We start from the raw sequence: 60,948 nt of genomic DNA, 5'->3' as shown, positions 1-60,948 counted from the left end.
CATATCGATTCAACTTCCTAAATGCTTATTGTACGTGCGTGCTAAGTCGCTTCAGTCATGTCTGACTCTTTGCAACCCTATGGACTATAGCCCGCCAGGCTCCTCTGTCCAGGCATGAATACTGGAGTGGGTTTGCTGTGACATCCCCCACGGAATCTTCCTCACCCAGGAATGGAACTCGTGTCTCTTACATCTAACCTGCACTAGCTGGTGGGTTTTTCACCACTAGCATCACCTGGGAAGCCCAAGCGCTTACTGCTGCTGCTGCTAAGTCGCTTCAGTCGTGTGCGACCCTGTGTGACCCATAGACGGCAGCCCACCAGGCTCCCCCGTCCCTGGGATTCTCCAGGCAAGAACACTGGAGTGGGTTGCCGTTTCCTTCTTCAATGAATGAAAGTGAAAAGTGAAAGTGAAGTCCTCAGTTGTGTCTGACTCCTAGTGACCCCATGACTGCAGCCTACCAGGCTCCTCCATCCATGGGATTTGCCAGGCAAGAGTACTGGAGTGGGTTGCCATTGCCTTCTCCAAAGTGCTTACTAAATCTGTGTAATTCTCCTTAATTTTATTACCAACACCATCTCCCACTAGGACTCCGGGAATAATTTTCTAATCACTCTGCTCTGCATCTACACTTTTCCACTGAGTGTCCATAATACAATCAAACATCTTTAAAGACTCAACTTTTAGAGAAGTATTGCGGTATTTGAATCTGTCAATAATTTTCCATTGTCCTTACAATAAGGCCCCAAATGCTCAATGATCAAAACATTTAAACTCCATTCAGTGATTGTAAGGTAGGCAACACTTTCCCCAACAACAAGCAGTTGTAATGAAGAGGAGACTGCAATTTGTTTGGCCAGTTAAGTGACATTTCAATATATAGCTATTAACAAAATGACTCCAATATTTACTATAACTCAATTCTATTCAAGAGTCATTAACTCATGGTCTGCAGTCCAGAACCCGCCTGTAAACATGTTTTGTTTAGCTTATACAGTATTAAAAATATTTCAGGCAGTATTTTAAAATTGGGAGAATGAAAATAACTGAGACTTCCAGCTCTCTTAAACCTGGGAGAGACTGAAGACCTGGGATTCATATTCCCCTCCTGGTAGCAAGAAGCTGGAACAGAGTGGCAGGTGTCCGTTTTATGGAGAGCAGTGGTTCTCAAACATTTTAGGTGGGCATGCAGTATATGATGGAGAAGGCGATGGCACCCCACTCCAGTCAGTACTCTTGCCTGGAAAATCCCATGGACAGAGGAGCCTGGTAGGCTGCAGTCCATGGGGTCGCTAAGAGTCGGGCACGACTGAGTGACTTCACTTTCACTTTTCACTTTCATGCATTGGAGAAGGAAATGGCAACCCACTCCAGTATTCTTGCCTGGAGAATCCCAGGGATGGGGGAGCCTGGTGGGCTGCCGTCTATGGGGTCACACAGAGTCGGACACGACTGAAGCGACTTAGCAGCAGCAGCAGCAGTATATGAAAATCACGTGGAGGCCTTGATAAGCCATAGATGGCAGGTCTTACCAGGGAGTTTTCAATTCAGTGGGTCATGATCCAAAAATGTGCATTTCTGACTATCTACCAGGTGAAGCTTATGCTGCAGGTCTGGGGTCCATACTTTGAGAACCACTGAGGTAGGAAATGTGCTTTCCAGCAAAGCATGGTCCTTCCACTTACTGGTTCCTGTACCTCGGGTATCTGCTGCCACTTTATCACCAAGCTCACACTACTACCTTTAGTCTATTTAGAGAAATATTTCCCCCTATGTATCTCTCCAGATAATGGGAAAATTAAAAAAAAAAAAAAACTGTTTGTGGAAGCAAAGAACATTTCAACATGTTTAAAATGCAAACACTTAGGCCTTTTTACTCAAACTTGACTTTGTGAGCTGTTTTATGGCAACTTTCACACACGCAAGAAGAGTTTGCCAATAAACCTGAAACTAAGGATTTCAGTCATTTACAACTGGGTTTGAGCTCCTGCCTCTGACTTTTACCAGCTTTGTGACCGTGGAAAGCTTTTGAATCTTATTAAGATTCATTTCCTTATCTATAATATAGGGATTTTTAATGATATGTATGTTAAAATAAAAAACAAGTGGAAACCAGCCTCGAAAATTCCCTAAGCAGATGAAATCAGCAAAACTTAATTTAGTTTATTTTGCAAGACTTAACTTGACCTGCATCATTTCTTGATTATGCCTCTGGAAATCATAAGGAAAACTTAAATTGTTTCCCAAAATTGTTGAGGTAACCGCGGATTAATTCCCTATCTAAGAAAATTCTAATATTATAGTCTATCACTGTGAAGAATAAACAGTCACTTCACTGCTTTGTCATTTTATAAGATGGACAGAGGGGCCTGGTGGGCTACAGCCCACAGGGTCACACAGAGTCAGACGTGACTGAAGTGACTTAACAGAAGCTGCTTCTGTAAAATATATCCCAGAGCCTCCTTCCATATTTTGGTTTGAGTTTTCCCAGTTTGCAAACTGTCTTTTTGGTGTGTGTGTAGTAAACTTTTACTAATTACTACTTTGGTGATTTGTTGGGTTTACTTCTGTTATTTATAAACTTTTGATAAATTTTATAAATTTATCTGGCTTTATCATGGTTTTACCTGGTTATCACTGGTTTTATCATGGAATTAAAAGATTGCATGGTGCCTGGTACACAATAAAGTGTTCAATATCTGCCAGTTTCATTGCTGAGATTTTAATACAGATTTTAAAATGATGTAACCAGAAGCTGGAAGGAGAGGAAAAATCTAAGCAAAAATGTAAAGCATTCAGAACATGGAAAACCTGGATCAGAAAGTTTAAAACCCAAACTGAGTAGAGGTTTGCAAAGAGGACATAGGACAACAAAAAGAGAGCCTCAGTTGTTTTTAGGGAAGGAAAAACAAGGAAGGGGTACCTGCTACTTAGAGAAATTGTGTAATGTTAACAGACAACAGAAAGAAAGCAGAACTATCAAACTAGTGTTTTTATTTTTTTTCTTCTTGGTCAAAGAGAAGTATTTCCAGTCAGAAAAGGAAGAATAAACATTGGTAAGAGGAGTCTAAGTTTCTTAGAGACAGAAAGAGAACCATCCAAATGAGTTCATGTTAGCCACGTCATGTGTGTGTGCCAAGTTGCTTCAGTCGTATCTGACTCTCTGCGACCCTATGGTCTCTAGTCTGACAGGCTCCTCTGTCCATGGGATTCTCCAGGGAAGAATACTGGAGTGGGTTGCCAGGCCCTCCTCCAGGGGATCTTCCTGACCCAGAGATCGAACCCATGTCTCCTGCTGCTCCTGCGTTGCAGGCGGATTCTTTACCACTAGTGCCACCCGGGAAGTCCCATAGGCTACTAGGAAAAGGGCAGGCAAGATTGGGAAACCCAAATGGCAATCCATGAGGAATCACAGAGCATGAGCACGTGTCCAACACATGCGACACAGAGTTTATCCTGATTTCCAGAAGAGACAAGAGTCTTCTCAGTCTCGTAACTTTATGTATTATAAACCAATAAGCTTGATGTTTACCCCACGTAAAGCAGTACATGGATTGTTTATAAGCATTTAGAGGGCTTCCCTTGTGGCTCAGCTGGTAAAGAATACACCTGCAATGTGGGAGACCTGGGTTCGATCCCTAGGTTGGGAAGATCCCCTGGAGAAGGGAAAGGCTACCCACTGCAGTATTCTGGCCTGGAGAATTCCATGGACTGTATAGTCCAGGGGGTCACAAAGAATCAGACATGACTGAGCGACTTTCACAAGCATTTAGAAAAGGTAAAAGATGATTATAAACATTAATTCCTAAATGTCAGCTTTGTCATTTTCTTTCTGGGATGATTATTAAGCTACTAGATCATGAAAATTAGTCACTCATCTGGTGAATAGCTATTGAATAAAAATGTGTCTGTCACATTTTTATTGGAGAAACGAGCAATACATTCATGTATTAATGAATATGGGATAGAATCAAGTGTTCTAGGAAGGAATGAGACAGAAATCTGACCAGGTACACAAAAAAAGAGTGGTGGCAGTCTTTACCAAAATGGAAAAGGCAGTAGTTGCTCAATGGAATAATAGAAAACAAATTACCTTTTAGACTTAAAATACATCAGTGATGTTGAGATGTCTATTAAGATACAGCTATAGAGTTCAAAGGCCCTGGACTGGAGATAAAGATGTGGGGTTAATTAGCGTGTATGATTGTCAGATTTTCACAGTGGCTGAAATTTCTGAGTGTTGAGTGAGAAGAGAGCTTAGAATGCAGGGGAAAGGCTAGAATGCAGGGAACACTAATATTAAAGAAAGAAGAAAGGTACTGACAAAGAGGCCTGAGAGACAAAGCTCAGTTTGATGAGAGGAGAGCCAAGAGAGAGTGCTGTTACCCCGCTGAGGGGAGAGGGCATTGCTACATGGTGTTGAGGGAGCACGTGGTTTGGAGACATGGTTTGTTGTAACACTAGTTGGCACTGATGTGTGACTTTTGTGCATCAGTCCTCAGCTGTAGGACTACACCCTCACCTCAGGATGAAGGGTAGGAAGAGGGAGATGGACTGAGTGCTCAAAGAATGAGAGGTCTGCAGAAATGGTAAAATGAAAGAGCAGGGAGTAACAGCAGAAGCTGTTGAAAACAGTAGATTCGTACGGTGATTAATTAAGATCATGTGCTATTGAGTGGGCAGCCAAAATACTGGTTAGCATAACTGAGACTCAAAATAGCATTGTTGGAACAAATGGTCAAATCTAGCAGAGCGAAAAAATCTCATCGGATGTATGTCTGTTCCTCCACTTGTCCAAGGAATTGGCAAAGTGCTGAATGAAACAGACTATGACAAATTCTGTGGAATGAAGACATATATACCACACTTGCTCTTTTTTTATTTCCCTTAAAGGGACAACAAATATTTGATTAACATTTTCTTTCTTTAAGAAGGGATTTTAAGAGAGCAATGAACTGAATCAACATTTTCCATCTGGACACAAAAACATGTGGAATTTAACTGACAGTCATACAAATGAAAAATACCTTTCAGATTTTATGTTGTTCAGTTGCTCAGTCTCTTTGTGACCCCATGGACTACAGCTCGCCAGGTTTCCCTGTCCTTCACCATCTCCCAGAGCTTGCTCAAACTCATGTCCATTGACTTGATCATGCCATCTAACCATCTTGTCCTCTGTCATCCCCTTCTTCTTTTGCCTTCGATCTTTCCCAGCATCAGGATCTTTTCCAATGAGTCAGCTCTTCCTATCAGGTGTTCAAGGTTTTGGAGCTTTAGCATCAGTCCTTCCAGTGAATATTCAAGGTTGGTTTCCTTTATGATTGCCTGTTTAATCTCCCCGGAGTCTTAGGGACTCTCAAGAGTCTTCTCCAACACCACAGTTCAGAAATCATCATTTCTTTGGCCCTTAGCCTTCTTTATGGTCCAATTCTCCCATGACTACTGGACATAACTTTGACAATACAGACCTTTGTCAGCAAAGTAATGTCGCTGCTTTTTAATATGCTGTCTAGGTTTGTCAGATTTTGTAGCTGACTTTGAATTCACTAATAAAAATATTAATAACATAAATAACATTTTGAGCATTTATTGTGTGTTAGGTAGTTATAGATGTTTTATATATATAGTAGATATATGAATCTCATTCCAAAGACTCAGTTAATTTAGGAAAATAACTTAAACATTTCTTCTAAATCAATTCTATGTTAACTCTCCTACTGCCTAGCTAAGAGTAATAATTTCAGGTGGTTTTTGTTTCTCTCTTCAGTCCTGGGTTGAGACAAAGGTTCTGGAGGGATTGACACTGTCCATTGTCTAGTAAATTGCAGAAGTGGGGACTCATCTCTGAAGTTGAGTTACTCTAAAACTGCCTTTGGCCTGTAGCGCAGCCCTGCCCTTTAGGGTTGGAGTCTCACACAGATGTTTTGTTATATCATGTAAGGGCAGGGAAACTTTAAGAGGCAACGGACCATTTGTGCTGAGACTTTGCAAGAAACCATTTCCTCTTTGGAATCTGACTGCCTCCCCAGGAGCACTGCCCAGAAAGAAGGGAACTTGGCTCCAGGACCCCCACCATTCTGTCTGTTCTAATTGCTTCTCCTTTACGTTCTCTTTCTCAGCCCATGGAAAACCCTATTCTAGGCAGAGAGTGGATGAAATTATGGCTGTCTGACCCTTACATCTCCAATATATTTTGTCTATACATCATCCCCAAGCTCTAAGTTCCCCCCTTTAAAAGTTTTTGACTAGCTGCATCCCCTCTCTGCAGTAATGAGATCAGGGTTGCCCATATTTTTGGAAAAGAGGAAATGCCAGGAAAAAAATGTGACGAAATAACTGTATCACCACACCCACAATAAATTCTTTGTTCTTGAAGCAACAAACTTAGATAACAAACTGATAGGGTCATTGATGGTTGCAAGAAAGTGTCCTTCCAAATCTAAAATTCTGCAGTTCTGCTAATGCTAGGGGAGGCCATTTGGTTTGTGATGCTGGAAAGGACAGGAAAAATATGGGCATCATTTGAGGTGTCAGGCAGCAGTGGGTCAGACACTGAAAAAGGGCTCTGACTATTATATCTGAGCATGATTTCAAGATTCTTAAGAAATAATGTGAATGGAACTGAAAACTCTTCTCTGATGCCTAATTGTTGACTTTGCCTCCTCTCTCAAGACCTCTAGTCATTAACTTCTCTTGTAGGTTGCTGGTGCTGCTGCTGCTGCTAAGTCGCTTCAGTCATGTCCAACTCTGTGCGACCCCATAGACGGCAGCCCACCAGGCTCCTCCGTCCATGGGACTTTCCAAGTCATTAACTTCTCTTCCAGGTTAGGCCCTGCCATTTCCTCAGCTCCAAACCCCTGGCTGTGCCTTGATAGGACATCTCAGCCCTTGGACACCCTCATTCTTCTGCCTTGGGGTCAGGACATGGTGGGCTCTGAAATTTTATGGGACATTATTATCAATGAACATTTATCAATATGGGGTGTTTAGAGCCCTGTGATAAAGTTTCACATGCTGTAAACCTCAAGGGGCTTCCAATCATGTTGGAGAAATGAGGTACATGCATAACGCACCCCGTCCCAAACAGCCTGTATGTCACTGCTCTAGGAGTTGGGAGAAGGAGAGGAGCACGAAAAGGAACTCTCAGCTGCTGAGTCAAGAAGGCGTGCACTTGTGCCACTTGAGTTGCAACTGCTTTTCAAGCCCCACCTAAAAATAACTCAAGCTCAATCTGCAGAAATTCTGCCCTGAGTGGGTATGCCTGTGTTCAAGAAGGATGAGTGATTCTTAGACCTCAGCAACTGAGCAGGAAGTTTCGACCTCAGTAACATCAGCAATTAAGACTAATAATATCTCCCATTCTGCTTTGAAGATGAGAAGACTGTATAGGTGAAAGAGCACTAGTTGCTGTTCAGATATTTACTGGGATTGTTCATTATTATTTCACATTCAAGAGGTACAGCAGGTGCTTTTACATTCTGATCTGACTACTAAATCCAGAGTGAGGCCCTTCCCTTCAAACTGATCACTCTGGTGTTTAATCAGATTCTGAAAACCTCACACTACCAAAGCACCCATTTTTAAAATTGCTGTTTAAGATAAATGTCCTACACTTTTATGTTGTATTTTTGAAATGGATTTGATCAGAGCAGTCCTTTGATATTGTAAATATCTACACATCAGCTCAACTACTTTCAGATTAATCAAAATATTTAGGCATCTTCAGAGCAATTTCTCATATTCATAAAAAAGGCTATGGTTATTGACTTCCTGATATTATGTTTTGGGAAATCTCTTTATGACTTGTGTAAAAGGAATAAAAGCTAGTTTCGTGGAACTACATTGTCAGAGTAATGAATGCTTTAAAAGTACATTGATTCAAAGCCTACCAGGCTCTCCCCTTCCAGCTGCGTGAGTGTGCCCTAGTGAGTCTTCGAAGGAAGGAAGCTCTTCCTTTGCCCCACTTCCTGTGCCTTCTCAGAGCTGGGCTTCGAGCCAGTGGGAACGGAGAACGGCCAGACTGTTGAAAGGTCAACGGCCGACATGGTGTTCTCAGCATCTCTCAAAGGTTCTTAGGGAATGAGTTGCAGGGAGCTGAGTGGCAGCGAGTGTACCCCAGAGAGGACACTTGAGTTTTTTATTTCACATGATTACATATGCAAATTGGTTTTTGATTCCCTGGGTGCCACCAGGGTTACGGGGTGTCGAGGGAGGTGGAAGAGAAGTGTGCTGGGCATGCATGGGGGGTGGAGGAAGCTGGTCTGGGGTTAAAAATGTGCTACAGACATTTCCCTAAAGTGAAAAAGCTCCACAATCACAAAAATCCAGACAACGAGGCAAGAACTGTGAATCTAAAAAATGAGACTGAATTTTCAAGTGACATATGATAATCCTGTGATACTTTAAGAATTCTACATTAGCAAGGACTTATTTTTTTAAATACTTCATAATTGGCTTTTAAAGGTTTTCCTATTATAGCCAGGTAAGTTAACACATATCCACCCTGCTCTCTAGACTAAAACAACCCCCAGGAATGAGTAAATGTCTGTGACATTTCGGTTAATTGGAGTCGGTGTTGGGGAACCTTTTGACTGTTAACGGCTATAAGCATAACCTTTATTTGTCTTCACTAATGTGGTTTGAGAAGATGCAGGGTTGTGTTGGAAAGTGTGGGCAGAGGTGGGGGATTTTGAAAGCATATGAAGTTGTTTATTAGCTTTGTACGTTTGTGACATTTCAAAGACAAAACACGAACTTTGCAAAATCATATTCTTCAATGATAGAAATAGTATAACTAGGGATATGGACATATAGATAAAAGAGAATACAGTCTGTTTGAAACACATTATAAGGGTGAAAATCCTTATCAAATTTGCCATTTCCCCCACAAGGAAAGTGTAAGAGATCTAACTGAGATGTGCTGCCAGACATGGGAGGGTCAACCACAGGAGGAGGGAACTGGATCAGGAAAAGTGGGACTTGGGGAATACAATGCAGCAGAGACTGGAGGACCTTGCACAGCATTATCTAGAAGGTCTGACAACAGACTGCAGGTGATGGCTGGGCAATGTTAACCACAGAGAATTTCAGAGCCAATGATGTTCAAGGGTCTTACCAGCACTGCCCAAGGGGAAGATGTAATTTAACACTTTTTAGTAGCGACATTTTAAAAAGTAAACAGGAACAGGTGAGATAAACTTTAAGAACTTATGGTGTTGAACCCAGTACATCCTGTCAACAGGAGGCACTAGCGACTTCCAGTGCCAGGTAGCCACATGTGACTATGACAGGGAAGAATTCAGTCAGGTTTTGGTACCAGGAAAGTCTGTCAGAGGAAGGCTAGCCTCATGAGGACTGATGGGAATTCTTCTGTTAACTGTTAGTTTACAGAAGAGAAAAAACAGGTTAGAAACTTCATCAAAAATTTCCATCTTATTTGCAGTGAAAGCTATAAACATTAAAATATCAGTGAGATACTGTTTCCCACCTGTCGAAATGGCCAAAGATTTTTAAAAATTGCAGTTGTTTGAAGGTACCCATGCTGCTATTAGCAGTGTAAATTGTTATAACTCTTTTTGAAAACAGATTTACATTTCATGTCAAATGTGTTCGTTTTTTGTTAACTTCTAAGATTCTACTATGAAAAACAATAAAATTGATTATTTACTGAATGATGATCTTAAAACAGATAACATGCTTAGTGTATGTTGGAAGTCTTTTAATTCTAACACCAGCCCTGCATGTGCTAAGTCACTTTAGTCCTGTCTGACTCGTTGTGACCCCTTGGACTGTAGCCCGCCAGGCTCCTCTGTCCATGGGATTCTCCAGGCAAGAATATTAGAGGGGATGCCTTTTCCTTCTCCAGGGAATCTTCCCAACCCAGGAATTGAACCCGCATCTACTTCTGTCTCCTTCATTGGCAAGCAAGTTCTTCACCACTTGCACTACCTGTGACGGAGTTATATTACCCAGTTTTAATCCCTTGAGATAAGCCAAAGTATGGAAAAATTTATTTTACCATATTACTATAACATTGTTAAAAGAAGCAAAAAATTAAGCTCCCTCCACCCACTAGGAAAAAAACAGATAAAAAACGTGATTCAAAAATCAAGGAATGATTACTTAAGTGAACCTACTCAAGGCAATTGATGTTTTTACTAAAGTGTTCTTAAAGATATATAATTTCATGGAAAATACATGTCTTAGTCTGCCATTGCCTCAATAAAGCCCTATAACAGAAGCACTGAATCTGCGTGGCATACAACAATAAGCATTTATTTCTCATGCACACGTTTGCAGATTTGCTAGGATGTGGCTCTGCTTTGGGCTTCAGATAAACTGACTTTGGCTGCAGCCTCATGTATGATGCACTGTATTCATTGTAGAGCCTGTGATGAAGGACATCTGCTACTGGGGGAAGCTCTTCTCATGGTAGACCCCTGGAGTGCAAGAGGGCGTGAGGGCACAGGAACAACAGTAATTGCACAGCACATTTTAAGCATCTGCTTTCTTCGTGTCTGCTAACTTTCCAAAGCAAGTCACATGGCCAAGCCCCTGGCCTAAATTTGAGGAGTGGAAAAGTTCCTCTCCCTGCCATGAGAAAGTGGCAAGAAAGTTATACATAATTTTATTACAGCAGAATAGAGAATTCAACCTACCATGTTCTGGTTTCCAACACTGTTATTCACATCCCTGCCGCATATACTGACCCCCATTCCAACATCCCTCCAACTCTGATTCCATGATGGCACCAGGCCAAGAAGAAAGCACCTCTGGATCTATGTCTAGATGTCATTCCTTTTGGTCTAGAGACCTTTGAGCTAAAAAAGACAAGTCATCTCTCTCCTCCCACATCTTACATACAAAAGTGGAACAGGAACGAGATGACCACAGTAAACACCCCCATTCTAACAGGGGAAGAGTGAGAAGCATATAGTAGTCATGGGCTTATAGCAATTGCAAAATCCTGGGAGGCAAATGTTGCCAGGTTCCCTTACCTGGCTGAAGAGAACGTTCTTGGATTAGATTCCGTTACTGTGCCCTGGGAGGATCTGCCCATACCCCAGTCTGGTCTTCCCTCAAGCTCTTGGTACTACTCTTTGGGAGGTCCTTCTTTGCCAAAACTCCCCTCTGGCCGGGTCTGAATGCAGCATTAGGGAATATGCCCAATTTGGTAGCTGAACAACCTTCTCAGCTTGCTTCCTGCCTGAAAATAGTTGGGGAAAGAGAAGGTATTTTCATATCTAAAAGAGCCATGATCACTTTTAATTCAAGCTGATGTAAATTTTTCTCAAAACAGTTAAATTTTTCATTCCTACAAATCCTAGTATTTCTGAGCTCTGTTCACTCTCAATTCTTTGAAAACTTGCCCTGTTTTTCTCTGCTTTCATCTCTTACAGTACCTTTTCAAATGCAATTAGCACCAACCCACTTATCCCATCAACACTGTGCATTGCGCTTGCCCATCATGCCAACTTTATCAAGTCCACTTTCAGACTTCCGGTTTATTTAAAGTAACAGCTATAACAAATGTTTCACCACTAAATAACAGGGATCAACATTGTCCCAGCCGCCCGTGACAATATCCCTGTTGCCTGCTCTCTAGTCCCCAAGCTGCTGGCACATGTTTCAGGATTTGTTACCGCAGCCTCCTATTTCTAGTCCTTATTTTAGTCTTAGTTAGCTATTGTCACAATAATGCTATATAACAAGCAGCTATAAAATCTTAGAGGCATGCAGCAATAAGCATTAATTTCTCACTTATGTGGGTTGGCCGAGGTTTGGCTCAACGTCCAGCTCAGTGGCAGCTGGGCTTAGGTCTTGGCCTTGGGTTGGATTCACGTCTGCTCCACTTGTGGTTGTTCTGTAGCCATGGCTGCATGAGCTCGTCTCATTATGGACGAACACACTGCAAGAAAACAAGCCCAGCCACGTCAGCACATTCCAAGCCTGTGCTTGCATCATGTTGCTTTGTCTTTTTATTCTGTATTTTTGATGCTTTAGCATTTTGGGGGCCTTGCTGACCCTGGAGGGACTGCCCCTCCCAGGATTAGCTAATTCCTGGAGACAGTGAATAACTAAGTTTTCCAGTATGCTTTTCATATGCAAATGGATATGGAGGCCATACCCCAACCATCTCTTTTATGGAGCTCTTACATTTCTGGCCAATATTTCCCTGCTCTAATCACCCCAGGGCCAGGTGCCAGACAACTAGGAACAACACAGAACCCACTGAAACTATTAAAAATAGTCAATCTGCTTACGCTGCTTTACCCATTCCTTCCCACAGAAACCACAATAAAGATCTTGCCCACATTTTCCCCTTGTTCCTTCTGCCTCTTGACTGACCCTGTGTGGCCTGTAGTATGGTAGGTCTCCTTTTCTTGAGATCTGTAAGCGAACAAACTCTCTCTTCAATGGCATTTATTTCTGGATCTGTTGGCCTTGCCATACCTGAATAACTACTAATATCCCTTTGACCAATTTAAGTCACTTGGCCAAGCCCAACATCAAGGTGTCAGGAAGTACCCTCTGCTCACCAGCTTTGGCAAGAATGAGTACATGCTTCCCTTAGAAGGGAGTGAAGAATTGGACACTGTTTACCAGAATGGCAAGCCTGTGGATGTCTAATTCTATTAGAGGAACTGGGACTCTAGAATCCCAATTCTATTAGAAGAGTTAGGACTCATAATTCAATTTGCTGAAGCTGAGATAGGGAGTATGATTTCAGATATATACAACTGAATCTATGCAGAAAAATAAGTATTGAAGGAAATACATTAAAATATTAATAGGGTATATTTTGGGGTGCTAAGACTGTGGATGATTAAAATTATTCTCTTTTTTTTACCAATTGTCTTTCATGAGGATATATTTATTTTAAAATTTTAAATGTACAATATTAACTAGAAACTGAGTCTTCTAAGTATTAAACTAAAATTGCTTGAATATCTTATGCTTAAGAATGGTCCTAAAAGCATGGGAAAGGAGAATTTGCTGCTGATTCCAAGTGTTAGAACAGAAAGGCTTCCAGAGCAGAGAGCCATGAAGGGCCTGGCATGGGCCACCCTCTTTTTATTTGCTATTGAAAGTGTGGTGCACAGACCACCAGCATCAGCATCACCTGGACACTTTTTTAGAAGCGCGTATTTCTTCAGGTGGTTTGCATGCACATTAAAACTTGAGATGTACAATGTTTATTATCAGTTCAGTTCAGTTCAGTCGCTCAGTCATGTCTGACTCTTTGTGACCTATGAACCGAGGCACACCAGGCCTCCCTGTCCATCACCAACTCTTGGAGTCCACCCAAACCCATGTCCATTGAGTTGGTGATGCCATCCAACAATCTCATCCTCTGTCATCCCCTTTTCCTCCTGCCCACAATCTTTCCCAGCATCAGGGTGTTTTACAATGAGTCAGCTCTTCGCATCAGGTGGCCAAAGTATTGGAGTTTCAGCTTCAGCATCAGTCCTTCCAATGAACAACCAGGACTGATTTCCTTTAGGATGGACTGGTTGGATCTCCTTGTAGTCCAGGAGACTCTCAAGAGTCTTCTTCAATATCACAGTTCAAAAGCTTCAATTCTTCCGCGCTCAGCTTTCTTTATAGTCCAACTCTCACATTCATACATGACCACTGGAAAAACCATAGCCTTGACTAAACGGACCTTTGTTGGCAAAGTAATGTCTCTGCTTTTTAATATGCTGTTTAGGTTGGTCATAACGTTCCTTCCAAGGAGTAAGCATCTTTTAATTTCATGGCTGCAATCACCATCTGCAGTGACTTTGGATCCCAGAAAAATAAAGTCTGACACTGTTTCCACTGTTTCCCCATCTACTTGCCATGAAGTGATGGGACCAGAGGCCATGATCTTCATTTTCTGAACGTTGAACTTTAACACAAATTTTCACTCTCCTCTTTTCACTTTCATCAAGAGGCTCTTTAGTTCTTCTTCACTTTCTGCCATAAGGGTGGTGTCATCTGTATATCTGAGGTTATTGATATTTCTCCCGGCAATCTTGAGCCTAGCTTGTGCTTCATCCAGTCCAACGTTTCTCATGATGTACTCTGCATAGAAGGTAAATAAGCAAGGTGACAATATACAGCCTTGATGTACTCCTTTTCCTATTTGGAACCAGTCTGTTGTTCCATGTCCAGTTCTAACTGTTGCTTCCTGACCTGCATACAGATTTCTCAAGAGGCAGGTCAGGTGGTCTGGTATTCCCATCTCTTTCAGTATTTTCCTGTTTATTGTGATCCACACAGTCAAAGGCTTTGGCATAGTCAATAAAGCAGAAATAGATGTTTTTCTGGAACTGTCTTGCTTTTTTTGATGATCCAGCAGATGTTGGCAATTTGATCTCTGGTTCCTCTGCATTTTCTAAAACCAGCTTGAACATCAGGAAGTTTACAGTTCACATGTTGCTGAAGCCTGGCTTGGAGAATTTTAAGCATCACTTTACCAGTGTGTGAGATGAGTGCAATTTTGCAGTAGTTTAACATCATTTAAATTAAACACATTTTTACTTCATAATTCAAAGTAATTGATAGTTATCATTATTTTAAAGTTAAAATAGGCAGATAGTGGGATCGATAGGTGAACAGATTGGTTCAATGATAAAGTACCCAAAATTTTCATGTGACAAAAATTAATTATTCAATCTATAATATTTATTGATTGCAAGCTTGATGTGGGTCCCTGTTCCAGGTAGGATAGCATTATCCTCCTCCTAATTTGTAACACAGACTATAATTCTGGGAGATGTTAGTTGGAGTTTAATAGGTGTCCACTGTGGGACATTACTATGGCTGTAATAAATGACTATAAACTGGATGAGTTAACACAGCACAAATTTACTGTTTTACGGTTCTGGTGGCAAGATGTCTGAAGTGAGTCTCTTTGGGCTGAAACCAGGCTGTGAGCCCGGCTGTTTTCCTTCTAGAGGCTGCAGGGGAGGCTCACCCCCTTGCCTTTTCCAGCCTCTATAGGTGGCCTACATTCTTGTGTCCCCTTGCATCTCCAAAGCCAGCCATGGCTGGCTGTGGAGTGCTTCTCAGGCTGCCTTACTGACCCTCTTCCATCTCCCAATTCCACTTTGAAGGACTTTGGTGGCTACGTTGTGCCCACCTAGATAATCCAGAACTTCTCTAAACTTAAAGTCAGCTGATAGACAACCTTAATTCCCTGGAAAGTTCCAGGGATGAGAACGTGGATGCCCTTGGGAGGCCATTAGCCTGTCTTCCACACCCATGAAATGGGAATTTGTTGGTCACATAATTCTTCAAATAATATTTTCTTCTTGGAGTTTTGAGATCTTCATCAGCATAGTGAAGTCTCAGAGAATTCTTAAAGAGGCCTTTTAACCGTGCCCAGCCCATGAACTCTTCTTTTACTTGTACACTTCATCAAGTTGAGCCTGAAAAATAGGAAGAAATTTGGAGAAAATCAAAGAACTGGCTTCTTCCCTAAAGGAGTTGAAGAAAGCTTTTTATTTTTCCAGTCATTTCAAATTAATCGTGAATTCATCAGTGCTGAGGGAATGCAGGGTGGAAGAGTGAGTGAGGACATCTGTAGTAATAAGAGGCCCCAATTACCTGGCTTCTATCCCATTACAGGGCACCGCTGAGTGCAGCAACGGTTGTGGGACTCAACACCTATTTCAATTTTCACCAGGGACATATTGTGCCATTATGAATAATTTAAAAAATATGTCCTGGTCTCTATCACTCTGTTTCTTATATGTAAAATTGGGTTAATTGCATCCCTTTCATCCAATGCCATTGTGGGGTTTTGATTAATGTTAAAATGCTCTTTGGCATCTATGTGCAGAAAGAGTTATCAAATTTCAGCACCAAATATTATGATGGTAATGAGAACTAGCTCACCAATATTTCATTATATTTGCAACTTTTTTGCCCACTAATTTACTGCATAAGTCATCAATGGCTACATGTAGTATTATCTCGATAGGCAGAACAGAAGCTTCTTTCATCTTTTAGATATCTCATGTTGAAACCACAAAGTATAAACTAGAGAAAGCTGTGTATTATAAAAAAAATTCCCAGAAGGCACTTTTTTTTTTTTATTATGGTGAGCATAATGATTGCTTACAACAAAAAAGCCTTGAAAGGTCTCACATGTTCTAAGATTATTCATGCAGCAATTATGCTATTGATGACAATCTGTTTTTATGATAATATGTTGTAAGCTATTTGAACTCACTCTAAAAGCACAGTATAATACTTGCAGTCTTCCTCAGGGCCTCTCTTGCCAAGATACCCATTCACTTCCTGGATTAGAAAAAGCTAAAAAATAGATTTTAAAAAAAGAGATAAAGTTTGTCTACATTGAATTGAAACTTGTGATTTTAAAGTGAAGACTCACAAAAAAGAGAAATTGTTGGGTACACGGACTTATATTCTCCCTGATCTTATTTATCTTAGTGCGAATATTGTACTTGTGAGCCACTACATTATGTGTATGGCACAAAGGAAGGGGACTTATTTATTTGCAATTTGCCAAGAACAAAAGGGCTTTCCCAACTCAGATCTTAAATGTAACCCTGTGTTGTTATTGGTTTTCAAGTAACTACTCGTCTTTCATTTAGGTTCTTAAGATTCTGGCTTGTTTTTGCAGAGTATGTAGTAAATACCCTGGGGGAGTCTCCAACAAAAATAAAGTTGAATTACCTTTTAAAAGAAGGTGTGCTTTCTGATGTTAAAAGGTTAAATCTCACTCTTGTTTCATTCAAGTTTAGTTACAACATGAAGTTGAGGTTAGATCCATATGGGTAGAGTGAAACTGCCCCACTGAAACACCTGTTTGATGTCATCATCTGTGTTCATAGTCTCAAAAATATACTAGTTATTAAATGAAAGATGCTTTCCATCCTAAAGAGCAGGGTGTTTTTCCCCTCCACTTCATTTTCTTTCTTTTTTTAATTTTCTACTTCATTTTAAATGTAGATATAATCTGGGTAAATAATTTGAGGATGGGTGAAAGAAAAGTTTGGTTGAGTCTGCTGAGAGTAAGCAAATTGATTACTATTCTGATTTTTGTAAGCTGGGATACAGAAATATTTAATTATGTAAAATAAAATTTAAAAACAGACGTAGAAGTTAGGGTAAAGGGAAGTGGGTAGAGAAGAGTAAAATGAGATGAGGTCACACTTAAAAATGCACCCAACTTTTGTAGCACACACAAGCAGGTTTCTCTACTAACACACACAATTCAGGCTAATTGGGATACATACTCTATAGATCTGGGACAAACACATTTATTTCTATACTTTTTTAGCAGCTCATGAAACAAGAGGAAATAACCTCTGATGAGAACCTCTTGAAGATAAAGCGAAGTCAGTTAGCCAGAATCCAATTATTTTTGACAAAATTGGAGTGAATGAAACTTTCTCTGTATTTCTCTCTGTCTTTTTTGGGTCTCTGTCTCTACTTCTCTTTGTCTCTTTCTCATTCTGGGATTAAAGCTGACTCTGTACAGTTGAATTCTCTAAAGTTAGATGTGCTTATGGTACAATGCAATTGTTTTCTGAATTTGGCTGTTGAAAGAATAGAATTTTAAAACCTACTTACCTCTGTTATTTTCAGAAAGGAGGGAGTGGGGTAGCTGATCATCAGATCATATCAGATGATACAATGTAATTTTATTTTTAGCTTTGAAATGCAACCAGGGGACTTTAAAACAAAATCCAATGTGCTACAACCAGTCACGACCAGCTGGCACTGCAAAACACTGAAAATCACCAACAAAGGGCATTATCAGTGAAAGCCAGGAGCTAGGGGAAGTCCTCACTGACAGCTGATCGGTTTGCCCCAACCATAGAGGAGTTGTGTGTTGCTTATAAATCAGAGATAGCAACATCCGGTGAACCCAGAGATTCCCACCATCAATTTTTGTGGATAAAAGTGGTTCTTGATTTTGAACACTCACACTTCAGGGTGCTTCAGAGATGTGGAATGTTGTTCTGGCTCTGTTACTAACTAGCTCTGTGACCCTGATGTAATTAACCCTCTGCTTGTCCCTCTGTTTCCTCTCAACACAACGTGGATTGGACTAAGATAGCTTTAAAGTCCACTCCAGGACCTCACGTTTAGGCAGGGCAGTAATATCCTGTCTGTATATGTAAGTGTGTAGTACTTTTTAACCTCTCTTTAGCTGAACTGAATTCTCATAGTCCCTATTCTAATGATGGTGGAGAGAGAGAGAGAGAAACATATAAATGAAACAAATAACAAACCACTGTATTTTGCCACTTCAAGGTACCTTATTTTCTTCTAGTTTAGAATTTAGTCTTTTGGTGTAGTTACCCAGTATTTAAATTTAGTTGATTAAAACCTCAAGGTCTCTGTTAGGGTTGCCTTTTCCTCTCTAGGTTTTTACCCTGTTTGCCTGTCCTTGCCTTGCCTTTTCCTCCTCCTGATTCCCTCCGCTTCCTCCTTTTCTTTCTCCTCTCCTTCCTCCCTCTCCCCCTGCTTGTCCTTCTCTGCTTGTACTGCTTCTCTTCCTCATGATGGCTTCTGGGTGCAGGGGCTGCCTGTATGGTAGTGCGGCGTAGAGGTGGGGTTTCTGGCCTGGAGTTGTCTCCACCTGAGTATCTCACGCTGCCAGTCCCTGCTCATCCTTCTGACAAGTACTGGCATCTCCGCTGGTGCCCTTGGTTGCAGTCGTGCCATCTGATCTTCAAGCCCGTGGACTTTGTGGCCTGCTTACTCTGTTCCCCACTGCTGCTGGAGCATGCTGGAGCTGTTGGAAGGGAGCCAACTCTGAGGGTCAGGAATTCTAAGGCATCTCTACCAATATGCTATGTTCCGTTTCTGTTCTGAATCTAAACTGTGATGGTTTAGGGCATACAGAAGGACTCCCCCTCCCACTCTGTCTCTGTTTTTGGTGTAAAGCAGACTCTTCTTTCCTTAGATTCTTAAACACACTTAAGGGTTTCCATTTTTCACCAAGCCATTCCAATCCTGGAAGGAAGTATACTCACCTATGTCTTACTATTTCTCTTTTCTGCCTCCAGGCTAGGAGAAATGCTTTCTTTGTTTGTTATAATATCATATCCTGATCATGTAAGTATTTCCATGTTTCACACTAAGCGTTCTATATTCAAGTCCCTTACGTTTTGCTGCTTCAAAGTCTGCAAAAGTATTCCCCCCTCCACCCAGCTTAAAAAAGTTTGGCTCTTGAAAATTAGAAATAAATATCTGGCATTCTTATCTTCAAAATGTGCATGAAATGCTTACTTAAGAAGTTACAAGCTGAAGTCTGGCTTCCTTGATTGCTTCTAGGCAAGAGATTCTAAGACTTCTGTGGACAGGGGACAAAATGGGTAGCAAGAATTAATAAGCATAAAAATGACACAAGCTAATATCTCAATATATTATTTAAAAATAACACTGGGTTCTACTTCTGGAATATGGAGTAGACATGCTTTTCCCTATTTCTAAGAACACCTATTTGCTAAGAACAACACCCCCCGCACATTATATATATATCAAGCAAACATGAAAATGCTCTGAAAAGTAGAGAGAAAGCAGATTGCCTACCTTGGGACTCGGGCAAAATACGGCAATCATTTGACTGGATTTTTTTTTTTCCCCTCATATATCCCATATGTGCAGCCAAATAATGGGCAATCTGAAAATAGCAACAAACACAGACAAATTTAAATAAAAGGAAGGCTAAAACAAAAAGGTTGCTTTTTTTTTAACCAAAGGAAATACAGATCAGATGGACAAATGAAACTATTTTTTTGCAAATGACCTGGTTATCCATGTAGAAAATCCCAAGGAAACTAGTAGGTTCTTTACTACTGGGCCATCTGGGAAACCCCAAAAAGAATTACATTAAAACTAATTAGTGAATTTAGTATTGTTGCATGATACAAACTAAACATCTCTCTCCCTCTCAGAAGTCACTCAGTTGTGTCCAGTGGGCTCACTGTAGCCCACCAGGCTCCTCCCTCCATGGGATTCTCCAGGCGAGAGTACTGGAGTGGGTTGCCATTTCCTTCTCCAGGGGATCTTCCCGACCCAGGAATCAAACCCGGGTCTCCCGCATTGCAGTCAGACGCTTTAACCTCTGAGCCATACTAAACATGGGAAATCAATTATACATTATATATATAGTATATATACTATTTTTTATAAATGAACATGTATACATCAAAATTAAAAGAAAATACAATTGCCCAGTGATTGTGACTACATTGAAACAATGAAATACTTAGGTGTAAATCTAACAAAGCATATCTAGAAAGTATATGCTGAGAACTATAAGACACTGATGAAAGAAGTCAAAGATGAGTTGAATAAATGGAAAGACATGTTATGTTCATGAGTTGGAAGACTTAACATAGAAAGGACAGTAATTCTTCCCAACATGAAATTCACACCAAAATCCTAGAAAGATTTTTTGTGTGTGTGTGAAGACACAATTATTCTTAAGTTTATATGGAAAAAAGTAAACAGTTAAAACAGTTTTGAAAGAGTAAAACAAAATTGGAGGAATCTGTCTACCTGATTTCAAGACATCATTTAGCCACAGTAATTAAACTTGTATGAAATTTGTGGAGAGATAGACACAGAGATCTGTTGAACAGCTTAGAGAACCAATAAATAAACTCACACAAATATGCCAACTGATTTTTGACAAAAGGTGCAAAAGCAATTCAATGGAAGAAAGATTGCCTTTCAGCAAATCATGCTAAAGCAGCTGAACATTCATAGGCAACCCCACCCCATGAATTTTAACCTAAACTTCATATCTTAAATAAAAATTAACTCAAATGGATTATGGGCTTAAAAATAAAATGTAAAACTATCAGGTTCCTGTAAAACAACAACAACAACAACAACAAAAACAGGAGAAAATCTTCAGGATCTAGAGCTAGGCAAAGAATTCTTAGACTTGACAATAAAATTAAGATCTCTACAAATTTGATAAATTGTATATCATTAAAATTAAGCACTTTTGCCTTGAGAAACACTCTGTTAAGAGGATGAAATGACAAGCTACAGATTGAGAGAAGATATTTGCAAACCACATTTCTGGCAAAGTACTAGTGTCTAGAAAATATATATAAATATGTATGTATAAATTAATGAACTCTCAAAATTCAATGGCAAAATAATCAAAGCATGGGCTTCCCTTGTTCCCTAGTGGTAAAGAATCTGACTGCCAATGCAGGAGATGTAGGAGATTTGGATTCGATCCCTGGGTTAGGAAGACCCCCTGGAGAAGCAAATGGCAACCCACTCCAGTAATCTTGCCTGGGAAAGCCCATGGACAGAAGGCCTGGTGGACTACCGTCCATGGGGTTGCAAAAGTGTCAGACATGACTTAGCGGCTAAATAAAAACAATCAAACTATTCAATTCCAGCAAGGAAATAGGCAAAAGACACGAAGAGATGTTTCATTAAAGAAGATATACAGATGGCAAATAAGCATAAGGAAACATGTTAAACACCATTAGTTAGGCATCAGATAAATGTAATATACAATGAGATATCACTATTATTAGTGATACTATTAATCAGAATAGCTTAAAAAAAAAAAAAGAGGGACAATACCAAAGACTTGTAAGGTTGCAGAGAAATTGAATAGCTTATACATTGCTAGTAATAATAAAAATAGTACAGCTCTGGAAAGCAGTTGGCAGTTTCTTAAAAAACTAAACATTCAACTACCATACAACTCAGAAAATGTACTCCTGGACATTCATTCCAGAGAAATCAAAATTTATGTTCACACAAAATCCTATACATAAATGTTCATGGCAGCTTTACTTGTAATACATAAAAGCTAGAAATAACTTAGAGGTCCTTCAATGGACAAATAAACAAACTATGATATATCCATATCATGGGATATTACTCTGCAATAAAAAGTAATGAACTATGAACAACTTGGATGAATCTCTAGAGAATTATTCTGGGTGAAAAAAGCCAGTTTCAAAAAGTTGCATACTGTATGACTCCATTTATACAGCAATTCCAAGATGACAAAATTATAAAAATGGAGAACAGATTAGTGGTTACCAGGGTTTGAGGAGTGGTCCTATGGGAGGTAGTAAGGTGAGTTGGGTGTGGCTATAAAAGGGCAGCATGAAGGATCCTTGTGGTGATGGAGTGAAAGTGAAAGGCGCTCAGTCGTGTTTGACTCTTTGTGATCACGTGGACTGTACAGTCCATGGAATTCTCCAGGCCAGAGTACTGGAGTGGGTAGCCTTTCCCTTCTCCAAGGGGATCTTCCCAACCCAGGGATCGAACCCAGGTCTCCCACATTGCAGGTAGATTCTTTACCAGTTGAGCCATAATGGAAGCCCAAGAATACTGGAGCGGGTAGCCTATCCCTTCTCTGTGGATAGTTCCAACCCAGGAATGGAATGGGAGCCTCCTGCATTGCAGGAGGGTTCTTTACCAACTGAGCTATCAGGGAAGCTCCTGTGGTGATGGAAACACACTTTTATTGATTGTATTGATGTCAATACTGTGGTTGTGAAATTGTCCTTTAGTTTTGTAAGATGTTTCCTTTGGGGAAAAATGGTAAAGGGTCAATGGAATCTTTGCATTATTTCTTATAACTCAATGTGAATCCACAATTATTTCAAAATAGCACATTTAATTTAAAAGTGTAAGTGTTTTAAAAAAGCAAAGATGATCTCATATGCAGTACCTGTGCCCCATACACACTTTTTGGTACCTAGAACAGTTCCTGGTAGATAGAAGACAATTAATTTTGCTAAATGAATAAGCTATGAATTTGTAACAAGAAAATGATTCATAAATTGATTTTATTTAAAATTCATAAAACTTAGAACCTCCAGGAGAGATAGGAACGCTTTATCTTCCATCATTTACAGATGTTTCACAGTCTGTTCACCTTCCCCTGTAATATTGATTTGTTCTAAGTTTGTGGACCTCTGAAGGATTGTTGGAATCAGAATATGCTTGAGAGCACAAATATTCCACAGAAACCAGTTGAAAAATTTTTCATTTTTCTAAAGAAATTCTATTCAGTTTTTTTTTTTTTCCCCTTTCTCACTGGGAATACTAGTTTTGTGCATTTCTTCCTACTTTGCAAGCACTTGATATCCAGGTCTTGGCTGGCTCAGAGTGTAAGTAGTCATTTGGCCCCACTCTAACTCACAGGACCAGTATCCTCCCCAGTTCCTCTATCATTTAATCCAGCACCCAGTGAGGCTTTTGGAAATGAGAGTTTGGGGAGAGAGACGGGGGCCTATGCCTTTGATGTTTACTATTGAAATTCCCTGGAAGGACTCAGTTTACCCCTCAACCGTAAGTAGTGTTAGTCAGGAGACATTCTGCAGAAAGAAAACCAGGTCTCTGAGAACTCATTCTGCTCAACAGCAGTGTTTCGACTCAGAACTCCGAGGCTGGGTGAGTATATTTTGAAGGTCTCGAAATAGAAATAATCAGATCAATGATCAATTTATGCTTCCGAGGAACCTGGTATAGTCAGAGCCAAGAGAATGCGGAGCCTGAAGTCGATTGATCACACAGCTGATGGAGCAGCTCCCTCTAGTGGTCAGAGTCTGCACTGCCGAGTGAAGCAAAAGGGCGTCTTGTAACTTAGAAATTAAAGTAAAAGAAAATAGAGACTTAACTCAGCCACTAACAACATTTGACGTTCAAAACTGCATTTTCAAGGCTTATAAAACAAGCCAGCCTCCACAGGCAAGGAGAGAGGAGTCTGGATTCTGATTAGTAAACAGGTGCCCAGAAGCAGAACGTGAGATGCTTGTTTGCCTTTGATGCCCCTTCAGCACTTCTGTAAAACCTCCCTGTTCTTCTGAGTGCAGCCCATCTCATACTCATTAAGGATTCAGTGCTATTGCCTTGATCAAGATTTGTGATCTAGTATTGTGCTCTTACATTTTTCTGTGAAATTAAGTCAACAGATTCCCATTTCCAATGGACATACATTCTAAGTACTGTTCTAAATGTGGCATTAAAGGCCATAAAATTACAAGCATCAAGAAGAAGTAAAAATTGGTTCTGGTATTAAGATGAGCCCAGTCCAGCCCAGCTCTGCCCAGCTCAGCTCAAGTCTCAGATTCCTCATCTCTAGATGGTTCTGGGTGTTGGGGAGGTCATGGATCATGACTTATAGCATTTTACTGAGGCCCCTAATTATAAGGGATTTGATTTTGGTCATACCTTAAAGTTTTCCCTACTTTCTTTAGTGTAAGTCTGAATTTTGCAATAAGAAGTTCATGATCTGAGCCACAGTCAGCTCCTGCTCTTGTTTTTGCTGACTGTATAGAGCTTCTCCATCTTCGGCTGCAAAGAATATAAACAATCTGATTTTGGTATTGACTATCTGGTGATGTCCATGTGTAGAGGTGTCTGTTGTGTTGTTGGAAGAGGGTGTTTGCTATGACCAGTCTGTTCTCTTGGCAAAACTCTGTGAGCATTTGCCCTGCTTCATTCTGTACTCCAAGGCCAAACTCGCCTATTATTCCAGGTATCTCTTGACTTCCTACTTTTACATTCCAGTTCCCTATAATGAAAAGGACATCTTTTTTGGATGTTAGTTCTAGAAGGTCTTGTAGGTCATCCTAGAATGGTTCAACTTCAGCTTCTTCAGCATTAGTGGCTGGGGCATAGACTTGGATTATTGTGATATTGGATGGTTTGCCTTGGAAACGAACAGAGGTCATTCTGTCATTTTTGAGACTGCACCCAAGTACTGCATTTTGGACTCTTTTGTTGACTATGAGGGCTACTCCATTTCTTCTAAGGGATTCTTGCCCACTCTAGTAGATGTAATAGTCATCTGAATTAAATTCACCCATTCTGGTCCATTTTAGTTCACTGCTTCCTAAAATGTACACTCTTGCCATCTCCTGTTTGACCACTTCCAATTTACCTTGATTCATGGACCTAGCGTTTCAGGTTCCTATGCAATATTGTTCTTTAGAGTATTGGTCTTTACTTCCATTACCAGTCACATTCACAACTGGCCTTATTTTCTCTTTGGCTCTGTCTCTTCATTCTTTCTGGAGTTATTTCTCCACTCTTCTCCAGTAGCATGCTGGGGACCTACCGATCTGGGGAGTTCATCTTTCAGTGTCCTATCTTTTTGCCTTTTCATACTGTTCATTGAGTTCTCAAGGCAAGAATACTAAAATGGTTTGCCATTTCCTTCTCCAGTGGACCATGTTTTGTCAGAACTCTGCAACATGACCCGTCCATCTTGGGTGGCCCTACATGGCATGGCTCATAGTTTCATTGAGCTAGACAAGGCTGTGATTCACATGATCAGTTTGGTTAGTTTTCTGTGATTGTGGTTTCCATTCTGTTTGCCCTCTGATGGAGAAGGATAAGAGGCTTGTGGAAGCTTCCTGATGTGAGAGACTGACTGTGGGGGAATCTGGGTCTTGTTCTGATGGGCGGGGCCATTCTCAGTAAATCTTTAATCCAAATTTCTGTTGATGGGCAAGCCCGTGTTCCTTCCCTGTTGTCTGGCCTGAGGCCCAACTATGGTGGGGGTAAAGGTCACCTCCCTCCAAAGGACCCACACCTGCATTGTTGTATTCAGTGCCCCTGACCCCGCAGCAGGCCACTGTCAACCCACGCCTCCACTGGAGACTCCTGGACACTCACAGGCAAGTCTGGCTCAGTCTCTTGTGGGGACACTACTCCTTTCTTCTGGCTCCTGGTGTGCCCAAGGTTTTGTTTGTGCCCTCCAAGAGTCTATTTCCCCAGTCCTGTGGAAGTTCTGTAATCAAATTCCACTGGCCTCCAAAGTCAAATTGCCTGGGGATTCTCATTCCCCTTGCTGGATCCCCAGTTTGGGAAATCTGTTGTGGGTCCTAGAACTTTCCATACAGTGTGAGAATTTCTTATACAGTGGAAGTGACAAAATAGATTCAAGGGGTTAGATCTGATAGACAGAGAGCCTGAAGAATTATGGATGGAGGTTCATGACATTGTACAGGAGGCAGTGATTAAGACCATTCTCAAGAAAAAGAAACGCAAAAAGGCAAAATGGTTCTCTGAGGAGGCCTTACAAATAGCTGAGAAAAGAAGAGAACCTAAAGGCAAAGAAGAAAAGGAAAGATATACTCATTTGAATGCAGAGTTCCAAAGAATATCAGGGAGAGAAAAGAAAAATAAGAAAGTCTTTCTCAGTGATCAATGCAAACAGAGGAAAACAACAGAATGGGAAAGACTAGAGATCTCTTCAAGGAAATTAGAGATACCAAGGGGATATTTCACGCAAAGATGGGCTCAATAAAGGACAGAAATAGTATAGACCTAAGATATTAAGAAGAGGTGGCAAGAATACACAGAAGAACTATAGAAACAAGACCTTAATGACCCAGGTAACCACGATGGTGTGATCACTTACCTAGAGCCAGACATCCTGGAGTCTGAAGTAAAGTGGGCCTTATGAAACATCACTACAAACAAACCTAGAGTAGGTGATGGAATTCCAGCTGACCTGTTTCAAATCCTAAAAGATGATGCTGTGAAAGTGCTGCACTCAATATGCCAGCAAATTTGGAAAATTCAGCAGTGGCCACAGGCCTGAAAAAGGTCAGTTCTCATTCCAATCCCAAAGAAAGGGAATGCCAAAGAATGCTGAATCTACTGCACAATTGCACTCATCTCACATAATAGTAATGTAGTGCTCAAAATTCTCCAGGCTACGCTTCAACAGTATGTGAACTGTGAACTTCCAGATGTTCAAGCTGGATTTAGAAAAGGCAGAGGAACCAGAGTCCAAATTGCCGACATCCATTGGATCATCAGAAAACCAAGAGAGTTCCAGAAGAACATCTACTTCTGCTTTATTGACTCTGCAAATTTTGAAAGGTGTATGTCAAGGCTTTATATTTCCACCCTGCTTATTTAACTTACATGCAGAGTACATCATGAAAAATTCCAGGCTGGATGAAGCACAAGCTGGAATCAACATTGCTAGAAGAAATATCAATAACCTCAGATATGCAGATGATACCACCCTTACAGCAGAAAGTGAAGAGGAACTAGAAGAGCCTCTTGATGAAAGTAAGAGAGGAGAGTGAAAAAGCTGGCTTAAAACTCAACATTCAGAAAATGAAAATCATGGCATCTGGTCCCATCACTTCATAGCAAACAGATGGGGAAACAATGGAAATAGTGACAGACTTTATTTTCTTGGGCTTCAAAATCCCTGCAGATGGTGATTGCAGCCATGAAATTTAAAAGATGCTCACTCCTTGAAAGAAAAGCCATGACCAACCTAGACAGCATATTAAAAAGCAGAGACATTACTTTGTTGACAAAGGTCCATCTAGTCAAAGCTATGGTTTTCCCAGTAGTCATGTATGGATGTGAGAGTTGGACCACAAAGAAAGCTGAGCACTGAAGAATTGATGCTTTTGAACTGTGGTGTTGGAGAAGACCCTTGAGAGTCCCTTGCAAGGAGATCAAACCAGTCTATCCTAAAAGAAATCAACCCTGAATATTCATTGGAAGGATTGATGCTGAATCTGAAGCTCAAATACTTTGGCCACCTGATGTGACGTACTGACTCATTGGGAAAGACTCTGATGCTGGGAAAGACTGAAGGCAAGAGGAGAAGTGGACGACAGTGGATGAGATGGTTGGATGGCATCACTGACTTGATGGACATGAGTTTGAGCAGGCTCTGGGAGTTGGTGATGGATAGGGAAGACTGGCATGCTGCAGTCCATGGGGTCACAAAGAGTCAGACATGACTGAGCAACTGAACTGAACTGAGGCCTCTAAACTCTCTACCAGCTCTGAAAGTCCTTTTTCATAATGGATCTTTTGGCTGGAAACTCTGTCTCCTCAAATATCTTCTGTGTGTGTGCTCAGTCACTCAGTCTTGCCTGTTTCTTTGTGCCACATGGACTGTGGCTTGCCAGCCTCCTCTGCCCATGGAACTTTCCATGCAAGAATACCAGAGCAGGTTACCATATCCTACTCCAAGGGATCTTCCCAATCCAGTGACCTGCAGGTTGATCCAGAGACCCTTCCTGCATCTCCTGCATTGGCAGGTAGGTTGTTTACCACTGAGCCACATGGAAAGCCTCAAATATTGCTTATACACTTTAAAAGTTTCTTTATTTTGCTATTTTTTTCTAAAGTGGATAATTGTCATATTATCATGTTATTGAGGGGAGCCTGTCTCTGACCTTTTGCATCTCTTTATTGTGGTTTGACTAAGTGCATTTAAAAATTACCATTGCTTTAATATGTACTGTAGCACACTTTTTATTTCAAAGTTTTAAATACCATTAAAAATTTTATGCCTTAAAAGATATTTATGCTTTTGAAAAGGAGGCAACGAGGTATGGGTGTTAGAGTTGGACCATAAAGAAGGCTGAGTGCCAGAAGGATTGATGCCTTCGAACTATGGTGCTGGAGAAGACTATTGAGAGTCGCTTGAATGCAAGGAAATCATACCACTCAATCCCAAAGGAAATCAACCTTGAATATTTATTGGAAGGACTGGTGCTGAAGCTGAAACTCTAATACTCTGGCCACCTGATGCAAAGAACCAATTAAATGGAAAAGACCCTGATGCTGGGAAAGATTGAAAGTAAAAGGAGAAGAGGGCAGCAGAAAATGAGATGTTTAGGTAGTATCACAAACTCAGTGGACTTGAATTTGAGCACACTCTGGGAGATAGTGAGGAACAGAGAAGCCTGGCATCTTGCAGTCCATGAGGTCGCAGAGAGTCAGACAAGACTTAGCGACTGAACAACAAAAAACAACAAAGTGTAAGTAGCTGCTTGTTTGCTTTATACATGTCCTCTACGGTCCCCCTCCCAAAAGTCCTGTGGCCCTTTCACAGAATACTGCATTATGAGCAGAAATTAAAATGGTTGTAAGTAATTTCATCATAATGTCCCAATTGTCTTCTTTCTTTACCCTTAGAGGCTAAAGCATGTGTATGTGTGCATGCCGCGTCGCTAAGTCATGTCTGACTCTTTGTGACCCAATGAACTGCAGCCCACCAGGCTTTTCTGTCTATGGGATTCTACAGGCAAGAATACTGGAGTGGGTTGCTACTTCCTCCTCCAGGGGATCTTCCCGACCCAGGGATCAAATCCGTGTCTCCTGCATTGGCAGGCAGATTCTTTTACCACTAAGCCACTTGGGAAGCCTATAGAACCTAAGGCAGGGTTTTGCAGTTCTCATAGTTTTCTCACAATACTGGATTAAAAAAAATAAAACAAATCCCAATATTTGGGCTCCCAATTTTTACATTTTAAGTATACCAAAAAATGTAACTGTCTTTAAAAAAGACTTTGAAAAATCTTTGAACAAAAGTTTGTTTCCAAGTATCCTCCTTATGTGTGTCATTAAAAAAATCGTATAATTATTTGAGAAAAGTTTGATTTAAAAAATATGCCATTCAGATATATCTCCTTATCTTTCTGCTTGTCTCTATCTCTCACACACATACACATTTAGGAAATAATTTAATTTCACCCCCTTGCATTTGGGACATGTTTGATAGCAAGCTTGGGGACAAAGTGGAAAAATGATCATTTAGCCTAAGAAATTAGATTGTAGTTTTACTTTACCAAGAAATAACTGTACATAGATGAGAAAATATTGAACAATTATGTCAGTAATTTAATGTTACCCATTTAAAATTCATCTGACACTTTTAAATTTGGAAATTTTAGTTTCTTATTCACATCAACAGATACTAAAACTTCTATGATTCCTTGTGGCTATGACAGTCTTGATGTGCATAATGACTTTAAAAAGTAATACTCAACAGAAAAATCTCCTAATAATCTGGAGTTTGGAAGAAGCCAAATCACTTTTTTATGGCAACTGAATAGCTTCTTAAATCATTAACATGTTTCTTCACTTTAGCCAGTGTTTTCAGTGAGGTGTAAATCTTGAATATATAAATATTTTCTAGGACTGTGGTTCTGGAGGGGACTCTTGAGAGTCCCTTGGACTGCAAGGAGATCAAGCCAGTCAATCCTAAAGGAAATTACCCCTGAATATTTACTGGAAGGACTGATTCTGAAGCTCCAATATTTTGGCCACCTGTTATGAAGAGCTTACTCATTGGAAAATACCCTGATGCTGAGAAAGATTGAGGGCAAGAGGAGAAGGGAGCGACAAAGTATGAGGTGGTTAGATAGCATCATTGAGTCAAAGGACATGAGTTTGAGCAAACTCCTGGAGATAGTGAAAGACAGGGGAGCCTGGCACGTGGCAGTCCATGGGTCACTAAGAGTTGAAAACGACTGAAGCCCCTGAGCACAGTATAACACAATGGTGTAAAAGACACATCTCTGTTGAAAGGGAGTGTGCTTCCGTATCATAGCAGGAATGATGACTCCAACCCAAGATTCTAAGACACAGAAATATACCTCTTAAACATAAACATAAACAAAACATTAAGTTCAGTTCAGTTGCTCAGTCGTGTCTGACTCTTTGCGACCCCATGAACCACAGCACACCAGGCCTCTCTGTCCATCACCAACTTCCAGAGTCCACCCAAACCCATGTCCATCGAGTCGGTGATGCCATCCAACCATCTCATCCTCTGTCGTTCCCTTCTCCTCCTGCCTTCAATCTTTCCCAGCAACAGGGTCTTTTCCAATGAGTCATCAGGTGGCTGAAGTATTGGAGTTTCAGCTTCAACATCAGTCCCTCCGGTGAACACCCAGGATCTTTTTTAGGATGGACTGGTTGGATCTCCTTGCAGTCCAAGGGACTCTCAAGAGTCTTCTCCAACACCACAGTTTAAAAGCATCAATTCTTCAGTGCTCAGCTTTCTTTATAGTCCAACTCTCACATCCATACATGAGTGCTGGAAAAACCATAGCCTTGACTAGTTGGACCTTTGTTGGCAAAGTAATGTGTCTGCTTTTTAATGTGCTGTCTAGGTTGGTCATAACTTTCCTTCCAAGGAGCAAGCGTCTTTTAATTTCATGGCTGCAATCACCATCTGCAGTGATTTTGGAGCCCAGAAAAATAAAGTCAGTCACTGATAGTCTAATTCTCAGTATAGAATGTACTATACTTTCCATAATAAATCATACTAATATTAACAGAAAACTTTAAGCAGGAACCAAATGATATAAAAGTATGGTGAGTGTTAATATGAAAATAGTAAGTTATTTATCTAAGATACCCCAAATCAAGGTTTTCCATTATTTTCTTATTGGAGAAAGAAATGGCAACCCACTCTAGTATTCTTGCCTGGAAAATCCCATGGACAGGATGCCATTTCCTTCTCCAGGGGGCTTCCCTGGTGGCTCAGAGGTTAAAGTGTCTGCCTGCAATGCGGGTGACCCGGGTTCGATCCCTGGGTTGGGAAGATCCCCTGGAGAAGGAAATGGAAACCCACTCCAGTATTTTTGCCTGGAGAAGGAAATGGCAACCCACTCCAGTATTCTCGCCTGGAGAATTCCACGGAGGGAGGAGCCTGGCGGGCAATAGTCCATGGGGTTGCAAAGAGTCGGACATGACTGAGTGACTTCTGAGAGAGAGAAATTTTATATAAACATGTTTCTTTCTTTCTGTTTTTTGTAAGCAGCAATTCAGTAATTTTCTTTGTATCATATTTAGATAATTGAGAATTCATGTATAGTATTAAACACAGTCTCTTCTTCCTGAAATAAAAATAACTTGACTTCTTTAGTTGCATTTTCAATTCTCCAAAAACTGAAGAAACAGTGAAGGATTGGCTTCCTGAAACTTAATTCTAAGCAACAAAAGGTATTTAGGATGGGCAAGATTTCTTAAGTGACAATTAATTGGTTATACCTATATTTTATATTTCGATTCAGGAAAACAGTCAAAAGCAGAGAAATCTGATGTTTATTATTCTTGGATAAAAGCATGCCAGGGACCAGTAGAAGGTGTTGTAAACACGTCTTGACTTTCAAGACGAGTGATTAAGGATTTGTTTAAAAGTGTTAACATGGAGCTAAAAGAATGTTGCCCTCTCATTCTCTCAGACTGGAAAGACAGGAAATTCTGGGAGGAAAAAACATCCTCTGGATTTGAAGATATTCCTAGAGAACAGTGTTCTCTGGGGGAAAATTTAGGCATGATTTCATGAGTAAACCTTCAGCTGAAACTCAGAATCCTTTTTCAGAGAGGTTTCAAAGACAAGCTGATTTGACCAAACATGTCAGGACGGCCAGAAATGGCATTCTTATCAGAGATTTTTTGAAGTAGTATCAAAAAATTGTTTTAATGTTGATTTAAAATTGGAGGACAACTCATTTTACTTAGTCTCTTATTCTGGTTTTACCAAGATACCATATTTATTGCTATTTCCACATTTCTTACCATTCTTCAAAAGTTAAACTACAGATGTTAATGAAATGTCTTGTTGTTGTTCAGTTGCTAAGTCATGTCTGACTCTTTGTGACCCAATGGACTGCAGCCAACAGGCTTCCCTGTCCTTCACTGTCTCCAGAGTTTGCTCAAACTCATGTCTATTGAGTCAGTGATGCCATCCAACTATTTGATTTTCTGTCACCACCTTCTCCTCCTGCCCTCAATCAGGATCTTTTCCAATGAGTTGGCTCTTCCCATTAGGTGGCCAAAATATTGGAGCTTCAACTTTAGCCTCAGTCCTTCTAATGATTATTCAGGGTTGCTTTCCTTTAGGATTAATTGGTTTGATCTCTTTGTTGTCCAAGGGACTCTCAAGAGTCTTCTCCAGCACCACAATTTGAAAGCATCAAGTTTTCTGGTACTCAGCCTTCTTTATGGCCCAACTCTCATATCTGTTCATGACTACTTGAAAAATCATAGCTTTGATTATATGGACCTTTGCTGGCAAAGTGATGTCTCTGCTTTTCAATATGTTGTCTCAGTTTGTTATAGCTTTTCTTCCAAGGAGCAAGTGTCTTAATTTCATAGTTGCAGTCACAGTGTGCAGTGATTCTGGAGCCCAAGAATATAAAATCTGTCACTGTTTCTGTTTTTCTCCATCTATTTGCCATGAAGTGATGGGATCAGATGCCATGATCTCCATTTTTGAATGTTGAGTTTTAAGCCAGCTTTTTCAGTCTCCTCTTTCACCTTCATCAAGAGATTCTTTAGTTCCTCTTCTTAATGGCTTTCAGCCCTAAAGGTGGTATCACCTGTAAATCTGTGGTTATTGATATTTCTCCTGGCAATTTTGATTCCAGCTTGTGGTTCATCCAGCCTGATGTTTCATATGATGTACTCTGCACAGAAATTAGGTAAGCAAAGTGACAATTTACAGCCTTGACATATTCCCTTCCCAATGTTGAGCCAGTTTGTTGTTCTATGTCTGGTTCTAACTATTGCTTCTTGATATGTTTCTCAGGAGGCAGGTAGAGTGGTCTGGTATTCTCATCACTTTAAGAATTTTCCCCAGTTTCACACAGTCAAAGGTTTTCTTGTAGTCAATGAAACAGAAGTAGATGTTTTCCTGGAATTCTCTTGCTTTTTCTATGATCCAACAGATGTTGGCAATTTGAACTCCTGATTCCTCTGCCTTTTCTAAATGTCTACTGTGTGCATTTAGTAACTGTGTTGGAGACTCTGGTGGAGAAATAGGTAACAACCCATTCTTTTTTTGCATTAAAACCATTGCATTCTTTCTCACTATTTTGACTTTATTCCCTTGATTACCCTTCCCCTATTTACTTATTTGTCCTTCAAAGTTTTAACTTGAATTTCATCCTCTCTGATGTGGGTTTCTCAGGTGGTGCAGTTGATAATCTGCCTGCCAATCTAGAAAATGTAGATTCCTTCTCTGGGTTGGGAAGATCCTCTGGAGTAGGAAATGCAACCCACTCCAGTATTCTTGACTGGAAAATTCCATGGATAGAGGAGCCTGGTGGACGACAGTCCATGGGTTCCAAAGAATTGAACACAACTGAAAAGGCATGCATGACACATCTACCCATAATCAGCCAAATTAACCTAACACCTTCCTCCTCTCTGTTTCCAAAAAAAGTGCTCATTGTGCACGTTATGACATTTTAAATGTTATATGAGACTTTGTTTCCATGCTCTATCTCTACCAGGTTTGCAAGATTATGTCTGAGTCATTTCTGCCTCCATCTCCCACATAAGATCTCATTAAAGATTTTGTTATCTTTGAGGAACTTACTGTCAAGCAATGAGCATATTTAAAATAATGAAAAATCATAGGAGGCAATGATTAATTCATTGATTTGTTCAACAAATTTTTATTAATTTCCTATTTTGGCTTAGTTAAAGAAACAAATAAGGTAGAATTGGTACCTGATTTCAAAGAATTTAAAATTTGGGCTTGTTGTTGTTGTTCAGTTGCTCAGTCATGTCCAACCCTTTGCAAATCCATGGACTGCAGCACGCCAGGCCTCCCTGTCCTTCACCATCTCCTGGAACTTGCTCAAACTCATGTCCATTGAGTTGGTGATGCCATTCAACCATCTCACCCTCTAAGGTCCCCTTCTCCTCCTGCCTTCAATCTTTCCCAGCATTAGGGTCTTTTCCAATGAGTCAGCTCTTTGCATTGGGTGGCCAGAGTATTGGAGCTTCAGCTTTAGCATCAGTCCTTCCAGTGAATATTCAGGACTGATTTCCTTTAGGGTTGACTGCTTTGATCTTGAAGTCCAAGGGACTCTCAAGAATCTTCTCTTGGGTTTAGAGACAGGTATTAAATAATGGATCATTAAAAGTGATTTGTAATTAGTGCAGGGTGCCAGGAGAATGAAGAATAGGCACAGGAAACAGCGTGTTCAAGGTCCTGAGGTGGTAAGAAGCTTGGTCCTTTGGAGAAAATGAGAGAAGACTGATGGCACTGATACAGGAATAGAAGGGAGAGATTGAAAAGAGATCAATGTGGGGAGCTGGGCTGAGGCCAATTTATGTAGGGGCTTTTAGGTAACATTAAAATATCTGGAATGTATTGTATATCCAAAAGAAAATCATTCAAGTATATGAAGCAGGATAGCAACATGATTGAATTTACTGTTTAAAAAAACCTTTTTCTAGCTGTCAGTTGAATACTGATGTGGGGAGATAAGTTGGGTGAATGATGATTGTAACTTATGCTGCTGCTAAGTCACTTCAGTTGTGTCCGACTCTGTGCGACCCCAGATATGGCAGCCCACCAGGCTCCCTTGTCCCTGGGACTCTCCAGGCAAGAACACTGGAGTGGGTTGCCATTTCCTTCTCCAACGCATGAAAGTGAAAAATGAAAGTGAAGTCACTCAGTCGTGTCCGACTCTTAGCAACCCCATGGACTGTAGCCCACCAGGCTCCTCCATCCATGGGATTTTCCAGGCAAGAGCACTGGAGTGGGGTGCCATTGGAGAAGTATGATGTAAGTGGAAAGAGAGAAAACTGGATGGATTTGAGAGATTTTAGAAACTAGGATCCACAATATTTAGAGATTGATTTGTGTGTGTGTGTGTGTATGTGTGTTTGGTATTTTGTGTTGAATGAATGGTGGAAGCATGAGGGAGAAGAAAATGTCAAAGATGACTCAAGTTTCTTAATAAGTGGTTTCATGAATGACAGCATGTTTTTAAATGCTTATGTGGAAAAATTTTAAAAATGCAAGATAGTCAACCCAGCCTGTTTCATCAATCTTTGGAACCTAAAACCTCATACTCATTTTATAAGTGTATTCAAGTGTCTCCTATAAAAAGAGGAGAGATCCTGATGATGGTTGATAGGTAACTTTTTAAACCATTTTTAGTAGAGATTGTTGGGACTCTTAACTTGTGGCAAGAAATGAGCCTTGAGTGCATGAGACGTGTCTGGCAGGGGCTCTTAGAGTAGTTGGTGAGATGAGGAAATGGAGGACCGGAAAAAAGGAAGGGGCTTTATTGTTGGCAAATGCAAGAATTTTGCTGGAGAATAGGGAGGTCCTAAAGGGCATATTTATTGACTTTATTTACATATTTACTGCTTTATTGACTATGCCAAAGCCTTTGACTGTGTGGATCATAATAAACTGTGGGAAATTCTGAAAGAGATGGGAATACCAGACCACCTGACCTGTCTCTTGAGAAATCTGTATGCAGGTCAGGAAGCAAGAGTTAGAACTGGACATGGAACAACAGACTGGTTCCAAATAGGAAAAGGAGTACGTCAAGGCTGTATATTGTCACCCTGCTTATTTAACTTCTATGCAGAGTACATCATGAGAAATGCTGGACTGGAAGAAGCACAAGCTGGGATTAAGATTGCCGGGAGAAATATCAATCACCTCAGATATGCAGATGACATCACCCTTATGGCAGAAAGTGAAGAGGAACTAAAAAGCCTCTTGATGAAAGTGAAAGTGGAGAGTGAAAAAGTTGGCTTAAAGCTCAACATTCAGAAAACGAAGATAATGACATCCGGTCCCATCACTTCATGGGAAATGGATGGGGAAACAGTGGAAACAGTGTCAGACTTTATTTTTTTGGGCTCCAAAATCACTGCAGATGCTGATTTCAGCCATGAAATTAAAAGACGCTTACTCCTTGGAAGGAAAGTTATGACCAACCTAGATAGCATATTCAGAAGCAAAGACATTACTTTGCCAACAAAGGTCCGTCTAGTCAAGGCTATGGTTTTTCCTGTGGTCATGTATGGATGTGAGAGTTGGACTGTGAAGAAGGCTGAGCACTGAAGAATTGATGCTTTTGAACTGTGGTGTTGGAGAAGACTCTTGAGAGTCCCTTGGACTGCAAGGAGATCCAACCAGTCCATTCTGAAGGAGATCAGCCCTGGGATTTCTTTGGAAGGAATGATGCTGAAGCTGAAACTCCAGTACTTTGGCCACCTCATGCGAAGAGTTGACTCATTGGAAAAGACTCTGATGCTGGGAGGGATTGGGGGCAGGAGGAGAAGGGGACGACAGAGGATGAGATGGCTGGATGGCATCACTGACTCGATGGACGTGAGTCTGAGTGAACTCCGGGAGTTGGTGATGGACAGGGAGGCCTGGCGTGCTGTGATTCATGGGGTCGCAAGGAGTCGGACACGACTGAGCGACTGAACTGAAAGCTCATATATCATAGCATCTCCAGAGAATCAGATGCTGCAAATGTTTAACTGCCATTCTAATCTCTTCCCCTTTGCTTTCAGCTGAGCTCTTCACCATCATAATGGCAATCTTCTTTCACAAACTTAGAATCTAGTTGAGCTTCACTATCTCCCATATCTGATTTCCTGCAACTTTCCCTGAAATATTGAGCTCATAAGCCCTTAATATGTTTCTGTGACTCAGCACCTCTTGCTAATTAATGTAATACATTTTAGAAACTGTCTCAAAAGGTTTTAGCTTTCTGCCAGCCCCGCCCTTCATTTCCCTCCACCCACACTTTGAGCTAAATATAAACCAGCTCGTCTGACTAAACCATGACTCCTTTTATAAAAGGCACTAGATGGCAGTGGAGGAATTCTTTCACTGTGGAAACATGTCTTCTGTGCAAGGGGGATGTCTGTGAAAATGGTCAGATTCCAGCTTCCCACTGTTACCTGAATTAAAGGCAGAGAGAGTATAAAAGAGGAAAGTAGCACAGTTAGTTTAAATGCTGCTTCATCAATTCAATCTGCTTGGTATTCATATCATACAGGAGAAAAGGTTTTCAAGTACACTTGTCTCTTGTTAAATGAAGTAAATGCATTTCTGTTTTCTTTTTCAACCCATAAAGTTAATTTTCATTAAATAAATCCTATTTTTCCTCACTGAATTTCATTATTAAATGAGGGATACAGTCCTTTAGAAAAAAACTGTTTATGAATATTATTAAATCTTAGGAAGTCACCAAATATTTTGAAATAGCTGATTTAAAGGAAAATAATAACCATGTGCCTAAAATACTGACAATAGTATTAAAATATTTACAAATATTCCTACAATATCAGTAACATGGTATATTCCAAATAAGTCAGAAACTAGAAAATATTAAGAAACAAAATATAGCATAGTAACAGAGTCTTTTGAAACAAAGGATCAAGCTTTCAAGCTAGTCACTGTTTTTAGTTGTGTTATTCAGTCACTCGGAGAAGGCAATGGCACCCCACTCCAGTACTCTTGCCTGGAAAATCCCATGGATGGAGGAGCCTAGTAGGCTGCAGTCCATGGGGTCTCAGAGAGTCGGACATGACTGAGCGACTTTCACTTTTCACTTTCCTGCATTGGAGAAGGAAATGGCAACCCACTCCAGTGTTCTTGCCTGGAGAATCCCAGGGACGGGGGAGCCTGGTGGGCTGCCATCTATGGGGTCTCACAGAGTCGGACACGACTGAAGTGACTTAGCAGCAGCAGCATTCAGTCACTAAGTCATGCCGACTCTTTGTGACTCCATGGACTGCATCGCGCCAGGCTTCCCTGATCTTCACTATCTCCTGGAGTTTGCTCAAACTCATGTCTATTGAGTCAGTGATGCCATTCAACCATCTCATCTTCTGTCACCCCCTTTTCCTCCTGCCTTCCTGTCCTCTTTCCCAGCATCAAGGTCTTTTCCAGCATCAAGGTCTTTTCCAGTCAGTCAGCTCTTCCCATCAAGTGGCCAAAGTATTAGAGTTTCAGCTTTAGCATCAGTCCTTCCAATGAATATTCAGGGTTGATTTCCTTTATGATTTTGACTGCTTTGATCTTCTTACAGTCCAAGGGACTCTCAAGAGTCTTCTCCAGTACCACAGTTTGAAAGCGCCAATTCTTCGGCACTCACCCTTCTTTATAATCCAGCTCTCACATCCGCACATGACTACTGGAAAAGCCATTACTTTGACTATAGAGACCTTTGTTAGTAAACTGATGTTTATGCTTTTTAATATGCTGTCTAGGTTTGTCATAGCTTTTCCTACCCTTATGGCAGAAAGTGAAGAGGAACTAAAAAGCCTCTTGATGAAACTCAAAGAGGAGAGTGAAAAAGTTGGCTTAAAGCTAAACATTCAGAAAATGAAGATCATGGCATCTGGTCCCATCACTTCACGGGAAATAGATGGGGGAAACAGTGGAAACAGTGTCAGACTTTATTTTTTGGGGGGCTCCAAAATCACTACAGATGGTGACTGCAGCCACGAAATTAAAAGACACTTACTCCTTGGAAGGAAAGTTATGACCAATCTAGATAGCATATTGAAAAGCAGAGACATAACTTTGCCAACAAAGGTCCGTCTAGTCAAGGCTATGGTTTTTCCAGTAGTCATGTATGGATGTGAGAATTGGACTGTAAAGAAAACTGAGCGCTGAAGAATTGATGCTTTTGAACTGTGGTGTTGGAGAAGACTCTTGAGAGTCCCTTGGACTGCAAGGAGATTCAACCAGTCCATTCTAAAGGAGATCAGCCCTGGGTGTTCATTGGAAGCACTGATGCTAAAGCTGAAACTCCTCAGCTTTGGCCACCTCATGGGAAAAGTTGACTCATTGGAAAAGACTCTGATGCTGGGAGGGATTGGGGGCAGGAGGAAAAGGGGACGACAGGGGATGAGATGGCTGGATGGCATCACTGACTCAATGGATGTGAGTCTGAGTGAACTCTGGGAGTTGGTGATGGACAGGGAGGCCTGGCATGCTAGGATTCATGGAGTCGCAAAGAGTCGGACATGACTGAGCGACTGAACTGAACTGAGCTTCCTTCAAGGAGGAAGCATTTTTTTTTTTTAATTTCATGGCTGCAGGAACCACCCACAGTGATTTTGGAGCCCAAGAAAATAAAATCTGTCACTGTTTCCACTTTTTCTCCTTCTGCTTGTCATGAAATGCTGGAACTGGATGCCATGATCTTCTTTGTTTGAATGTTGAGTTTTAAGCCAGCTTTTTCACTTTCATCTTTCATCTTCATCAAGAGGCTCTTTAGTTCTTCTTCACTTTCTGCTATTAGAGTGGTATCATCTGCATATCTGAGGTTATTAATATTTCTCCTGGCAATCTTTAGTAGTTTGATTCATTTTTCCATTGCCTTGAATGGTCATATCCCCCTTTAAACTATATATTAACTGTAATTTATTAAAAATTTTTTTTTTCCTGTATGAGAACTTGGACTGTTTCCAGGTATTAGCTCATTCTGACTCTTAAATGGCCAAAGCAGGGTGGCATTTATTTACCTGATGATAGATGTTCCATATTAGGTAATATTATTAACACTTGCACCATGTCTTATTGTTTATAAAATGTTTTTTCATAAACATTATTTCATTTAATCTTTTACAACCATGTGGTTATTTAGAGATTATTATCCTTTTTTTTTTTACAGATGAGTAAAAAGGAGATCATAAAGGTTTAACAACATATCCAAGGTCATATACATTTTAAGTGACAGAATTTTGACATAAACCTAAGTTTTGACTCTAAATCTCTGGATCTTCCCCTACTAGTCACTAGTTGAAGATAGACTGGGGCCGATGGTGAAGGGCTTTATAAACCTTGGAATAGATTTTGTCAAGGGATATGGGGAGCCACTGAAGCATCCTGGGCTAAGGCACAACATGGTTTGCATTTAATGAAAGACAACTCTGGTTACAGTGTGGAAATCGTTTAGAGACAGCAAGAGTGGCCGTAGGGAGGTTGGGTAGATGGCTGTGTCAGTGTTCAGGAGAAGAAAGTGGCTTTAGGTGATGCCAGTGGGCAATGGACTGAAAGGACATCAAGCCAGTCATTCCTAAAGGAAATCAACCCTGAATATTCATCAGAAGGACTGATGTGGAAGCTGAAGCTCCAATACTTTGGCCATCTAATTCAAAGAAGTGACTCACTGGAAAAGATCCTGATGCTGGGAAAGATGGAGAGCAAAAGGAGAAAGGGGTGACAAAGGATGAGATGGTTGGATGGCATCACTGACTCAATGGACATGAGTTTGAGCAAATTCTGGGAGATAGTGAGGGACAGGGAAGCCTTGAGTGCTGCAGTTCAAGGGGTTGCAAAGAGTTGGACCTGACTTAGCAACTAAACAACAACAAAATGGGGATTGTGAAAGAAAACTGGTCTGTTTTAAGAGAAGTTCAGTAGTTAAAATGAACAGGACTTGATTGAGTATAAACTGGGAATAAAGGAAAGGGGTGTGTGCCAAGGATGACTTTTATGATGGTAGTAAAGGTTTTTTTTTTTTTTTTTCCTGAAATGGTGTCTACTATCTAATCAATAAAAGTCCTTGCTGACAGAATTTATTTTATAGTTTTAAATTACATTTCTGAAAGGCTGTGCTCTTTTGCCTGAGCATTCTTCCTTCTGTTTCTCCCCATCTTACAAGCCTGAGCTTAGTCTGTCTCCTCCAAGAAATCCTCTCAGTTTGCCTATCTGGAAAGCTCTTCTATTCTCCTGTGGCACCGTGTCCACACCTCTGGCTTAGTTATTGTCACTCTCTGCATTTACTGTGGGGTGTATATCTACCCCCTCAAACAGGCTATAATTCTTTTGAATTAAACTTTAATAAATATCAACTGAATAAATACTTGAATTAATAGCTTTGAACTCATACTTTTCTTCCATTTTACAAGTAACATGGTATTCCTATTAAAAAAAATGGAAAGGTTAACATCATAAACAAGAAACTTAAGGCAAAGATGGGGACAGGAGATTAGTGGACCCTTGGAGCTCTAATCTAAAATAATTTAGCTTCTAGCTCCAGAGACACTACTTTATAGACCAGTGAAAAGACTTTAGATGTGATATCAGAACTGTGAGTCATAATCTTTTAGAAATCGTACAGAATGTCAGTAGCCTCAAATGAAAGTAAATGAGAGAATGCTACAATTTTTATTAGGAAAGAATGGTAAGTTCCAGAAACAAAATTCACTAATTTTTGTTTAAATCACAAAATAATAAATAATTGATTAATTATCCAATTTATTTATTTTGTAAAAATATATTGACTACTGAGAACACAAAGATAAATAAGAAGGAAACCATAGCCTCTTAGAGGAGACTTGGAAGCCTGAAAGAATAAATGTAACATGATGTGACTTGTACTATAGTAGAGATATGTACATACAGCTATGGCATTACAAATGAGAAATTAATTCTACCTGAGCATGTGGTCATGGATAGCTGTAGATAAGAAGTGACATTTGCATTACTTTTTAAATAATAAATTGGAATTCCCCAGAAATCAAATAGGAAAGAGCATCACAAGCATGCAAAATGCATAATCGAGTTATGAAAGAATTATAATGCCTGTCTGAGCACGTGAAACAGAAGATGTGTGAAAGAAAGTGACATGAGATAAACCCAGAAGGCCAGATTAGAGCTTAGAGAAGACGTAGCTTAGGAGCTGTAATAAGAAGCTGGTGCCTGATTGTGTAGAAAATTTTAGAGCTCATTAAAAAAGACCAGCAACACATGGTTTACAGGTGTGCAGAAAAAAAAATGTAGTGATAAGTAAGAATTAGTATGTGAGTGAGAACCTGCTGTGTCTGGTAAAGAGCGATGATCAATAAATATTGGATGAATAAAGTTAGATTCCTAAGGAAGGTTTAAAGTAAGCAATATTTAAAATATTTTTGATGCAAAATAAATATACACAAACCAAACGCCTTTGTACATACTAGAAGGGAATGACTGGAAACTGTAATGGAAACAATACCATTTTCAACAGCAACAAACAAAATCTACATATGTGTAACTCTTGCCTGGAAAATCCCATGGACGGAGGAGCCTGGTGGGCTGCAGTCCATGAGGTCGCTAAGAGTCAGACACGACTGAGCGACTTCACTTTCACTTTTCACTTTCATGCATTGGAGAAGGGAATGGCAACCCACTCCAGTGTTCTTGCCTGGAGAATCCCAGGGACGGAGGAGCCTGGTGGGCTGCCGTATCTGGGGTCGCGCAGAGTAGGACACGACTGAAGTGACTTAGCAGCAGCAGCAGCAGCAACCTTATAAAATTGAAAATTTGGAAACCTCAAATTTGGACTACTCAGCAGTGGCCACATGACTGGAAAAGGTCAGTTTTCATTCCAATCCCAAAGAAAGGCAATGTCAAAGGATGTTCAACCTACTGCACAATTTTACTCATCTCACACACTAGCAAAGTAATGCTCAAAATTTTCCAAGCTAGGCTTCAACAGTGCGTGAACCAAGAACTTTCAGATATTAAAACTGGATTTTGAAAAGGCAGATGAACTAGAGATCAAATTGTCAACATTCATTGGATCATAGAAAAAGTAAGAGAATTTCAGAAAAACATCACTTCTGCTTCATTGACTATGCTAAAGCCTTTGACTGTGTGGATCACAGCAAACTGTGGAAAATTCTTAAGGAGATGGAAATACCAGACCACCTTAACCTGCATCTTGAGAAATCTGTATGCAGGTCAAGAAGCAAAAGTTAGAACTGGACGTGGAACAACAGACTGAATCCAAATTGGGAAAGGACTATGTCATATTATCACCTTGCTTATTTAACTTATATGCAGAGTACATGTGAAATATTGAACTGGATGAGGCACAAGCTGGAATGAAGATTGCCAGGAGAAATATCAATAACCTCTGATACGCAGATGACACCACCTTTATGGCAGAAAGCCAAGAGGAACTAAAGAGCTTCTTGATGAAAGAGGAGAGTGAAAAAGCTGGCTTAAAACTCAATATTCGAAAAACTAAGATCATGACATCCAGTTCCATCACTTCATGGCAAATACATGGGGAAACAATGGAAACAGTGATGGACTTCATTTTCTTTCTTTCTTTTTTTTTGAATCTTAAAATTTTTATTGGAGTATAGATGATTGACAATGTTGTGTTAGTTTTGGGTATACAGCAGAGTAAATCAGTTATACATATACACATATTTGTTGAATCTTAGTTTTCAGCCATCATATATGTTGCTTCAACATGTAATTTGCTTTTTTTTAATGAGTTATCCCTCCTGTGGAGATTTTTTTAAAAATATAAATTTATTTATTTTAATTGGAGGCTAATTACTTTATAATATTGTATTGGTATCGCCATACATTGACATGAATCCACAATGGGTGTACATGTGTTCCCCATCCTGAACTCCGCTCCCACCTCCCTCCCCATCCCATCCCTCTGAGTCATCCCAGTGCATCAGCCCCGAGCACCCTGTATCATGCATCAAACCTGGACTGGCGATTCATTTCACATATGATAATATACATGTTTCAATGCCATTCTCCCAAACCATCCCACCCTCACCCTCTCCCATAGAGTCCAAAAGACTGTTCTATACATCTGTATCTCTTTTGCTGTCTCGCATACAGGGCTATTGTTACCATCTTTCTAAATTCCATATATATGCATTAGTATACTGTATTGGTGTTTTTCTTTCTGGCTTACTTCACTCTGTATAATAGGCTCCAGTTTCATTCACCTCATTAGAACTGATTCAAATGTATTCTTTTTAATGGTTGAGTAATATTCCTTTGTGTATATGTACCACAGCTTTCTTATCCACTCATCTGCTGATGGACATCTAGGTTGCTTCCATGTCCTGGCTATTGTAAACAGTGCTGTGATGAACATTGGGGTACACGTGTCTCTTTCAATTCTGGTTTCCTCAGTGTGTATGCCCAGAAGTGGGATTGCTGGGTCATATGGCAGTTCTATATCCAGTTTTTAAAGGAATCTCCACACTGTTCTCCATAGTGGCTGTACTAGTTTGCATTCCCACCAACAGTATAAGAGGGTTCCCTTTTCACCTCACCCTCTCCAGCATTTATTGCCTGTAGATTTTTGGATAGCAGCCATTCTGACTGGCGTGAAATGGTACCTCATTGTGGTTTTGATTTGCATTTCTCTGATAATGAGTGATGTTGAGCATCTTTTCATGTGTTTGTTAGCCATCCTTATGCCTTCTTTGGAGAAATGTCTGTTTAGTTCTTTGGCCCATTTTTTGATTGGGTTGTTTATTTTTCTGGAATTGAGCTGCAGGGGTTGCTTGTATATTTTTGAGATTAGTTGTTTGTCGGTTGCTTTGTTTACTATTATTTTCTCCCATTCTGAAGGCTGATTTTCACCTTGCTTATAGTTTCCTCTGTTGTGCAAATGCTTTTAAGTTTAATTAGGTCCCATTTGTTTATTTTTGCTTTTATTTCCAATATTCTGGGAGGTGGGTCATAGAGGATCCTGCTGTTATTTATGTCGGAGAGTGTTTTGCCTATGTTCTCCTCTAGGAGTTTTATAGTTTCGGGTTTTACATTTAGATCTTTAATCCATTTTGAGTTTATTCTTGTGTATGGTGTTAGAAAGTGTTCTCATTTCATTCTTTTACAAGTGATTGACCAGTTTTCCTAGCACCACTTGTTAAAGAGATTGTCTTTTCTTCATTGTATATTCTTGCCTCCTTTGTCATAGATAAGGTATCCATAGGTGTGTGGATTTATCTCTGAACTTTTTATTTTGTTCCATTGATCTATATTTCTGTTTTTGTGCCAGTACCATACTGTCTTGATGACTGTGGCTTTGTAGTAGAGCCTGAAGTCAGGCAGGTTGATTCTTCCAGTTCCATTCTTCTTTCTCAAGATTGCTTTGGCTATTCGAGTTTTTTTTTTTTTTTTTGTATTTCCATACAAATTGTGAAATTATTTGTTCTAGCTCTCTGAAAAATACCGTTGGTAGCTTCATAGGGATTGCGTTGAATCTACAGATTGCTTTGGGTAGCATACTTATTTTCACTATATTGATTCTTCCAATCTGTGAAGACAATATATTTCTCCATCTATTTGTGTCTTCTTTGATTTCTTTCTCCAGTGTTTTATAGTTTTCTATATATAGGTCTTTAGTTTCTTTAGGTAGATATATTCCTAAGTATTTTATTTTCTTTGTTGCAGTGGTGAATGGAATTGTTTCCTTAACTTCTCTTTCTGTTTTCTCATTGTTAGTGTATAGGTATGCAAGAGATTTTTGTGTGTTGATTTTATATCCTTCAACTTTACTATATTCATTGATTAGCTCTAGTAATTTTCTGGTGGAGTCTTTAGGGTTTTCTATGTAGAGGATCATGTCATCTGCAACAGTGAGAGTTTTACTTCTTTTTTTTCCAATCTGGATTCCTTTTATTTCTTTTTCTGCTCTGATTGCTGTGGCCAAAACGTCCAAAACTATGTTGAATAGTAGTGGTGAGAGTGGGCACCCTGGTCTCGTTCCTGACTTTAGGGGAAATGCTTTCAATTTTTCACCATTGAGGATAATGTTTGCTGTGGGTTTGTCATATATGGCTTTTATTATGTTCAGGTATGTTCCTTCTATTCTATGCTTTGGGGAGGGATTTTATCATAAACCGATGTTGAATTTTGTCAAAGGCTTTCTCTGCATCTATTGGGATAATCATATGGTTTTTACTTTTCAATTTGTTAATGTGGCGCATTACATTGGTTGATTTGCGGATATTAAAGAATCCTTGCATCCCCGGGATAATGCCCACTTGGTCATGATGTATGATCTTTTTAATGTGTTGTTGGATTCTGATTGCTAGAATTTTGTTAAGGATTTTTGCATCTATGTTCATCAGTGATATTGGCCTGTAGTTTTCTTTTTTTGCGGGATCTTTGTCAGGTTTTGGTATTAGGGTGATGGTGGCCTCATAGAATGAGTTTGGCAGTTTACCTTCCTCTGCAATTTTCTGGAAGAGTTTGAGCAGGATAGGTGTTAGCTCTTCTCTAAATTTTTGGTAGAATTCAGCTGTGAAGCCATCTGGACCTGGGCTTTTGTTTGCTGGAAGATTTCTGATTACAGTTTCAATTTCCATGCTTGTCTGTTAAGATTTTCTGTTTCTTCCTGGTTCAGTTTTGGAAACACTGAAACCATAATCACAGAAAATTAGTCAGTCTAATCACACTAGGACCACAGCCTTGTCTAACTCAATGAAACTAAGCCATGCCTGTGGGGCCATCCAAGATGGGCAGGAAATGGTGGAGAGGTCTGACAGAATGTGGTCCATTAGAGAAGGGAATGGCAAACCACTTCAGTATTCTGGCCTTGAGAACCCCATGAACAGTATGAAAAGGCAAAATGAAAGGATACTGAAAAAGGAACTCCCCAGGTCAGTAGGTGCCCAATATGCTACTGGAGATCAGTGGAAATATAACTCCAGAAAGAAGGAAGAGATGGAGCCAAAGCAAAAACAATACCCAATTGTGTATGTGACTGGTGATAGAAGCAAGGTCCAGTGCTGTAAAGAGCAATATTGCATAGGAACCTGGAATGTCAGGTCCATGAATCAAGGCAAATTGGAAGTGGTCTAACAGGAGATGACAAGAGCGAACGTCAACATTCTAGGAATCAGCGAACTACAATGGACTGGAATGGGTGAATTTAACTCAGATGACCATAATATCTACTACTGTGGGCAGGAATCCAGTAGAAAAATGGAGTAGCCATCATGGTCAACAAAAGAGTCTGAAATGCAGTACTTGGATGCAATCTCAAAAACTACAGAATGATCTTTGTTCATTTCCAAGGCAGACCATTCAATATCACAGTAATCCAAGTCTATGCCCCAACCAGTAATGCTGAAGAAGCTAAAGTAGAACGGTATTATGAAGACCTACAATACCTTTTAGAACTAACACCCGAAAAAGATGTCCTTTTCATTATAGGGGACTGGAATGCAAAAGTAGGAAGTCCAGAAACACTTGGAGTAACAGGCAAATTTGGCCTTGGAATATGGAATAAAGCAGGGCAAAGACTAATAGAGTTTTGCCAAGAAAATGCACTGGTCATAGCAAACACCCTCTTCCAACAACACAAGAGAAGACTCTACACATGGACATCACCAGATGGTGAACACTGAAATCAGATTGATTATATTCTTTGCAGCCAAAGATGGAGAAGCTCTATACAGTCAACAAAAACAAGACCAGGAGTTGACTGTGGCTCAGATCATGAACTCCTTATTGCCAAATTAAGACTTAAATTGAAGAAAGTAGGGAAAACCACTAGACCATTCAGGTATGACCTAAATCAAATCCCTTATGATTATACAGTGGAAGTGAGAAATAGATTTAAGGGCCTAGATCTGATAGATAGAGTGCCTGATGAACTATGGACGGAGGTTTGCAGCATTGTACAGGAGACAGGGATCAAGACCACCCTTATGGAAAAGAAATGCAAAAACCAAAATGGCTGTCTGAGGAGGCCTTACAAATAGTTGTGAAAAGAAGAGAAGCAAAAAGCAAAGGAGAAAAGGAAAGATATAAGCATCTGAATGCAGAGTTCCAAACAATAGCAAGGAGAGATAAGAAAGCCTTCCTCAGTGATCAATGCAAAGAAATAGAGGAAAACAACAGAATGGGAAAGACTAGAGATCTCTTCAAGAAAATTAGAGATACCAAGGGAAAATTTCATGCAAAGATGGGCTCGATAAAGGACAGAAATTGTATGGACCTAACAGAAGCAGAAGACATTAAGAAGAGGTGGCAAGAATACACAGAAGAACTGTACAAAAAAGATCTTCACAACCCAGATAATCATGATGGTGTGATCACTCACCTAGAGCCAGACATCCTGGAATGTGAAGTCAAGTGGGCCTTAGAAGGCATTACTACAAACAAAGCAGGTGGAAGTGATGGGATTCCAGTTGAGCTGTTTCAAATTCTGAAAGATGATGTTGTGAAATTTGGACAACTCAGCAGTGGCCACAGGACTGGAAAAGGTCAGTTTTCATTTCAATCCCAGAGCAAGGCAATGCCAAAGAATGCTCAAACTACCACACAATTGCACTCATCTCACACGCTAGTAAAGTAATGCTCAAAATTCTCCAAGCCAGGCTTCAGCAATATGTGAGCTGTGAACTTCCAGATGTTCAAGCTGGCTTTAGAAAAGGCAGAGGAACCAGAGATCAAACTGCCAACATCCACTGGATCATGGAAAAAGCAAGAGAGTTCCAGAAAAACATCTATTTCTGCTTTATTGACTATGCCAAAGCCTTTGACTGTGTGGATCACAATAAACTGTGGAAAATTCTGAAAGAGATGGGAATACCAGACCACCTGACCTGCCTCTTGAGAAATCTATATTCAGGTCAGGAAGCAACAGTTGGAACTGGACATGGAAAAACAGACTGGTTCCAAATAGGAAAAGGAGTACGTCAAGGCTGTATATTGTCACCCTGCTTATTTACCTTCTATGCAGAGTACATCATGAGAAACGCTGGGTTGGAAGAATACAAGCTGGAATCAAGATTGCCGGGAGAAATATCAATAACCTCAGATATGCAGATGACACCACCCTTATGGCAGAAAGTGAAGAGGAACTAAAAAGCCTCTTGATGAAAGTGAAAGTGGAGAGTGAAAAAGTTGGCTTAAAGCTCAACATTCAGGAAACAAAGATCATGGCATCCGGTCCCATCACTTTATGGGAATTCAATGGGGAAACAGTTGAAGCTGTGTCAGACTTTATTTTTTTGGGCTCCAAAATCACTGCAGATGGTGATTGCAGCCATGAAATTAAAAGATGCTTACTCCTTGAAAGGAAAGTTATGACCACCCTAGATAGCATATTCAAAAGCAGAGACATAACTTTGCCAACAAAGGTCCATCTAGTCAAGGCTATGGTTTTTCCAGTGGTCATGTATGGATGTGAGAGTTGGACTGTGAAGAAGGCTGAGCGCCAAAGAATTGATGCTTTTGAACTGTGGTGTTGGAGCAGACTCTTGAGAATCCCTTGGACTGCAAGGAGATCCAACCAGTCCATTCTGAAGGAGATCAGCCTTGGGATATCTTTGGAAGGAATGATAGTAAAGCTGAGACTCCAGTACTTTGACCACCTCATGCAAAGAGTGACTCATTGGAAAAGACTCTGATGCTGGGAGGGATTGTGGGTAGGAGGAGAAGGGGATGACAGAGGATGAGATGGCTGGATGGCATCACTGACTCGATGGACGTGAGTCTGATCAACTCCGGGAGTTGGTGATGGTTCGATTCTTGGGTTCACAAAGTGTTGGACACGACTGAGTGACTGAAGTGAACTGAACTGAACTTTTCTAAGAATTTGTCCATTTCTTCTAAGTTGTCCATTTTATTGGCATATAGTTTCTGATAGTAGTCTTTTATAGTCCTTTGTATTTCTGTGTTGTCTGTTGTGATCTCTCCATTTTCATTTCTAATTTTATTGATTTGATTTTTCTCCCTTTGTTTCTTGATGAGTCTGGCTAATGGTTTGTCAATTTTATTTATTCTCTCAAAGAACCAGCTTTTGGCTTTGTTGATTTTTGCTATGGTCTCTTTTGTTTCTTTTGCATTTATTTCTGCCCTAATTTTTAAGATTTCTTTCCTTCTATTAACCCTGGGGTTCTTCATTTCTTCCTTTTCTAGTTGCTTTAGGTGTAGAGTTAGGTTATTTATTTGACTTTTTTCTTGTTTCTTTAAGTATGCCTGTATTGCTATGAACTTTCCCCTTAGCACTGCTTTTACAGTGTCCCACAGGTTTTGGGTTGTTGTGTTTTCATTTTCATTCGTTTCTATGCATATTTTGATTTCTTTTTTGATTTCTCCTCTGATTTGTTGGTTATTCAGCAGCGTGTTGTTCAGCCTCCATATGTTGGAATTTTTACTATTTTTCTCCTGTAATTGAGATGTAATTTTACTGCGTTGTGGTCAGAAAAGACGCTTGGAATGATTTTAATTTTTTTGAATTTACCAAGGCTAGATTTATGGCCCAGGATGTGATCTATCCTGGAGAAGGTTCCATGTGCGCTTGAGAAAAAGGTGAAATTCATTGTTTTGGGGTGAAATGTCCTATAGATATCAGTTAGGTCTAAGTGGCCTATTGTATCATTTAAAGTTTGTGTTAATTTTCTGTTTAGTTGATCTATCCATAGGTGTGAGTGGGGTATTAAAGTCTCCCACTATTATTGTGTTATTGTTAATTTCCCCTTTCATACTTGTTAACATTTGTCTTACATATTGCGGTGCTCCTATGTATGGGTGCATATATATTTATAATTGTTATATCTTCTTCTTGGATTGATCCTTTGATCATTATGTAGTGCCCTTCTTTGTCTCTTTTCACAGCCTTTGTTTTAGAGTCTATTTTATCTGATATGAGTATTGCTACTAGTGCTTTCTTTTGGTCTCTATTTGCATGGAATATCTTTCTCCAGCCCTTCACTTTCAGTCTGTATGTGTCCCCTGTTTTGAGGTGGGTCTCTTGTAGACAACATATATAGGGGTCTTATTTTTGTCTCCATTCAGCCAGTGTTTGTCTTTTGGTTGGGGCATTCAACCCATTTACATTTAGGGTAATTATTGATAAGTATGATCCCGTTGCCATTTACTTTATTTTTTTGGGTTTGAATTTATACACCCTTTCTGTGTTTCCTGTCTAGAGAAGATCCTTTAGCATGTGCTGGAGAGTTGGAATGGTGATGCTGAATTCTCTCAGCTTTTGCTTGTCTGTAAAGCTTTTGATTTCTCCTTCATATTTGAATGAGATCCTTGCTGGGCACAGTAATCTGGGCTGTAGGTTATTTTCTTTCATCACTTTAAGTATGTCCTGCCATTCCCTCTGGCCTAAAGTGTTTCTATTGAAAGATCAGCTGTTATCCTGATGGGAATCCCCTCCTGTGTTATTTGTTGTTTTTCCCTTGCTGCTTTTAATGTTTGTTCTTTGTGTTTGATATTTGTTAATTTGATTAATATGTGTATTGGGGTGTTTCACCTTGGGTTTATCCTGTTTGGGACTCTCTGGGTTTCTTGGACTTGTGTGATTATTTCCTTCCCCATTTTAGGGAAGTTTTCAACTATTATCTCCTCAAGTATTTTCTCATGGTCTTTCTTTTTGTCTTCTTCTTCTGGGACTCCTATGATTTGAATGTTGGGGCATTTAACATTGCCCCAGAGGTCTCTGGTTGTCCTCATTTCTGTTAATTAGTTTTTCTTTTTTCCCCTCTGTTTCATTTATTTCTACCATTCTATCTTCTGCTTCACTTATCCTATTTTCTGTCTCTGTTATTCTACTATTGGTTCCCTCCAGAGGGTTTTTGATCTCATTTACTGCATTATTCATTATATATTGACTCTTTTTTATTTCTTCTAGGCCCCTGTTAAACCTTTCTTGCATCTTCTCAATCCTTGTCTCCAGGCTATTTATCTGTGATTCCATTTTGTTTTCAAGATTTTGGATCATTTTCACTATCATTATTTGGAATTCTTTATCAGGTAGATTCCCTAACTCTTCCTCCTTTGTTTGGTTTGGTGGGCATTTATCCTCTTCCTTTACCTGCTGGGTATTTCTCTGCCTTTTCATCCTGTTTATATTGCTGTGTTTGGGGTGGCCTTTCTGTATTCTGGCAATTTGCTGTTCCTTTTTATTGTGGAGGTTCCTCGCTGTGGGTGGCGTTGGATGGGTGGCTTGTCAAGGTTTTCTGGTTAGGGAAGCTTGTGTCGATGTTCTGGTGGGTGGAGCTGGATTTCTTATCTCTGGAGTGCAATGAAGTGTTCAGTAATGAGTTTTGAGATGTTAGTGGATTTGGTGTGACTTTGGACAGCCTGTATATTGAAGCTCTGGGATATCTTCCTGTATTGCTGGAGAATTTGCATGGTATGTCTTTCTCTGGAACTTGTTGCCCCTTGGATGGTACTTGGTTTCAATGTAGGTATGGAGGCATTTGATGAGCTCCTATCGATTAATGTTGCCTCGAGTCAGGAGTTCTCTGGTGTTCTCAGAATTTGGACTTAAGCCTCCTGCCTCTGGTTTTCAGTCTTATTCTTACAGTAGCCTCAAGACTTCTCCATCTATACAGCACTGATGATAAAACATCTAAGTTAAAGATTAAAAGTTTCTCCACAGTGAGGGACACCCGGAGAGGTACTCAGAGTTACATGGAGAAGAGAAGAGGGAGAAGGGAGATAGAGGTGACTAGGAGGAGAAGAGGGGGAATCAAAAGAGGAGAGAGCAAGCTAGCCAGTAGTCGCTTCCCTATGTGCTCTCCGCAGTCTGGATCCCTCAGAGATGTTCACGGTGTTACACAGAGAAGAGAAGAGGGAGGAAGGAGACAGAGGTGGCCAGGAGGATAAAAGGGGGAATCAAAAGGAGAGAGACAGATCTAGCCAGTAATCAGTTCCCTAAGTGTTCTCCACAGCCCGGAACACACAAAGAGATTCACAGAGTTGGGTAGAAGGGGGAGGGAGGCGATAGAGGCAACCTGGTGGAGAAAAAGGAGAGTCCAAAGTGGGAGAGAGCAGTCAAACCAGTAGTCTCATTCCAAAGTAAAAATGGGTTCTGAAGATTGGGTTCTTAAAGGTACAAAATTGATAACAAATACCAAATAAGCAAAGATTAAAAATCTAGAGTAGAGGTTGGATTCTCAAAAATACAATATTAAAGAAAAAAACAAAGTCACAAAAATTATAATATATATATAAATAATATAATTATTATATATATATATGGAGTTTGCTTTAAAAAATAGGGTCTTTTTTTCCTGCAAAGTAATAGTAAGTTATAAAAATGAAAATTAAAGGAGTAATAGAGGACTTAAAAAAAGATTTTTTTTTTTATTTAAAAAATGATCATAGTAAAAATATATCTAAGACTTTCTCTGGTGTGTTGTAGACAGTGTGGGGTCAATTCATTTTCAGATAGTTCCTCGATCTGGCTTATACTTCTCAAGATCTATAGGCCCTTTCCTGTGTAGTTGGTGCTAACTATAGGGTTTTAATCTATTGCACCTGTCACTTCCAAGGCAGTTCCCTCCGTTTGTTTTAGCTTCTTCTGTTTGCTGGTCTGTCCAGTGTCTAATTTCTGCCCTGACACAAGGTGGCAGTGGTGGTCACTTTTTTAGGCTCACTTGTTCAGATGTGCTGTGGGGAGGGAGGAACACTGCAAATGAATATCACTGATGTGTGTTCACAGTGTCTCAGCCACACTGGGTTTGCCCCCACTCATGGTGTTTGTGCTTTCCCAGACTACACTGCTTAGGCTCTAGGTTGCTCTGCCGGGAACTGTCTGAGGCAGATCCTGAGTTGTATGCACTTCGCAGGTCTAAGCTGCTCAGGTTCAGGTTCTCAGGTACTCCACAAAGGTGCAGACTTGGTTGGGGCTGAATTTTGTGCCCTTTCCAGCTCCAAGCAGCTCAGGTGATCAGGTGCTTGGTGAGCGCTGTTGCCCCCAGGTGGAGGCTGCAACTTATCGCCTCCCCCATCCCTGCCGCTCGGTTTTCTAGTGTACAACTGGTGCACCTTCTCAGGTGTGCTGTGTGTCTCTTCTGGGGAGCTGATCTCTGGCTGCAACCCTCCTGGCAGATGCCAACTGTCCACAATCCCAAGAAGTCTTGGTTAGCAATGAAGCCTGCTTGCAGTTTGGTAGAGGATGCCTCTCTGGGGCTGCAATTGCCCCATTCCAGCTCTGGCTGCCCTTGCCTGCCTGTCTCCAGCAGGGGATGTGTCGGTCCACAGCCAGCTAGCTCTGCTCAGTCCTTTGTTCTATGAGCAGGCCCGGTAGTGCCTTAGGTTAGGGCTTTTCGCAGAATTGCTATCCCGTAGTCTGGGTTTCTATCTCAAGTTAGTTCCCTCAGATTGCCCTTGGGGCATTCAGGCCTGGTCCTTACCCTAAGCAATGCAGCCCAAGCCTCACTGTCCAGCCCCTGCTTGCTAGTGGTGGATGCGAGTGTCTGCACTGCTTCTCCGCTGGGAGTTGCCATTAGGCACATAATCTGTGGGTTTTAATTATTTATTTATTTTTCTTCCTGGTTATGTTGCCCTCTGAGGTTCCAAGGCTTGCCACAGACTCACCAGTGAGAGTGTTTCCTGGTATTTGGAAACTTCTCTCTTTTTTAAGACTCCCTTTCCAGGACAGATCTCTGTCCCTACCTCTTTTATCTCTCTTTTTATCCCTTATATTTTTTCCCACCTCCTTTTGAAGAAATGGGCTGCTTTTCTGGGTACCTGATGTCCTCTGCCAGCATTCAGAAGTTGTTTTGTGGAATTTACTCATCTTTCAAATGTTCTTTCGATGAATTTTTGGGGGAGAAAGTGGTCTCCCCGTCCTATTCCTCCACCATCTTAGGACCACCTCCTGGACTTTATTTTCTTAGGCTCCAAAATTACTGCCAATGGTGACTGTAGCCATGAAATTAAAAGACACTTGCTCCTTAGAAGAAAAGCTATGATAAGTCTAGCCAGTATATTAAAAAGCAGAGACATTACTTTGCTGACAAAGGTCCATCTAGTCAAAGCTATGGTTTTTCCAGTAGTCATTTATGGATATGAGAGTGGACCATAAAGAAAGCTGAGTGTCAAAGAACTGATGCTTCTGAAATGTGGTGTTGGAGCAGACTCTTGAGAGTCCCTTGGACTGCAAGGAGATGAAACCAGACAGTCCTAAAGGAAATTAGTCTTAAATATCCATTGGAAGGACTGATGCTGAAGCTGAAACTCCAATACTTTGGCCACCTGATGCGAAGAACTGACTCATTAGAAAAGACCCTGATGCTGGAAAGGGTTGAAGGCTGGAGGAGAAGGGGATGACAGAGGATGAGATGGTTGGATGGCATCACTGACTCAATGGACATGAGTTTGAGAAAGCTCTGGGAGTTGGTGAAGAACAAGGAAGCCTGGTGTGCTGTAGTCCATGGGGTCCCAAAGAGTCAGACATGACTGAATTAAACTGATAAAAAATGAATTGGAATCTAAAAGAGTAAAACACGAAACATTAGTAAATGATATAAAAGATGCAAGATGACTTGAATATTTGATAAAACAGGCTATGTCATTGGATGGGAACACAACATTTAAGAGATATTAATTCTTATAGCTTATTTAGCAGGTTAAAAGTGAAAAAGAATGTCACTCAGTCGTGTCCAACCCTTTGCAACTCCATGGACTATAGCCTGCCAGGCTCCTCTGTCCATAGAATTTTCCAGACAAGAATACTGGAGTGGGTAGCCATTCCTTTCTCCAGATATAGTATTTTAATGTTATTTTAATAAAAATCTGAATGATTTTTTTTTCTATACAGGAAGGAAATACATATTTAAACTTCTTCTGGAGCAGTAGTAAGATATGAGCATTCAAATTTTGTTTTAAAAAAGACTAATGAAAAAGTTTTCTCTTTTGTGATATTAAAAGATATTACAAAGCTATAATAATTGAAAAAATATGGTACCAAAACAAAATCAAACATGAATATCATTGGCATGTCATAAGAACTCATAAATAAACTTTAATGCATAAACAACATGTCATTGAAAGTTAATGTGAAAAATGGTTTATTCCATAAATGATACTGGCAAAGTTTATTAGCTGAAATAGAAGCTCTTTTACCCATGCTTCTAAACACCAGAAAAATTCATATAATAGACAATTTTAAGTATGATCATTGATCTTATTTTTTTGATTATTGATTTTAAAATAATGCTATTGTAATTATTGATTGAAGACTTGTAGTATAAAACCTATGAATTATGGGATAAAAAATTGGTATTTTTATGTGATGTATGTTTTAGTAGATACTATCTTAATTTATCAAAATTCAACTATGAAAGTATTTATATACATACTTATGTGCTCATGCTCAGTCATGTCCAATTCTTTGCAAGCCCATGGGACTGTATCCTTCCAGGCTCCTCTATCCAAGGAATTTTCCAGGCAAGAATACTAGAGTGGGTCATCATTTCCTTCTCCTCACCCATTGATCAAACCTGGATCTCTTGCATCAGCTGCATTGGCAGGTAGATTCTTTACCACTGAGCCACCTCGGAAGCAAATATTTATAAGTTATGCATCAATTAAAAAATGTACATCCTTAAACATTGATAATTATTAGAGAAGTGCAAATTAAAACCCCAAGGAAGTATCACTTCACACCAATCAAAATGGCTATCATCAAATGTCTAAAAATAGTCCTATACTGTTGGTAGGAATGTAAATTGGTGCAACCACTATGGAAAACAGTAGAGAGGTTCCTTAAAAAACTAAAATAGAGCTACTATGTGATCAAGCAACCCCACTCCTGGATAGACATTTGGAAAACATGAAAACTCGAATTAAAAAAGGTACTTGGACCCCCATATTCATAACAGTACTATTTACAATAGCCAAGACATAGAAGAAACCTAAATGCCCATTGGCAGATGAATGAATAAAGAAGATGTGGTATACATATACAATGAAATATTACTTAGTCATAAAAAGAATCAAATAATATCACTTGCAGCAGCATGGATGGGCCTAGAGAACATCATATTTAGTGAAGTAAGTCAGACAGAGAAAGACAAATATTAAATGTCACTTACATGTGCAACCTAAAAAATAATACAAATAAATCTAAGTACAAAATAGAAACACATAGACAGGATAAAAACTTTCAGTTGCTAAAGAAGAAAGTGGGGAGGGAGGGAGGGAGGGAGAAATTAGGAGTGCAAAATAGATACAAATTAGTATACATAAACTAGACAAACAGCAAGGATTTATTGGATAGAACAGGGAACTATATTCAGTATCTTCTAGTAACCTATAATGGAAAGTAATCTGAAAATATAACTAAATCACTTTGTTGTGCACCTGAAATTAACACAATATTGTACACAAATTATATTGCAATGAAAAAGAAAATTAAAATATGCATCATTTTGGATGGACATTGTTAATCCTGAACAAGTCAGATTCTTGACTTCAAAAATATACCGTGTTCTACTGTATTTGGAGAAAAACTGAGCCACATGGATTTCATAAAGACAGTCCAATGAAAGGACAGAGAGAGCTTCAAATTGTAGGAAAAAGAAGACTCAAGTTTATGCTTTCTTCATGAAGTATGTTTCAAATATAAAGGTAAAAATACTATAAAAGTAAAAGAATCAAAAAAGATACATGAGGCAAATTAATAAAAAGAAACTAGGAGTGGCTCTATCAATATCAGACAAAGTAGACTTTGGAAAAAGGAATATTGCCAGAGATAATAAAGATAGGCCATAGAGAAAAAAATCAATAAAACTAATAAATCTATAGTTCTTCTGGTTAAAACTAAAAGAGGACTGACTTCCCTGGCAGTCCAATGGTTAGGACCCTGCTCCTACTGCACAAGGGGCATGTTTTGATCCCTGTTCGGGAACTAGGATCCTGTGAGCTGTGGAGCATAGCCAAAAAATAAATAAATGAATAAAAAAAGAGGAAAGTCACAAATTATCAATATAAGAAACCAAATAGGAGTTATCACTGTAGGTTCTATAGATATCAAAATAATAATAAGACAATATTATTAGTAAATTTATGACAATTTTGACAACTTAGGTAAAATGGACAATTCCTTGAAAGACACAAATTGACCAAATGGACTCAAAAAGCTAAAAATCTTAATAACTTTTGAATCTACTTAAATTGAATTTATACTTTAAAATCTTACAAAAAATGTCTGGTCTATATGGTTTCACTGCTCAAGTCTACCAAATGTTTTAGGAATGAAAAATACAAATCTATGTGAATTCTTTCAAATGGAAAACAGGTAGAGATAGTTCATAACTCATTTTTATGAGGTAGATAGAGAGATCCATGTTTATGGACTGGAAGCTTCAATATTGTTGAAATATAAATTGTTCATAAATTAATATTTAGATACGATTCAATTCCAATGAAAATTGCGGTTGAATTTTATTTTTTTGGTAGAAACTGATCAGTTGATTCCAAAATTTTATGGAAGTGAAGAGGACCTTGAGTATTTAAAAATTTTAAGCAAAGAATAACAAAGTTGGAGGACTTCAAACTTACTAAAGCTATAGTAATTAAGACAGTATGGCTATGTCTAAGTATTAATATATAGGGCAATGAACAAATTAGTGAGTTCAGAAATATACTCATCCATATATTGCTATTTGATTTTCTATTAAAGTGTCATGGTAATTCCAGAGCAAAAGTATACCCTTAGAAAAATCTTGCTGGAACAACTGTTTATCTTCGTGAAAAATGAACCTGGGCTCTTATTTCACCCCATTTACCATAAATTAACTTAAAATGAATCATAGAATTAAACATGAAAACTAAAACTATTGGACTTCCTTCCAAAAACATAAGAGAAATTCTTCTCAATCATGGTGTAGATGTAGATTTCTTAACGAGGACACATTAAGCATAAACCATAAAAGGAAAGCAGAAAATCAGACTCTACAAAAAAAGAAAAATTTCCATTATTTGAAAGACAGTTCAGTTCAGTCCAGTTCAGTCACTCAGTTGTGTCCGACTCTTTGCGACCCCATGAACCGCAGCATGCCAGGCTGCCCTGTCCATCACCAACTCCCGGAGTCCACCCAAACCCATGTCCATTGAGTTGGGGATGCTATCCAGCCATCTCATCCTCTGTCATCCCCTTCTCCTCCTGCCCTCAATCTTTCCCAGCATCAGGGTCTTTTCAAATGAGTCAGCTTTTTGCATCAGGTGGCTAAAGTATTGGAGTTTCAGCTTCAACATCAGTCCTTCCAATGAACACCCAGGACTGATTTCCTTTAGGATGGACTGATTGGATCTCCTTGCAGTCCAAGGGACTCTCAAGAGTCTTCTCCAACACCACAGTTCCAAGGCATCAATTCTTTGGCACTCAGCTTTCTACTTTATGAAAATGAAAAGGCAAGCCACAGGCTAGAGAAAATATTTTCAATATATCTGGGAAAGGACTTGTATACAGAATATATAAAGAAGACTTATATCCTACTGAAAGGTTGTTGCTGAGCCTTGAAAGACACTGGGATTCTTGGCCTCCAGAGGGGAAGAATTCAATCTGGGGCCAGTGACGAGACTTGATCAATCAGAGCTTTTGTGTTCAGTTCAGTTCAGTTCAGTCGCTCAGTCATGTCCAAGAGAGCTGGACTTTCTTCACAGTCCAACTCTCACATCCATACCTGACTACGGGAAAGACCATAGCCTTGACTAGACAGATCTTTGTTGGCAAAGTAATGTCTCTGCTTTTGAATATGCTATCTAGGTTGGTCATAACTTTCCTTCCAAAGAGTAAGCGCCTTTTAATTTCATGGCTGAAATCAGCATCTGCAGTGATTTTGGAGCCCAAAAAAATAAAGTCTGACACTGCTTCCACTGTTTCCCCATCTATTTCCCATGAAGTGATGGGACCAGATGCCATGATCTTAGTTTTCTCAATGTAGAGCTTTAAGCCAACTTTTTCATTCTCCTCTTTCACTTTCATCAAGAGGCTTTTTAGTTCCTCTTCACTTTCTGCCATAAGGGTGGTATCATCTGCATATCTGAGGTTATTGATATTTCTCCCAGCAATCTTGATTCCAGCTTGTGCTTCTTCCAGCCCAGCGTTTTTCATGATGTACTCTGCATAGAAGTTAAATAAGCAGGGTGACAATATACAGCCTTGACGTACTCCTTTTCTTATTTGGAACCAGTCTGCTGTTCCATGTCCAGTTCTAACTGTTGTTTCCTGACCTGCATACAGGTTTCTCAAGAGGCAGATCAGGTGGTCTGGTATTCCCATCTCTTTCAGAATTTTCCACAGTTTATTGTGATCCACACAGTCAAAGGTTTTGGCATAGTCAATAAAGCAGAAATAGATGTTTTTCTGGAACTCTCTTGCTTTTTCCATGATCCAGCGGATGTTGGCAATTTGATCTCTGGTTCCTCTGCCTTTTCTAAAACCAGCTTGAACATCAGGAAGTTCACGGTTCATGTATTACTGAAGCCTGGCTTGGAGAATTTTGAGCATTACTTTATTAGCTAGTGTGAGATGAGTGCAATTGTGTGGTACTTTGAGCATTCTTTGGCATTGCCTTTCTTTGGGATTGGAATGAAAACTGACCTTTTCCAGTCCTGTGGCCACTGCTGAGTTTTCCAAATTTGCTAGCATATTGAGTGCAGCACTTTCACAGCATCATCTTTCAGGATTTCGAATAGCTCAACTGGAATCCCATCACCTCCATCTGCTTTGTTCGTAGTGATGTTTTCTAAGGCCCACTTGACTTCACATTCCAGGATGTCTGGCTCTAGGTGAGTGATCACACCATCATGATTATCTGGGTCATGAAGATCTTTTTTTGTACAGTTCTTCTGTGTATCCTTGCCACCTCTTCTTACTATCTTCTGCTTCTGTCAGG

At 39.9% G+C, this 60,948-nt stretch overlaps 1 long non-coding RNA gene across 1 annotated transcript; it reads right to left on the bottom strand.

The window, feature by feature from the left end:
- Window positions 1-10,115: 10,115 nt before the first annotated feature.
- On the bottom strand, window positions 10,116-12,268 carry LOC104974178 (uncharacterized). Its single transcript, XR_811397.4, has 3 exons — window positions 11,761-12,268; window positions 10,998-11,206; window positions 10,116-10,439 (listed from the first exon to the last, which is right to left on the bottom strand). It is a non-coding gene; the product is annotated as an uncharacterized lncRNA (long non-coding RNA).
- Window positions 12,269-60,948: the final 48,680 nt, after the last annotated feature.

The sequence above is a fragment of the Bos taurus genome, chromosome 15 (genome assembly GCF_002263795.3).
Source record: "Bos taurus isolate L1 Dominette 01449 registration number 42190680 breed Hereford chromosome 15, ARS-UCD2.0, whole genome shotgun sequence".
NCBI classification, from domain to species: domain Eukaryota; kingdom Metazoa; phylum Chordata; class Mammalia; order Artiodactyla; family Bovidae; genus Bos; species Bos taurus.
The sequence above is the reverse complement of the archived record's forward strand: the minus strand, read 5'-3'. Positions and strand labels throughout refer to the sequence as shown.